This window comes from Bos javanicus, chromosome 22, assembly GCF_032452875.1.
Source record: "Bos javanicus breed banteng chromosome 22, ARS-OSU_banteng_1.0, whole genome shotgun sequence".
In the NCBI taxonomy this organism is placed as follows: Eukaryota; Metazoa; Chordata; class Mammalia; order Artiodactyla; family Bovidae; genus Bos; species Bos javanicus.
This window is the reverse complement of record NC_083889.1, coordinates 52,755,140-52,812,082: the sequence shown is the minus strand read 5'-3', so window position 1 is coordinate 52,812,082 and position 56,943 is coordinate 52,755,140. Positions and strand designations below refer to the sequence as shown.

At 46.7% G+C, this 56,943-nt stretch overlaps 4 protein-coding genes across 5 annotated transcripts; all 4 read right to left on the bottom strand.

The window, feature by feature from the left end:
- Window positions 1-9,297: 9,297 nt before the first annotated feature.
- LOC133235464 (serine protease 45) lies at window positions 9,298-17,014 on the bottom strand. Of its 2 annotated transcripts, XM_061397005.1 has the most exons (6): window positions 16,813-17,014; window positions 14,893-14,919; window positions 11,653-11,800; window positions 11,144-11,418; window positions 10,126-10,289; window positions 9,298-9,790 (listed from the first exon to the last, which is right to left on the bottom strand). In XM_061397005.1, exons 1-6 carry the CDS (start codon window positions 16,913-16,915, stop codon window positions 9,557-9,559), a joined length of 951 nt encoding a protein of 316 aa, XP_061252989.1. In that variant the 5' UTR covers window positions 16,916-17,014; the 3' UTR covers window positions 9,298-9,556. The 2 variants fall into 2 exon arrangements, with proteins under 2 accessions (XP_061252989.1, XP_061252988.1); XM_061397004.1 differs by lacking the exons at window positions 14,893-14,919; window positions 16,813-17,014 and having other exon boundaries at window positions 11,653-14,868.
- A 6,557-nt stretch (window positions 17,015-23,571) lies between these two features.
- LOC133235642 (transmembrane protease serine 9-like) lies at window positions 23,572-34,747 on the bottom strand. The gene is made up of 12 exons (XM_061397353.1): window positions 34,639-34,747; window positions 34,463-34,554; window positions 34,128-34,227; window positions 33,699-33,858; window positions 33,056-33,318; window positions 32,183-32,343; window positions 31,469-31,698; window positions 28,210-28,559; window positions 27,817-27,985; window positions 26,963-27,219; window positions 25,950-26,107; window positions 23,572-24,456 (listed from the first exon to the last, which is right to left on the bottom strand). Exons 1-12 carry the CDS (start codon window positions 34,745-34,747, stop codon window positions 24,220-24,222), a joined length of 2,286 nt encoding a protein of 761 aa, XP_061253337.1. The 3' UTR covers window positions 23,572-24,219.
- A 6,591-nt stretch (window positions 34,748-41,338) lies between these two features.
- Window positions 41,339-46,581, bottom strand: LOC133235460 (serine protease 44-like). Its single transcript, XM_061396996.1, has 6 exons — window positions 45,577-46,581; window positions 45,182-45,370; window positions 44,780-44,939; window positions 44,139-44,401; window positions 43,555-43,712; window positions 41,339-42,208 (listed from the first exon to the last, which is right to left on the bottom strand). The coding sequence occupies exons 1-6, from the start codon at window positions 45,656-45,658 to the stop codon at window positions 41,972-41,974; spliced, it is 1,089 nt and encodes a 362-aa protein (XP_061252980.1). The 5' UTR covers window positions 45,659-46,581; the 3' UTR covers window positions 41,339-41,971.
- Window positions 46,582-51,094: 4,513 nt separating this feature from the next.
- Window positions 51,095-55,332, bottom strand: LOC133235458 (serine protease 44-like). The gene is made up of 6 exons (XM_061396993.1): window positions 54,863-55,332; window positions 54,389-54,545; window positions 53,451-53,716; window positions 52,532-52,695; window positions 51,814-51,960; window positions 51,095-51,699 (listed from the first exon to the last, which is right to left on the bottom strand). Exons 1-6 carry the CDS (start codon window positions 55,215-55,217, stop codon window positions 51,352-51,354), a joined length of 1,437 nt encoding a protein of 478 aa, XP_061252977.1. The 5' UTR covers window positions 55,218-55,332; the 3' UTR covers window positions 51,095-51,351.
- Between the last annotated feature and the right edge of the window lie 1,611 nt (window positions 55,333-56,943).

The window sequence follows — 56,943 nt, the reverse complement described above, 5'->3', positions numbered from 1 at the left end:
AACTGGACCACTTTCTAACACCATACACAAAAATAAACTCAAAATGGATTAAAGATCTAAACGTAAGACCAGAAACTATAAAACTCCTAGAGGAGAACATAGGCAAAACACTCTCCGACATACATCACAGCAGGATCCTCTACGACCCACCTCCCAGAATATTGGAAATAAAAGCAAAAATAAACAAATGGCACCTAATTAACCTTAAAAGCTTCTGCACATCAAAGGAAACTATTAGCAAGGTGAAAAGACAGCCTTCAGAATGGGAGAAAATAATAGCAAATGAAGCAACCGACAAACAACTAATCTCAAAAATATACAAGCAACTCCTACAGCTCAACTCCAGAAAAATAAATGACCCAATCAAAAAATGGGCCAAAGAACTAAATAGACATTTCTCCAAAAAAGACATACAGATGGCTAACAAACACATGAAAAGATGCTCAACATCACTCATTATCAGAGAAATGCAAATCAAAACCACTATGAGGTACCATTTCACACCAGTCAGAATGGCTGCGATCCAAAAGTCTACAAATAATAAATGCTGGAGAGGGTGTGGAGAAAAGGGAACCCTCTTACACTGTTGGTGGGAATGCAAACTAGTACAGCCACTATGGAGAACAGTGTGGAGATTCCTTAAAAAACTGGAAATAGAACTGCCTTATGATCCAGCAACCCCACTGCTGGGCATACACACTGAGGAAACCAGAAGGGAAAGAGACACGTGTACCCCAATGTTCATCGCAGCACTGTTTATAATAGCCAAGACGTGGAAGCAACCTAGATGTCCATCAGCAGATGAATGGATAAGAAAGCTGTGGTACATATACACAATGGAGTATTACTCAGCCATTAAAAAGAATACATTTGAATCAGTTCAAATGAGGTGGATGAAACTGGAGCCTATTATACAGAGTGAAGTAAGCCAGAAGGAAAAACATAAATACAGTATACTAACGCATATATATGGAATTTAGAAAGATGGTAACAATAACCCGGTGTACGAGACAGCAAAAGAGACACTGATGTATAGAACAGTCTTATGGACTCTGTGGGAGAGGGAGAGGGTGGGAAGATGTGGGAGAATGGCAATGAAACATGGAAAATATCATGTAGGAAACGAGTTGCCAGTCCAGGTTCGATGCATGATGCTGGATGCTTGGGGCTGGTGCACTGGGACGGCCCAGAGGGATGGTATGGGGAGGGAGGAGGGAGGAGGGAGGAGGGTTCGGGATGGGGAACACATGTATACCTGTGGCGGATTCATTTTGATATTTGGCAAAACTAATACAATTATGTAAAGTTTAAAAATAAAATAAAATTGGAAGAATAAAAAAAAAAAAAAAAAGTCAACCATAAACTAGACTACTAAGAAAATCACAGTTAACCTCCCTAAAAGCAGAACTATTCTGGGCCACAGCTTTAACCATAATGCAATGAACAAGGATTTAATAACAATTAAGTGAGATTAAACAAATGATTTAAAAATCTTAAAAATAAAGTTGGTTAACTTATTTCAAGGAAATAAAAACATTATATCAACTATTTAGAAAATACTAGTAATTAGAGCAATGCATTGAAAAAACTTACTTGAACTTGGGTATGTTCAAGGCAAATCCATAACTTTAAATGTATTTACTACTGAGTAACAAACAATGAAGGAAGTGGAGAACACCACTAGACCATTCAGGTATGACATAAATCAAATCCCTTGTGACTATATAGTGGAAGTGAGAAATAGCTTTAAGGGACTAGATCTGATAGATAGAGTGCCTGATGAACTATGGACGGAGGTACGTGACATTGTACAGGAGACAGGAATCAAGACCATCCCCAAGAAAAAGAAATGCAAAAAAGCAAAACGGCTGTCTGAGGAGGCCTTACAAATAGCTGTGAAATGTAGGGAAGCGAAAAGCAGAGGAGAAAAAGAAAGATATACCCATTTGAATGCAGAGTTCCAAAGAACAGCAAGGAGAGATAAGAAAGCCTTGCTCAGCGATCAATGCAAAGAAATACAGGAAAATAATAGAATGGGAAAGACTAGAGATCTCTTCAAGAAAATTAGAGATACCAAGGGAACATTTCGTGCAAATATGGGCTCTATAAAGGACGGAAATGGTATGGACCTACGGGAAGCAGAAGATATTAAGAAGAGGTGGCAAGAATACACAGAAGAACTGTACAAAAAAGATCTTCATGATCCAGATAATCACGATGGTGTGATCACTCACCTAGAGCCAGACATCCTGGAATGCGAAGTCAAGTGGGCCTTACGAAGAATCACTACGAACAAAGCTAGTGGAGGTGATGGAATTCCAGTTGAGCTATTTCAAATCCTGAAAGATGATGCTGTGAAAGTGCTGCACTCAATATGCCAGCAAATTTGGAAAACTCAGCAGTGGCCACAGGACTGGAAAAGGGCAGTTTTCATTCCAGTCCCTAAGAAAGGCAATGCCAAAAAATGCTCAAACTACCACACAATTGCACTCATCTCACACACTAGTAAAGTAATGCTCAAAATTCTCCAAGCCAGGCTTCAGCAATACGTGAACCGTGAACTTCCAGATGTTCAAGCTGGTTTTAGAAAAGGCACAGGAACCAGAGATCAAATTGCCAACATCCACTGGATCATTGAAAAAGCAAGAGAGTTCCAGAAAAACATCTATTTCTGCTTTATTGACTATGCCAAAGCCTTTGACTGTGTGGGTCATAATAAACTGTGGAAAATTCTGAAAGAGATGGGAATACCAGACCACCTGACCTGCCTCTTGAGAAACCTGTATGCAGGTCAGGAAGCAACAGTTAGAACTGGACATGGAACAACAGACTGGTTCCAAATAGGAAAAGTAGTACATCAAGGCTGTATATTGTCACCCTGCTTATTTAACTTATATGCTGAGGACATCATGAGAAACGCTGGGCTGGAGGAAGCACAAGCTGGAATAAAGATTGCCAGAAGAAATATCGATAACCTCAGATGTGCAGATGACACCACCCTTATGGCAGAAAGTGAAGAAGAACTAAAGAGCCTCTTGATGAAAGTGAAAGAGGAGAGTGAAAAAGTTGACTTCAAACTCAACATTCAGGAAACTAAGATCATGGTATCTGGTCCCATCACATCATGGCAAATAGATGGGGAAACAGTGGAAACAGTGAGAGAATTTATTTTCTTGGGCTCCAGAATCACTGGAGATGGTGACTGCAGCCATGAAATTAAAAGATGCTTGCTCCTGGGAAGAAAATTTATGACCAACCTAGACAGCATATTAAAAAGCAGAGACATTAGTTTGTCAGCAAAGGTCCATCTAGTCAAAGCTACGGTTCTTCCAGTAGTCGTGTATGGATGTGAGAGTTGGACCGTAAAAAAAGCTGAGCACTGAACAATTGATGCTTTTGAACTGTGGTGTTGGAGAAGACTTTTGAGAGTCCCTTGGACTGCAAGGAGATCCAACCAGTCCATCCTAAAGGAAATCATTTCTGAATATTCATTGGAAGGACTGATGCTAAAGCTGAAACTCCAATACTTTGGCCACCTGATGCAAAGAGCTGACTCATTTGAAAAGACCCTGATGCTGGGAAAGACTGAAGGCACGGGAGAAGGGGACGACAGAGGATGAGATGGTTGGATGGCATCACTGACTCAAAGGACATGAGTTTGAGTAAACTCCAGGAGTTGGTGATGGACAAGGAAGCCTAGTGTGCTGCAGTCCATGGGGTCGCAAAGAGTTGGACATGACTGAGCAGCTGAACTGAACAAAGAATGAAAATAAATGAATTAAATGTTTGAAGCAAGAAATTGTAGAATGTACAAAATAACCCCCAGGAAAATTTATAAGAAACACATACAAAATATAAAATTATATTCTAATCAATTATTACAGCAGAGTTAGGACTGAACTCTATGATCTGGATCTCTGTAAAAACAAATATTAAATGCAATAACAGGTGTATTTTACACTGATAGTATATATTCCACCAAGATGGTATAGTAGGCATGAATCTTGTACTCCTAACAATACAGCTTTAAAAAATAAAGCTAGAATTGCAGAAGGAAATAGTCTTTGTTCCCAAATGTGGGTGTCCCTGTCTATACATATGTTTTTATAGATGTCATCTTTTTCACATATAAGTTCTTTATCAGGTAAAACTTTTTTAATGCATAATATGAAAAATAATAAAACAATCTCTAAGTTTCCCCTAAGTTGTAGAATTTTTTAGTATTATCAATACTCCCATTGATTATTTAAAAATAATAAATGTTCTTTACCTTCCAAAAAAGAAATAGTCTTAATTCTCAGAAATCAACAGATTTATAGATATAAACTATCTGAAGTGTTGAGAGGATTTGAATAACACAATCAACAAACCTGATGCAATCACTTATAGCTAGAACTCTGTTTCAAAACACACACTTTTATTTCACACACACATGAAATATTCAATAAAAATTACCAAATACTAGGCACAAAGAAAACCTCAATAAATTCTCCTATCCCTCTCCCAAACTATCTGTCAGGAGATTAAACAACACACAGATAGAACTCTTGGGTTAAGTAAGAAATACAGTGTGAAATTAAAAAGTAATATAGAAATGACAAAGAAACGAATGACAATGAGGTCAAATGTCAAATGAGGCCAAAGTGAGACTCACAGGAAATTTTATGGAATTAACTGAAAATATCAGAAACCAAAAATAATGAATGAATTAAGCATACTACTCAAGAAGTCAGAAAAAGAACAATAAAATAAAGCCCCCCAAGGGGGAACATTGGACTACTAAAGCTAAAAGAATTTTCATGAAATAAACAAAAAGAAGGGTATTTGATCACTAAAATCAAAAGGCAGTTTGTACCATTTAGGAGTTCCCAAGTAAAACATTCACTTAAACAGGCTTGAAATTTCTGTCTCCTCGCTTCAGTGATGGCAACTTCATTGTGAGTCAGTCCCCTTATTGAAAAATGGTGGCCAGCATCCTTCTGCTTCATCATCCACATTAAGAGAGAGGGTGTATTTCTCTCCTCTCAGGTCTCAGTTCAGTCACTCAGTCGTGTCTTTTTGTGACCCTATAGACTGCAGGATGCTGGGCCTCCCTGTCCATCACCAACTCCTGGAGTTTACTCAAGCTCATGTCCACTGAGTCTGTGATGCCATCCAACCATCTCATCCTCTGTCATCCCCTTTTCCTCCCGCCTTCAATCTTTCCCAGCATCAGGGTCTTTTCAAATCAGTCAGTTCTTCACATCAGGTGGCCAAAGTATTGGGGTTTCAGCTTCAGCATCAGTCCTTTCAATGAATATTCAGAAATGATTTCCTTTAGGATGGACTGGTTGGATCTCCTTGCAGTCCAAGGGACTCTCAAGAGTCTTCTCCAACACCATAGTTCGAAACCATCAATTCTTCTGCACTCAGCTTTCTTTACGGTCCAACTCTCACATCCATACATGACCACTGGAAAAACCATAGTTTTGACTAGACTGACCTTTGTTGGCAAAGTAATGTCTCTGCTTTTTAATATGCTGTCTAAGTTGGTCATAACTTTTCTTCCCAGGAGCAAGCGTCTTTTAATTTCATGGCTGCAGTCACCATCTGCAGTGATTTTGGAGTCCAAAAAAATAAAGTCTGTCACTGTTTCCACTGTTTCCCCATCTATTTGCCATGAAGTAATGGGACCATACCTTATGCTAACTGGGATAACCCACCTGGGGTCAGGTGGCCGAGCACTGGCTATGCTAATTAGATCAAGCCAATGGGCCACCCAGCTTTGGAGCTGGGAGTGTGAGAGCTTCTCCCTGAAGATGATGAGCAACATGGCAGAGAGTGTGAGCTGCTGTCTGGATCTGTAGTAACATGAAGGAAGGATGGCTATCATAAAGCTAACCAGTAATACTACATCAGGTTTTGTGGGAAATACCTATGAAATAGACAAAAATTTGGTAAATCTAATCTTTAATAATTAAGAAAAGTGACAGAGTACACATGTAAGTTAACAATTAAAAATAGGAAAGGAGTCATAGGTTCAAATTTTACTTATCAGTTTGAAATATTAAAATCTAAGCTAAATTGCTTTTTTCTTTTTTACTAAAATTAATGCAAAAAGAGGTGGGAAACCCAACTAAGCCAATAACTATGAAAGGTTTTTTTAAACACTCAAAGATCTACCCCATAAAAAAGGCATCAGGCCCAGTAAATTTTATGTTTACTATCTATCAAATGTAAGGAACAGATAATGCTGGTGTTATACAAACTGCTGTAGGGCACAGGAAAATACTAGAAAGCTCCTCAACATGTTTAAGAGGCCAGTATAGTAATGATACCAAGAGTGGAACAAAAAAGAAAACTGTAGGCCAGTCCAACACTGGAACAAAAATTCTAAACAAAATGGTAGAAAAATGAATCCAGAGAATATTATAAATTTACCTAAGCAATCTGGTGGAAATCTAGTAACGTATTTCATTATGTGAACAAATTTAATAAAAATTATATCTTAAAAGCTCACAACTGTGTCACCAGGGCCCAAAACAGTGCCTCGCACAGAGGAAAGTCCCAATAAGTATCTATGAAATGAATAGAAGAAGAATTCAGCACATATACTCCCACCATTATTGCTACTAATTCATTGCACTAGAGTCTCCTGCAATGAGATGGCAAAAGAAATAAATGGCGTGAATTTCAAAACAGACAAGAGGTAGCTGTGACCATTTTAATTTGATTACCCCAAAATAAGCCAAGAGAATCACTGAAAAACCACTGAATTAAATACACAGTTTTGCAAGATGACCAGGAATCAAGATCATTATGCTTTTACTTCATCAATAGCTTTAAAATACCTAATAAATGGAGTTTTATAAATGTAGTGGAAAAGATACCATTCCTAAAAAACATAATCAAAACTTGTAAACTACTCAGAAATAAACTCAGTTTTTTTCCAGACATCCATGAATAGAAGAGCTGAATGAATGGAGGCATATACTATATTTCTGGCTAGGAACTCAATTCTGTAAAAATGACAATCTTCCTCAAGTTATTCTGTGTATTTAATTTTAATTCAAATACCAATAATATTTTTAATGAAAAATATTAAAGAAAAAAATTTAATGAAAACTGACAGATTATAAAGTTTATAAGAAAGGCAAACTTTGTAGATTAAGCTGTTTTTTTTAAAGAAGAGAGCTTTTGCTACCATTTAACTAAACATAACATGAAGCTGGTTGAAACAGTACAGCATTAGCCCAGGGACAGACAGATTAGTGGGAAATAACAGAGATTTCAAAAAAATCTACCCACAAATATATTGGAATTTTGTTATTATAAATGTGGACATTCAATTCAGCAGGAAAAGGATGGACTCTACAGTAAATAGTGTGAGAGGTTGACCTCACACTATACATAAATTTCAAATGGATTACAGTTACACATGAAAAACAAATTTATCAAAATATTAAATATGTGAATACAGCTTTATAATCTGGAGGTGGAATAGGCCAAGTTAAGCAAGTGCCAAAATTCATAAAGAAAATAAAGACTGACTTCATTCAATAATAATTTTTGAAGTCTTTACAGGAGGATTACCCTTCTATTCTACATATTTCTAAAAGATGAGTGGCAACAACTGGGGAAACTATTTGTAAAGTAATCAACAAAAACTTAATATTCAGGACTTTCCTGGTGGTACAGTGGATAAGAATCAGCCTGCCAAAGCAGGAGACACAGGTTCAGTCCCTGGTTTGGGAAGATTCCATATGCCACAGAGCAAGTATGCCCTAGCACACAACTACTGAAGCCCATGCGCCTAGCGCCTGCGCTCTTCACCAGGGAAACCACTGCGAGAGAAGCCTGTGACCACAACCAAGAGTAGCCCCTGCTCATCTAAGCTAGAGAAAGCCTGTGCACAGCAATGAAGACCCAGCACAATCATAAATGATTTTTTAAAAAGCTAAATATTCAGAGTCGACTCACTGGAAAAGACCCTGATGCTGGGAAAGATTGAGGGCAAGAGGAGAAGGGGGTGACAGAGGATGAGACGGCTGGACCGCATCACCAACTCAATGGACATGAGTTGGAGCAAGCTCCATGAGATAGTGAAGAACGGGGAAGCCTGGCAGACTGCAGTCCATGAGGTAGCAAAGAGTCAGATATGACTTAGCAACTGAACAACAACAACAAAAAATATTTAGAAAACAGAAAGACCTTCCATGAGAAAAAGATAAACAATTACTAAAATAGACATATGAGCAAAGGTTTTATTAGGGGAAAGATACGCCTTTTTTTCAATAAACACATGAAAAGACATTCTTCCAATCAAGGAAATGCAAATTAAAACAGCAATGATATAACTTTCTACCACTGGATAGGCAAAATTTTTGAAGATTAATAATATCCATTTTTTAGTAAAAAAGAAGAAACATTCGTTCTTGTGTACCATAGGTATAAATGTACACTGGCTCAGCTTTGGGAGGAGTAAATTATACCAACAGTGCTCATCCAAAGTTCCTACGTTTGCGTTTCCTTTGATGGGCCTCCCCTGAGTACACTCCTAGGAAGACGTTGCAGACATGCTGCAGTGTGTCCCCCAACTCCACCCCAAGTGTGCAGGAACGCATTCATGGCAACACTGCTGCAAGGCAGGCAAGTTCAGAAACTGCCTAAACCCTGGTGCTGGTTAAAGGACACACACACATTCACATGGTACACGTGACATGATGTAAAATTATGAACAGCTCTAGGTATTGACATAGAAAGGTTTTCAAGGCATATAGTTTTTTTAATGTAGGTTATTAATAATATATATATGAGTCTAATTGCTTAAAAAATCATTGATATATTTAAGGATGCTAACAATGACTACTTTTGAGGAGGGGAGCAGCATTACTGGTGGGGGGTTAATGAGCAAGGGGGAATCTTTATGTGTATTTCTGAATTTTTTTGGTAAATCACAACAAAAATCCAAATATTGCCTTTAATTATTTTTAATTTTTAAAAAATATAGGATCAGGACTTTTGTAATCATTTTTTTATATGCCAGTTATAAAAAAAAGAAAGCTGATTTTGGAGCACGATAGGTCCTTCCTACTGCCACCTATAGCGCGTGTCTCAGTTGCTCCCCTCACGCCCACTTTCCAGTTGAGAAAACTGATGCCTCAGGCCCAAGCCCTTTCCCAAAGCCGCAGCACAAGTGGCTTAGCAAAAACAACAGTCTCCACTCTGGGAAGCCTCCTGAGAATTAATTCCGGGAGGCCCTGCCCACCCACCGATCCCCAATCCCCAGGGCCACCCAGAAAAGAGAACAAAGTCAGCTTATGTTTTCACAAATTTAATCCCCGCTATCCTGATCCCCAATTCCAGAGCGCTTCTAGGCCACACTTCCTTTCTCCTGGTCACTCAAGGCTTAGTCATCCACCACTTCCCTCCCCACTAGGAGGCCAAAACTGGTCTCAGTCCCAGGGGCCACTTTTTCCCCATCTTGACTCTTGTTGAATACAGACGCATGACCTTGATCTAATCTTGATCTGGCCTCATTCAGCAAAGGCAAAGCATGGAGAAGGGAGAGCGAAGATCAGGGGCCCATCTGGGGCTGCAGCAGCCAGAACAGGAGTAGGAGCCAGGCAGAAGTGCAGGGAACTGAGAGAATCCCATTGCTTATTTGCTTCTTGATCCATCTGCTGTATTTGGTGATACGGGTATACACGCCCGGATTACGTACTTTGGCGCAGGCCTTTTCCCAGGACAACACCCCAGCAAGAATCCATCTGCCCTCGACTTCACAAGCCAGTGGACCCCCAGAATCCCCCTAGGCAAAGAGAAAGGAGTGATGGAGGTTCCCGGCCCAGCTGGGGCCCAAGGGACTGGGGGACCCAGAATGCCCACCCTCTGAGTTCTGCTTGGAAGCTTGTTTCAATCCTTGAGGATCTCACTACCTGGAATCTTCCTTCACTCCTCAGTTGAGGACCCCATCCCAGAATATCAGGCAAAAATCAAAGTCACGGGGAAGGAAGATGGGAGAAGGGCTCTGCCTGATGATGATGACAAAGAGGGAGGCCAAGCAAACCCCTCCCTGGGGAACTGCCCCCCTATCTGGAGTCATCCCAACCGAAGGACAGCTGCCAGAACCTCCCAGAAACTCACAGAGCACAAGTCTTCTCTGTAATTGGTGGCACAAATCATATCCCCCAGCACAAGGGGGACAACGCGGGGGATGTGGGACTTCTTGCGGTAAATCTGGTCACACTTCTTGTTGTCCATGATAAACACCTCGGCCTCCTGCAGCTCTGGGGCCAGCGTGGAGTTGGCTGTGGAGGAGTCCAGTGTGGTGAGAACTGACTCCTCACTCCACTCAACCCTGCCTCTCCCCAGGGTTTGTCCCTCCAGCATCAAGACTTGGCCACAGCCCTTCACGTCAACAGGCCCTCCTTCACTTGTCCCTTCCCCTGCGGTGTGGGCCATGTCTGACAAGCACCTAACTCTCTAAGGCTCTACTCCAAAACCCTTTTCTCTGGGAATCTTTTGCTTTTGAACCAAGCAGGATACAATACAAGTTTCAGTGCAACTACTCTGAAATTGAGACCCCTACACCATGCTGCTTCTCTCCAGCCTCTGAGCTTTGTACTGGCTGTGCCCTCTGCCACCTGACTGACACTCACTCCTCCTTCTGGCACCTCAGGCAGACCCTCTGCCCAGAGCTCATCCCAGACTCCTCCTCACTTACTCTCATGATCACCTGAAAAAGTCTCTGCCTCTTTCCTTGAGTCTGTGCCCCTACCCACACTCCAGTTATGAGTTCCCAAGAGGCAGGACATACATCCTCAGTGCCAAGGGTCTGGCATGTGGCAGATGCCTGAACGTTGACATTTGTCAGGTAAACGAATAAGTGAATGAATTTATGAATCCCTAACTCTAAGCTTCTGAAAGAAGCAAGTGATCAGGCTTTCCTAGGTCTAAATGAAGGGCCCACAGCAAGTGCAATGGTGTCAACCATGGCAACAGTTCTCATGTGAGGAGCAATCCTAACACATCCAAAGAACCAGGGGTCATAGGTAACAGCTTCGTGAGAAGCACCATGAAGGGGCTCAGCAGGCAAAACCCGAACAGAATGGAGTGTACCCTCTGGGGTGCCATACCTCACTCCCAACCCCTTCCTCCTTACCTGAGAAGCGCTGTTTAACCTGGCCCCAGCCAGTTACCCAGCACTGTGTCCCAACCTTCAGGCTGTAATTGGGCTCTGGAAGGCAGATGGGCTGCACATACTTGCTGATGATGACAGGATTGTAAAGTTGGAGAAGGGCCACATCACCCATGATGAAGGTCCGGCCCCAGTACTTGGGGTGCATAATGATGTCCCTCACAGGGATCAAGAGGGTTCTTGTGGAGTTCGGGGGCTTCAGCTTGGAGGTGCCAAGAATCACTGAATACTCTTTTGTGCTACAGGAGACACAGAGCCCCATCTGGTGGATCTCAGGTTCTCAAGCAACACTATGCTCCTACCTCCACCAAGGATGCCCCCATTAATAGAAGTCCTGCCTGAGTGACTCTCTCCTATTGTGGAAATCCCTTCCTGCTCCCTCAACCTCCTATATCCCCACACTATTTCACAGAGGAAACAAGGAGTCTAGGCTGGGTCCTTTACAGTCTTGGGTCTCCAGAGGCCATACTCACCCTTGGATGCAGTGGGCAGCAGTCACCACCCATTTGAGGTCAATGAGGGCCCCTCCACACACGTGCTCATTTCCCACTCGGAGGCTCACTTCCCAGGGCCAATGGCGAGACAGGTCCAAATTCTTCGGCCACCAAGGTTGGCCACAAGCTTCAGGAACAGTGTGCCAGGGAGATACAGTGGCCACACAGAGGAGGCTAAGGATGACTAAGACCAAGAATGCCCCCAGGGGAACTTGCACAAGGCTGTAAACTCGGGGACTTGCTTCCATTTCAAAGAAGGGGAAACTAAGCGTGAGAGAAGAGCAGCGGCCTGCCCGAAGGCACTGAGCTGGACAGAAGATGACAATAACAGAGATAAAAAGCATCAAGACAGAGACGTGACAGGAGGAGAGGGATACTGAGACACACAGGGAGCGAAAAGCACAGAACTTCAAAACTAGGGAGAAGCATAGAAGGAGCCCCAAGACAGGAAATGTATTTTCTTATGTTCTCAGGCCATGTTCCTAAAAGGTTTTCTGCATCTCTTAAATGCAAAAGGCCTCTGTCCCCATACTACTCAGAGTCAAGAAAATCTCCAGACTTCTATGTCAGAAATCTTTACACAGACGATTCAAGAAAAAGCCCCAGCATGGAGCCAACAGAGGCCTCCCACTCACAGCTTACACACTGTTAGTCTGCAAGTAGTTTCAACAATCAAGTTGTATGACTGTATGAATGTGAAGATACATGCAGAATTGTAAATAAAATATTAGCCGATATTATATTTTTTAAAATAATGAACCATGATCATGTGGAGATTGTCCCAGGGCACAAGGGTAGTCCACAGGGGAAGCACTCTTGGGGTATTCTTCACATACACAGTTCTTTTTCTCTAAGGAAAAATCATGCGCTTTTCTTAACAGATATAGAAAAGGGCATTTCAAAAATTCAACCCAGCTTTATGACTAAAAACAAAACAAACTCTTACTTTAGCAGTAAGAAAATCTACAGGAAACATTATACAACATTAAAGAACAAACCAAATAAATTATACTTTCAGAAGCCAGGAGTAATGATACTTTGTGGGAGGAGGGCAAAGGAAGTAACTGGGACGACAGAAGGGAGCTTCTGGGTGCTGGTACCACTCTACTTTCTGACTGGGTGGAGACTTCACAGATGCATTCACTGTGTGCTAATTTCATGAGCTGGGCACAAGATGTGTGCACTTTTTGCAGGCGTGTATATAATACTTCAATAGCTGATTTGTAAAATCAGTAACATTTCTCTACCCCAACCGACCTGAATATAGCACAACTATATTCAAAAGAAGATACATTTTATAGCTAAAAATTATAAAATACCCTGGAATTCAAGTATTCAACACTAAGCAAGATGTCTGTGGTAATATATTTCAAACTCTAATAAAGGACACTGAAAATGACTGGAATAAATGGAGAAAGACCCATTGTTTTAAAATAGAATAAATATTTCAGATGCAATTCTTCCCAAAATTAATCTGTAAAGTCACTTTCCCATGTCAAATTTTTAAGAAATTTGATAAACTTCCTTTAAAATTGAAATAGAAAAACAAAGGTCCATAAGGTAGAGCAAAGAAGGGATACTTGTCCTAGCAGATACTAAGGCGCACAACAAAGCCATAGTGACGAAAACTGGTACTGCCAAGCACAGACCAGAGGACCCCAAAAAGGAACAGAGAACTTGAAATTGTTCCTCAGAATACAGGAACTTAATGTAAATAAAGGAGCTACCACAATCTGAGTAAATGATGGACTGTTGAGCAGATGGTTAAGGAAAACTGGCTCATTATAAAATAAGTAAGAAAAACAAAACTCAGTTCTTCTCTAGTAGTACTTGAAGACCTTGAAGGTAAAACTGTAAAGTTAACAGCCAAACATGTGACATGGGATGGAAAAGGACTCTTTAAACAAACCACAACCCATAAAGGCATTAAACTGATTAACATGAGTACATAAAAATCAAGGATTTTTGACCCCAGGAACAAGGTTAACAGACAGATGACAGATTAGCAGGTAATATCTGCAATGTCTAAAATCAATGCTTTTGTTAGGAATATACAAGGAACTCCAGGAAATCAAGAAAAAAGAACAACAGACTATGTACAAAGTGATAAGGACAATCAATTTATCAGAAGAGGAAATTCAAGAGGCCAAAAGCACAATGAGACATGCTCATTAGTAATGAGAAAAATCTCAATTAAACTAAAGAGTCAGTTTTTTAATCTGTTAGATAGGCAAAAGCTGGATAAAGCCAAGGGGTGGGAGGTCTGTAACAATATATACACCTTCACAAATTGCTGGTAGGAATGCAGAGGGCTGACTCAATTAGAATATGGACAGTAGATAAAAATATGGTATCAATGTACATTTTTGAAATTCATAGGTTGTACTGTGATTACCTAAGAGAATATCCTTAGAAAATACACATCAGAGTATTCAGGGATAAAGAGTTGCATGCTACTCTCAACTGATTCTGAAAAAAATTATGTATATGTGTGTGTTCCTTGTACTATTTTCAGTCTTTTGTATGTTTAAAATTATTTCCAAGGAAAATATTTTTTAAATGGAGCTAAATGAAAAGAGGAGGAAACAGAAAGAGATCTAGAGCACATACTGTTTATGTAAGTTAAAAATACATGCACACAAAACCACAATATGTAATTATACCAAAACACAGATATGCATTGAACATACAAGAAAGGTTGGGAGGAGAGTGAAGAGAAGGAATAGGGGTAGGGCAAAGATATAAGAAGAAATAACTAACCAAACAATCCACAATAAATCGGGGTGCACCTGTTAGAATGGAAACCTATGAACAAACAGGAGCAACACAACCCTCCACCCTTCAAAGTCTAAGGAAAAAGACAGGAAGAACCCAGAAGAGCCAGGCTCTGCAGACACTTCCATAAGGCCCAAGAGGCTCCATTTGCAAATGAACAGTTCAGAGCTCAAAAGGTTTCTTCCTGGGCATGTTCCCTGATGGGATACAGCCTGGGTTGAACTTGAAGAGGCTCTGCATTCTCACAGGAGGCCAAGATACGCTTTCACTGTGCACTGTTGAGTCTGTACTTCCTGGCAGGCACAGGCTGTTCTTTAGAAAGCAGGCCATTTACACTGAATTTCTGCTTGCTATAGACCCAGAAACACTATCTCTGTGACCCTCTTCAGAATATACCCTCCCAGGATCCAAGGTTTTCTTGAGGCAGGGTCTTACCCTACCTACCTGGTTTGGTGCTGTCTCCTTTGTAACCTGGAGGAGAAACGGGGAACAGAGATGAAATAAGAGGTTGTAACAGGATGACAATGAAGAAGTACATTTTTCATTAGTTCATTCAATCCTTCACCAATTATTTCCTTATCTCCCACTCTGTTCCCAGCCCTGGAGCCCAAGGCCAAGGAGCTGGGGGTTCTATCAAGGGACAGAGGTGTATCGACAGACACATCCTGTATGTGCTCTTGAGGAGCAGGTTGTCCAGCAGAGAAGTCACAAGTAAACACACAGTCACTCATGTGAGATCAATGTGGGAACAAGGCTCCAGGTGTCAGGTAAGCCCAGAAGAAGACAGAGAGGATTCTGGAAAGAGGGGTTATTGTGCCAGATCTTAAAGATGAGAGAGTAAAACAGAAATGAAAAGTGACAATGACATTCTTTATGAAAGAAACATCATGGTGTAAGCTAGAGACTCTAGAGGATAAAGGACAAAGCCTGTGATGGCAAGAAATGACACCAGGGAAGACAGTCAGGAGTCAATCAGAAGTGCCTTCCTAAGTCAGGCCAAGAAGCCTGGGTGAGACTCTGGGAGGAGGGAGGCCAGTGGAGGTGTGACATGGTCAGGCTTGTATTGTGAAGGCAGTATGCAGATTAGATAGGAAGGTGAAAAGGATGAACGCAGTAAGATTTCACCAAAGACTTGGCAGAAGCCAGGCTATAAATGAGGAGGGCTGAACGAAGTGGCAGTGGCAAAAGACTTGATGAGCTGGATGTGGGACTAAGGAAGATAGCTGAGTCTAGGGAAAACTCCCCAATTTCTGATTTTAGAGAAAAATGACTACTATCCACTGAGTAAGAGGACAGAATAAGAGAACCTAGTTTATCGGAAGAAAAGGATCTCAACTTTGGAACCCAAGGAGCTGCGATGGCTCTAGGTCATTCAAGAACAGATGCCCAGTATGTTGCTGTGCATCCAGGCATATTGTTTCGTGAGGGAGCATCACATAAATGGCAGCTGCAGCTCAATACCCAGGGCAAATGAGTTCACTCAGGGAGCAGTGAAGAGGGAACCCAGACAAGACTTCTGGGAACACCAGTAAGTCGGGGATGACCGAACATGGGGGGCCTGGGAGGAACACAGAAGAGCATGGGAGTCACTCTGAGGTAGAGGAGAATCAGGAGGCACGGCCTGAGAGAAGCGGAGGGATTAGAGAATATCAAAGAGGGAGGAGTGGAAAGGTCAGGGATGACAGGGCAAAGACATGCCAGGAACGCGCTAAGGATTAAGTGACAAATGAGGAAGCACCGAAGGAAAGATGAAGTGAAAACTTACTGCGAGAAATCTGGCAGTGAGGGGATGACACGGTAAATAGAAAGGGAGAGGATACAGATCTACGAGAGCAGACGGAGGGCCCAGAGTCCAGAGCAGGGGTGAGCAGGCTGACCTTGAACAGGAGGCCAGGCTCTGATTCCTAAAGAAAGGTTAACAGTCAGGTTTGGAGGGGCCGCCGGGGCTGAGGGAGTCAAGGGAGACAGCACCTGAGGGCCTGAGTTTCCTGAGGGAAGGAAGCCACTGCTAGTAAGGCACTCTCCGAAGAACAGAGGCTCTGAGAAGAAAGTGAAGTTGACCACACTGGTTTAAGTGTGGGAGACCATGGGCTTATCCCCCACAGCAGGGGGGACTACCCTCGCACCACAAGGCCTCAGGAGGCTGTAGGGCTGGCGGGCCTAAGGGTAGCCGCAGAGAGGGCGGGAGTTTGCGAGCCCTGGAACAAGGGAACCGCCCTGCGACAGGCCGGAAGGCTCCGTAGACAAGGGGCTCCGGGCTGGCGGGCGGCGCAGGGCCCATCCCGGCCTCTCCCGAGGGTTGGAGGGCAGCGTCGGGGTGGACGACCAGGAGCGGGAGCGGCGCGGAACAGACGCCGCCCTCACCCGAGTTCAGCAGCAGCAGTACCAGCAGCAGGAAGCTGCGGCTCAGGCCTAACGGCCTCGAGGCTGCAAGCCCTGCGCTAAGGCGGGACAGCGAGGCGGCCATAGGCCCCTGAGGCGGCCTCTAGCGGCAGCAGCGGCGGCGCGCGTGAACCCCGGACGCCGCGACTTCACCCGCACCTGACGCACATGACGGAGCTTCAGACACGTGACGGCCCGTCCAGCACGTGATGACGTCGATGACGCGCGATGGTGCACCTGGAATCATGAACGCTTAGCAACACGTAGGCCCACCTCCTGCAGGCTCCGTGAAGATGCCTCTCGTTGCCTCCTCAGTGGCCGGTGCCATGGAAGTACACCCAAGTGCCTTAAGTTGGTGACTGTACCCCCAGACCTGGCCAGTGAAGGCACATCCAAATCCTTAGACTGGTGTTGGCGACATGTCGTCCAGCCTCTGATCACAACCTTGTGTCCCTTGCATTGAAGAGTTTCTCAGTTTATGTTGTTTTGAGACTCTGGAAAGATGTAGAAGGTACCAGAAAAGAACACTAAGGCTAGGGAATCAGGCAAGATGTCCTTATAAAAGTGACATTTAAGCTGGACCTAAGACTTGAACAAGAGATCTTGGGGGAGACCTCAGAAAGGCGTTTATACACTTTCACAAACCACCAGTGGGATGGTAGAAACAAAGAAATGGTGGCAGATATGAAACCTTGGGCTTTCACAGGATGATTTGTAGAAGAATGCTGTTTGGGGATCTGTTTGGTGTATCCCGGATTGGGAGATGACAACCAAGATTCCTGCTGCTTCTGTCAAGTGTGGGGGACCCAACTCTGGGAACCACATTCTGCACCCTAGCATCTGCAGTAGTCCAGAATATGAGTTCCACTAATAGGAGGTGAGGGGAGGTGACGTGTGCCACTTCGATGCAAAGGCAGTAAAGAGAAGATTGACTTCTCTACTGTGTTGATGCAGAGCAATGGCTCTCAAAGTGTGGTCCACAGAGCAGCAGGAGCAGCACCTGGGAACTTGAGATGTACATTCTTAAGACCCACCCAAACCTACAGGATGTAAAACTCTGGGAGCGGAATCAGTTATCTGTAGTTTAACAAGCCCTCCAGGGAATTCTGAAGTAGGTAAGCATGAACCACAAGGCTGAGAGGAATCATAATATAGAGAAAAGCCACCTGCTGACCAAGAACACCTGATTGGGATGATATAGGAACAAGAAGTTGAATTTATTTTGTTAACCCGTGAATATTCAGTGACTTCTTTTTTTAAATTTTATTGAGGTATAGTTGATTTACGTTACATTAATTTCTGCTGTACAGCAAAATTATTTATTTATATAGATACATAGATTATATGGGGTGTCCCAGGTGGCTCAGTGGGTTAAGAATCCACCTGTAATGCAGGAGATACAGAAACATGGGTTCAATCCCTGGGTCAGGAAGATCCCCTGGAGGACATGGCAACCCACTCCAATACTCTTCCCTGGAGAATCCCATGGACAAAGGAGCCTGGTGGGCTACAGTCCATGGGGTTGCAGTCAGACATGACTCAAATGACAGAGTACAGAGATTATATAGATGCATTCTTTTTCATTTTTTTCACTATGGCTTATCATAGGACATTAAATATATTTCCTGTGCTATACAGTGGGATTCCCTGACAGCTCAGTTGGTAAAGAATCTGCCTGCAATGCAGGAGATCCTGCTTTGATTCCTCATTGGGAAGATCTGCTGGAGAAGGAATAGGCTACCCACTCAAGTATTCTTGGGCTTCCTTGGTGGCTCAGCTGGTAAAAAAAAAATCTGCATGTTTATCCATTCTATATATAATTGTTTGCATCTGCTAATCCCAAACTCCTGATCTATCCCTCCCTCACCCTCTCCTTGGCAACCACAAGTCTGTTCTCTGTGTCTGTTAGCCTGTTTCTGATACATATATTCATTTGTGTCATATTTTAGATTCCACATATAAGTGATATCATATGGTATTTGTCTTCTTCTGACTTAACTTCACTTAATATGAGGTCCATCTAGGATGCTGCAAATGGCATTATTTTGTTCTTTTTCATGGCTGAGTATAATCCGTCGTATATATGTGCCGTATCATCTTTATCCATTCAACTGTTGATGTACATTTAGATTGTTTCCATGTCTTGGCTATTGTGAATAGTGCTGCTGTGAACACAGGGGTGTGCATATCTTTTTATAGTTTCATCCATGTATATGCCCAGAAGTGGGACTACTGAATCATTATGGCAACCCTATTTTTAGGTTTTTGGGGACCCTCCGTATTGTTTTCCATAGAGGCTGCATCAAGTTATATTCCCACCAACAGTGTAGGAGGGTTCCCTTTTCTCCACATCCTCTCCAGCATTTGTGTATTTTTTTATATAATGGCCATTCTCACTGGTGTGAGGTGATACCTCACTGTAGTTTTGATTTGTGTTTTTCTACTAATTAAAAATGCTGACGTTCAGCATCTTTTCTTGTGCCTATTGGCCATCAGTATGTCTTCTTTGGAGAAATGTCCATGTAGGTCTTCTGCACATTTTTTGATTGGGTTGTTTTCTCTGTTGAGTTATATGAGCTGTTTATGTATTTTGGAAATTAAGCCCTTGTCAGTCATATCATTTGCAAATATATTCTCCCAGTCAGTAGGCTGTCTTTCATTTTGTTTATGGTTTCCTTTGCTGTGCAAAAGCTTGTAAGTTTCCTTAGGTCCCATTTGTTTATTTTTGCTTTTATTTTTATCGCCTTGGGAGAATGATCAAAGAAAACATTGGTATGATGTAGCTCAGTGAGTTCTGCCTGTGTTCTCTTGTAGGAGTTTTATGGTGTTATGTCTTATATTCAGGTCTCTAAGCCATTTTACGTTTGTGTACAGTGTGAGGCTGTGTTTTAACTTCACTTGATTTACATCAGTTCAGTTGCTCAGTCGTGTCTGACTCTTCGTGACCCCATGGACTGCAGCACACCAGGCCTCCCTGTCCATCACCAACTCCCGGAGTTTACTCAAATTCATGTCTATTGAGTAAGTAATGCCATCCAATCATCTCATCCTCTGTCGTCCCCTTCTTGTCCCACACTTAATCTTTCCCAGCATCAGCATATTTTCAAATAAGTCAGTTCTTCACATCAGGTTGCCAAAGTATTGGAGTTTCAGCTTCAGCATCAGTCCTTCCAATGAATATTCAGGACTGATTTCCTTTAGGATGGACTGGTTGGATCTCCTTACTGTCCAAGGGACTCCCAAGAGTCTTCTCCAACACCACAGTTCAAAAGCATCAGTTCTTTGGCTCTCAGTTTTCTTTATAGTCCAACTCTCACATCCATACATGACCACTGGACAAACCATAGCTTTGACTAGATGGACCTTTATTGGCAAAGTACTGTCTCTGCTTTTTAATATCCTGTCTAGGTTGGTCATAACTTTCTTCCAAGGAGCAAGCATCTTTTAATTTCATGGCCGCAGTAACCGTCTGCAGTGGTTATTTATATTTATATTTATATTTATATTTATATTTGGAGCCCCCAAAATAAAGTCCATCACTGTTTCCACTGTTTCTCCATCTATTTGCCATGAAGTGATGCTGCGAAAGTGCTGCACTCAGTATGCCAGCAAATTTGGAAAACTCAGCAGTGGCCACAGGACTGGAAAAGGTCAGTTTTTATTCCAGTCACTAAGAAAGGCAATGCCAAAGAATGCTTAAACTACTGCACAATTGCACTCATCTCACATGCTAGCAAAGTAACGCTCAAAAGTCTCCAAGCCAGGCTTCAGCAATATGTGAACCGTGAACTTCCAGATGTTCAAGCTGGTTTTAGAAAAGGTAGAGGAGCCAGAGATCAAATTGCCAACATCTGCTGGATCATGGAAAAAGCAAGAGAGTTCCAGAAAAACATCTATTTCTGCTTTAATTTCTGCTCTATTGACTATGCCAAAGCCTTTGACTGTGTGGATCACAATAAACTGTGGAAAATTCTGAAAGAGATGGGAATACAGACCACTTGACCTTCCTCTTGAGAAATCTGTATTCAGGTCAGGAAGCAACACTTAGAATTGGACATGGAACAACAGGCTGGTTCCAAATAGGAAAAGGAGTGTGTCAAGGCTGTTTATTGTCACCCTGCTTATTTAACTTCTATGCAGAGTACATCATGAGAAACACTGGGCTGGAAGAAGCACAAGCTGGAATCAAGATTGGTGGGAGAAATATCAAAAACCTCAGATACGCCGATGACACCACCCTTATGGCAGAAAGTGAAGAAGAACTAAAGAGCCTCTTGATGAAAGTGAAAGAGAAGAGTGAAAAGGCTGGCTTAAAGCTCAACATTCAGAAAACAAAGATCATGGCATCCAGTCCCACTTCATGGCAAATAGATGGAGAAACAGTGGAAACAGTGAAAGACTTTATTCTTTGGGGCTCCAAAATCACTGCAGATGGTGACTGTGGCCATGAAATAAAAAGACGCTTACTCCTTGGAAGAAAAGTTAAGACCAACCTAGACAGCATATTAAAAAGCAGAGACAGGACCACTTTCTAACACCATACACAAAAATAAACTCAAAATGGATTAAAGATCTAAACGTAAGACCAGAAACTATAAAACTCCTAGAGGAGAACATAGGCAAAACACTCTCCGACATACATCACAGCAGGATCCTCTATGACCCACCTCCCAGAATATTGGAAATAAAAGCAAAAATAAACAAATGGGACCTAATTAACCTTAAAAGCTTCTGCACATCAAAGGAAACTATTAGCAAGGTGAAAAGACAGCCTTCAGAATGGGAGAAAATAATAGCAAATGAAGCAACCGACAAACAACTAATCTCAAAAATATACAAGCAACTCCTACAGCTCAACTCCAGAAAAATAAACGACCCAATCAAAAAATGGGCCAAAGAACTAAATAGACATTTCTCCAAAAAAGACATACAGATGGCTAACAAACACATGAAAAGATGCTCAACATCACTCATTATCAGAGAAATGCAAATCAAAACCACTATGAGGTACCATTTCACACCAGTCAGAATGGCTGCGATCCAAAAGTCTACAAATAATAAATGCTGGAGAGGGTGTGGAGAAAAGGGAACCCTCTTACACTGTTGGTGGGAATGCAAACTAGTACAGCCACTATGGAGAACAGTGTGGAGATTCCTTAAAAAACTGGAAATAGAACTGCCTTATGATCCAGCAACCCCACTGCTGGGCATACACACTGAGGAAACCAGAAGGGAAAGAGACACGTGTACCCCAATGTTCATCGCAGCACTGTTTATAATAGCCAAGACGTGGAAGCAACCTAGATGTCCATCAGCAGATGAATGGATAAGAAAGCTGTGGTACATATACACAATGGAGTATTACTCAGCCATTAAAAAGAATACATTTGAATCAGTTCTAATGAGGTGGATGAAACTGGAGCCTATTATACAGAGTGAAGTAAGCCAGAAGGAAAAACATAAATACAGTATACTAACGCATATATATGGAATTTAGAAAGATGGTAACAATAACCCGGTGTACGAGACCGCAAAAGAGACACTGATGTATAGAACAGTCTTATGGACTCTGTGGGAGAGGGAGAGGGTGGGAAGATGTGGGAGAATGGCAATGAAACATGTAAAATATCATGTAGGAAACGAGTTGCCAGTCCAGGTTCGATGCATGATGCTGGATGCTTGGGGCTGGTGCACTGGGACAGCCCAGAGGGATGGTATGGGGAGGGAGGAGGGAGGAGGGTTCGGGATGGGGAACACATGTATACCTGTGGCGGATTCATTTTGATATTTGGCAAAACTAATACAATTATGTAAAGTTTAAAAATAAAATAAAATTGGAAGAATAAAAAAAATAAAAAATAAAAAAAGCAGAGACATTACTTTGCCAACAAAGGTCCGTCTAGTCAAGGCTATGGTTTTTCCAGTAGTCATGTATGGATGTGAGAGTTGGACTATAAAGAAAGCTGAGCGCCGAAGAGTTGATTCTTTTAAACTGTGGTGTTGGAGAAGACTCTTGAGAGTCCCTTGGACTCCAAGGAGATCCAACCAATCCATCCTAAAGGAAATCAGTCCTGAATATTCACTGGAAGGACTGATGTTGAAGCTGAAACTCCAATAGTTTAGCCACCTGATGCAAAGAGCTGACTCATTTGAAAAGACCCTGATGCTGGGAAAGATTGAAGGAGAGAGGAGAAGGGGATAACAGAGGATGAGATGGCTGGATTGCATCACCAACTCAAAGGACATGAGTTTGAGTAAACTCCAGGAGTTGGCGATGGACAGGGAGGCCTGGCGTGCTGTGGTCCATGGGGTCTCAAAGAGTTGGACATGACTGAGCGACTGAACTGAACTGAACTGATGGGAATGCAGACCTTTGGTAATAAAGTGGAGGTGACCAGTAAGCAGAAGCAGGGGAGGAGGAATAATATTACTCATGCCCCTGCCTGAGTTAAGTTTTACTCCCAGTTCCAGTCTCTCTTGATTCTCTACTCTAAGCTATAAAGGCTATGAAATTAGGGTACAAAGCCCCCCACAGACATGCTGATAACTATAATAGGAGTACAGGGAGCAGGGACCTGCTAGCTAAAACCATTCCTAGACTCATCAGTGAGTAGGTGTGGACTCACCTCCCCCTCTAGAGCTTAATGAGAACCATGAATAGTTTCTTAGCCAAATGAGAAACTAGTTTTCTACAGAGTATGTCATATGCAACCCCACAACTGCAAGGAGAGAACAGCATCAGAACACAAAAGAATAAACATTTATTCACCTGACATCAGAAATCTCCATACTCCATAACTGCCTCAACACAACTTGGGGTAAGCCTGGATGTGGCCGCTGGAGCACGGAGAAGAGGGTTCCAAGACTGAGTTGCCCCAGGAAGATTTGTGTGGCAGAGGATGGGGACTCGGATCCACACTGGGCAGCAGGGGACCTTCTGCCAACCCAGACAACTGAGTCAGGAGTGAACACGGTGAGGCCGCCTCAGTCTCCTAACAGTCACCACGCAGACTGGTTTGATAAAGTGTCAGGTCTAATGCTGATGCACCGCTGATGATGTCTCGTCTTTGTTAGATGATGCCCAGATGTAGATAAAGAATCACGAAGCATCACCTGGCAGGTTGCTGTCCATCCAGCTGGGATGGTTCACCCACTCCTTCCTGGCAGGCAGAGCACAGCCAAGGGGTAGGCGTGGATGATGCAGGTGCCTGGAACAGCAGGCTGGAAAGCTTCCAGGGTTCCTTCCTTGCTACCACTTTCTGTCCTGTGGATCTCCACAGGGTCAGTGGGTCCCAAATGGAATCGAGGAAACAGCACTGAGTAGGAGTGGGAGGTCAGAGGCAGAGCTAATTGAGACTCAGAAACAGTGGGGAGTGTGGACCAGGGTGATCACAGGGCCACCAGGAGGCCCAGGGGCAACACCAGAGACAGTGATAGGATCAAGAATCCAGCTGAGGCACAAGAGGACACCTTAATGATGTGATCAATGATCCAGTCCTTGTACAGGCTAACTTCTGTATAAACTATAGGCAATTCACTGCGACCACAGGCAATGCCCCAACTCACAATCCCCACCTGGACCCAGGTGTCATTAAATTCACAGACCAGGGGACCCCCAGAATCTCCCTGGAGAAAAAAAAACAAGAATGGAAGGGGATCATTATAAAAAAGGCTGATTTCTAGCAAGGCACTAGGGACCTTGCTAGTGTCACCAAAGTCCTTCCCCAGGTACCCACCAGGCCCAGGTTTCCTTGAATGACATTTGAGAGCTAAATACTTTAACATCATCTGAGAAATACTACTACTTCTCAGGTGCTCAGGAACCCACAGGAGCTATAAGGCCAGTGAGCCCTGAACATCAGTCCTGCCAGGATATACTCAAATTCTCCTTTAGTGCCCGTAACCCTCCCCTGCCCCTCTCCAAGCCTCCCACCACCCAGCAACTAAAGGGGCATCCCCTGGCACTGTGAGGAGCTTCCAGAGCCCTTCTCGGGCTCTAAGGCCAGAGTTTATTCCACTGGTCAGTCCTGGGCCTTCCCAGCTGCGACATTCTCTCACTATCATTCCAGCATGGGGGCGCCAGAGTCCTCACCTCTACACTGAAATCTCTCCCAGTCCCAACTCCACAATTCAACTACATCCTCTTCCAGCGGCCCCTCTCTCCAAACACATCCAGACTTGCAAAACCCCAGCTCACACACACTCTGCACATCCTTCCTCAACCCTGTTCCGGTAGGCCCCTCACCAACCAGCTCATCATAAACTCAGAGTCCTCCTCAAGCTCTCCCTCACCCCATCCTCACATGTAGTTGGTGACTAGAAGTGATGACACGAACACAACCCCTTTCCCAGCCCCCACCAGCCCAGGTCCCGCCTGCGGCTCAGCACCATTGCCCACACAACGAAGAACAAACTCCCGGCCTACAGGCCTGCCTGGACAGGACCAAGAAGCGCAGCACAGCCTGCAGGCCACACGTTCTGACTCCAGCCCCTACTCTGGCCATACTGGCCTCCTCATTGCTCCAGACCTGAAACCCATTCCCTAAACATGACCGGTGCATCAGACCTTGAGCCTCGGACTCACTGCTCCCTCTCCCACAGTGATGTTCTCCTCTTGCCAGGATCCAAACACTCATCCTCTGAGACCTGTCCCCTGTCCCCAGCTCAGGAAGGCTGCTCGGGGCAGAGGGGAGGCTGTGGGCCCAGGGCTCCTACAGGCACTCCCAGGGGGACCTGGGACTTCTGTCTCTGGAGGGCCCACATCTGTATAGTAAGATGTCTAGGTGGCAGGTTTGTGAGCTGAGAGACTGAGCTAATGTGGGTGAATGCTCACACTGGCACAGGAAGTGACTACAGAAAGAAATCAGTTATAGGAACTACGTGATTATCATCATCACCCCCAACTTCACCACACCCTGGCAGCACCCCCAGGATGGGAGGGCTGCTCCCTATTGGAGGAACAGGCCAGGCCAGCTCATGGGTATCTTGAGGAGTTCTCCCCTGAATCTCCTTAAGTAAAGGCTGAAAGAGGAGGTGGGAAATAACCCAGGCCCTGCTGCTGAGGAATGAGGAAACTGCACAGCTACAATACAGAGGTGGCGAGGGACCCATCAACTCACCTTGCAGGGGCTTTTAAGATCTTCGTGATAGCCACATATCATCCCTTTTCGAACTAATGTACGACGATATCCTAAGTGTGCCTGCAATTTCTTGTTACATAATGTGTGGCGAAGAAGGATTTGGTCAGTCTCCTGAAGAATTTCTGGCAGCACTTTGACTACAGAAAGACAACTCAGAAATAAAACATTTGCTTGAGTGGAATAGAACGGGGCCCCCAGATCCCATTCTGGGTCTCTTTTGTTTGTTTGAGTTTTTTGGCTGCACTGTGCAGCATGCAGGATCTTAACTCCCTAACCACAGATCAAACCTGCACCCCCTGGAGTGGAAGCGTGGGGTCTTAACCACTGGACTGCAAGGAAGTCCCACACTCTGGGTCTTGATCAGTGCATTCACACTCCTATCTTCTAAGAGAAGGAAGGACAGTGGGTTTTGTCCCATTTGACACAGAAGGACCTGAGGCCAACTGCTGACACGGGGAACAGACGAGGTAAGAAGCTAAGCCAAGTCAGAAGGAGGAACTGATCAGGACACAAAGAGACAAGGCTTCTTACAAGGCCTGATACAAAAGCAACTGTCGTCACTCTGAGTATCAGCAATAGCAGTGACAGTGTCTGTACAGGGCAGGGTCACAGACTCCGGGACAGGCAGTGCCCACGGGTACCAACCCAGCCTCCTCCCAGGGCTGCTCTGGCTAGACCCACATCCCAGGACAAGAAGCTCCCTCCCCACCTGGCAGGTAATTCCAGAGCAGGACAGCTCTGACTGGCGGACAGCTCATCATCCTGGAGCTGAAGTCCACCCTGGAGAGGACCCACCATACCCAGACCCCCGCCCCCAGGTCTAACGCAACAGGAGGAATCCCTACTGCACTGCAGTCACTCCCAGGCAGCCTCAGCTCCACCTGCTCCCTTGCCCACCTGTAGAGAACCAGCCTCCCTGTCCCTCCCTTCAGCCTACTGGCCAACCCCAGGGCTCCAGACCTCCCCCCTCGGATCCTGCCTGCCAGTCTCACCGTCTTCCATCTGTCGGCCCCATCCAGTCACCCAGCACCGTGTCCCAGTTTCTGCTTCAAAATTCTTTTCAGGGAGACACACTGGCTGGATGAATGCAGAATAATTCACAGAGTGGGCCAGCAGAACAAGGGCAATGTCATTAATCAAAGTTCTAACATCATAAAAGCTATGGCAAACGATGTCTCGAACTGGAATGACCATCCCCGACTGGGGAAGTAAGAGTGTGCTTCCCATCCGCACTGTATATTCCTCAAAGCTGTGGAAAGAGAACATGCCCCTCACAGAGATGCTGGAGGGGCTACACTCCACCCCCCCCACCCCTTCCAGGTTCTTCTCATCCTGATCCCATCTCCTACAACAGCCATCAGGGCTTTCCGGGTTGCTCAGCAGTAAAGAATCTGCCTGCCAAAGCAAGAGACATAAGAGACTCGGATTTGATCCCCAGGTCTGGAAGATCCCCTAGAGGAGAGCGTGGATACCCACTCCGGTATGCTTACCTGGAGAATCTATGGACAGATGAATCTGTTAGGCTATGGTCCATAGGGCCACACAGAGTCAGACACGACTGAAGTGACTTAGCACACATGACAGCCATTGGCCTTTTTCTCCCTCTAAACCACATCCCCTAGCAGACCCCTAACCACTGGAGTCAGTGGTCTACAACTGAGGTCCCACAACCACTGGAGCAGAACCTGGGATCTTGGTAGAAATGCAGAGCTCATGTAGCACTCACAGTGAGCACCAACTAAGGACTGTGGCCTCTTTTTCAGATGAAGAAGAGGAAAGGGGCAGGAATGGCTCCACTTCATAACAGCCTGAGCAGCAGGCCAAGTCCAGAACAGAAAACACTCACCCAAATATGCAGTGAGCTGCAGTCAGTACCCACTGTGGGGCAATGAGGGAGCCTCCGCACACGTGTTCATTGTTGATCTGCAGGCTCACCTGCCAGGGCCACTTTCTGTCTGGGGCTGGCATTCCACCAATTATCCTCATTTTCCGATGGCCACATGTTCCTTGGCTCACTAAAAAGAGAGGCTGGAGGTGAAGCTGCTGCCTCCCTTCTAACACCTCCACCACCTTCCACCGCCACCACCACCACTAGCTCTGCATCTGCACCCCACCCCCCTCACCACTGAGGTAGAGACAGGTTTCCTCTCAAACCCACCAGGACAGTCACCCAGCCAGGCACGTACTGCCTCTAGTTCCCAGGCGGGCCTGTAGAGCCCCGCATAGAAAGAAGCAGTACCTTGTGCAAACCACCCTCCAAAGGGAGGAGGGATCTGCAGAACATCTTCCGCTGGGGGTGTAGGCAGCCCTGGAGCTGCTGGAACCTCCTCAGATTTCAGGTGTCCTGGAGCTGAGGGGGCCTCTGCGTTTGCCCGGCTCATTGCAGAATCCTCCTTGGGTCTGGCACCCTCACCTGAGGGAGGCGAGGGACCAGTGAGAAGGAGCGGCCTGGAGTGCAGCCTGTCAGCACCGGCCTCTGCCCAGGGGACCATCCCCAGCTCCCACTTCCGTCCCCCAGCCCTAGTCCAGCCGTCAGCCCCAGCTGCCACCCATGCAGTGCAGCCTAGCCACCTCCAGTCCTTGCCGGCCCTGTCTCACAGAGCTGTGGCCAAAGGAACAAGAGCCAGACCAGAAGGCCTAGGGAGCTGCCTCCGCCGCCGCGGGGAACTCCCAGAGACGCCATGGCCGCCTCTAGCCGCCTCCGCGCTCTGCGGCGCCACCTCGTGGGGGCTACGCGCCTGCCCTCCCGTTGGAGGGAACGCAGAGCCAGGGCCTGCGGCTCCAACATCTTCACTTTATGCTTCTTCAGCCGTGTTTCTTCAATCCAGCCTGGTTGTGGTTTCAAGGCCCTTGAACTCGTAATTAAGTTCTCCACATTAAAGTAGAGATATCAGGAATTAGATGCCTCAGCGTGATCTAAACACTTAAAAAAAAAGAAAGAAAAAATGCAATCTGCCCAATAAAACATAAAAACAAAAAGAAGTATGATAAATAGAAAACCACAGGACAAAATGGCAGTTTCCAGCCCGAATATAATAGCATCTGCAATAAGCGTGAATGAGTTGAACATGCCAAACAACAACTTTCAAACTGGAGGAAAAGGCAAGGTTCAGAAGTAGACCACTGAAGGTACAAATTTACACAAACATACAGACACCTGGAAAATAAAGAGAAAGCTGAATGCCACGACACGCTGGTGCAAAAGAAACCAAAAAAAGCTGGGATGATATTTTAACATTTGATTATCAAATGAGAGCATAAAGAGAAGACTGTGTAAAGGACAGAGGGAGGTAGATACATAAGATACATAAGAAAAAGCCTTTAAAAGGCGAAGCACAGGGACCAATTATGGGAAACTGGAAAGTTATAATTTCCTCGTGATTTCCCTTTTAAAGGATGGCCATTCACTAGGGTTTTGACTTTGTTTCAGAAATATGGGATTTTTAAAAATTGATTTTACTATTATTGATATGTGGCTCATGAACAGAATGTGTATCACACGGATTCCCTGAGATTATTGATTTTCCATAGGCTCTTTAAAAAATTTACTTAACTGCGCTGTGTTTAGTTGTGCACCCCACTCCAGTGTTCTTCCTGGAGAATCCCAGGGACGGGGGAGCCTGGTGGGCTGCCGTCCGTGGGGTCGCACAGAGCTGGACACGACTGAAGCGACTTGGCGGCGGCAGCAGTGTTCAGTTGTGGCACACGTGATCTTTTTAGCTGCAAAAGGTAGGATCTAGTTCCTGACCAGGGATCACACACGGGGGCCCCCCTCCCGCCCCGCCCTCCCTCCCGTCACATTGGGAATGCAGAATCTTAAAATTTGACCACCAGGGAAGTCCCTCTGTAGGCTTTTACTCTGCAAGTTCCCTGAGCATTCAAAAAGAATAAGTGTTCTGTCGGCAGTTGTAAAATTCCTCATAGCACTGTTAGGTCTAGATGATGAATTGTGAGAGGCAACTCCTCTGTGTTTTTGCTTAATTTTACCTACATAACTTATCGCCTGGAAAATCCCGTGGACGGAGGAGCCTGGTGGGCTGCAGTCCATGGGGTCGCTAAGAATCGGACAAGACTGAGCGACTTCACTTTCACTTTTCACTTTCATGCGTTGGAGAAGGAAATGGCAACCCACTCCAGTGTTCTTGCCTGGAGAATCCCAGGGACGGGGAAGCCTGGTGGGCTGCCGTCTATGGGGTCCCACAGAGTCAGACACGACTGAAGTGACTTAGCAGCAGCAGCAACTTATCACCTTCCTGAGAGGAGCATATAAGAAGCTCCAGTTTGCAATGCCTAACACATCACTATGAAGAAAGCTGAGCACCAAAGAATTGATGCTTTTGAACTGTGGTGTTGGAGAAGACTCTTGAGAGTCCCTTGGACTGCAAGGAGATCCAACCAGTCCATTCTAAAGGAGATCAGTTCTGGGTGTTCATTGGAAGGACTGATGCTGAAGCTGAAACTCCAATACTTTGGGCACCTCATGCAAAGAGTTGACTCATTGGAAAAGACCCTGATGCTGGGAGGGATTGGGGGCAGGAGGAGAAGGGGACGACAGAGGATGAGACGGCTGGATGGCATCACCAACTCGATGGACATGAGTTTGAGTAAACTCTGGGAGTTGGTGATGGACAGGGAGGCCTGGTGTGCTGCGATTCATGGGGTCGCAAAGAGTCGGACATGACTGAGCGACTGAACTGAACTGAACTGAACACATCATACTTCTAACCAAGTACACAGGCTCCTCATCTCCCACTTTCTAGAGAGTAATGGATGCCATGAAAACTCCCCCGGTTAAATGGGAAACTAGTTTCCTAATATGCTATGTGTAACACCACAAACTTCAGGAGAGCACAGCTTCAGAACATACAAGAGACTCTCCAAACATTTATTAGTTTCATACCTGAAATTTCCATTCTCCTAAATGCTGAGTGGTGAGTGCAGAGCCACCACTGCAGCACTGGGAAGGTGGTTCCAAGACTGAGTTGACCCATGAGGGTTTATGCGGCAAAGCCTGCACACTCACAGAGTGATCTGCACTGGGAAGCAGAGGACCTTCTCCCAACCCAGACAACTGAGTCAGATATGGAAATGAAGAGGCCTCCTCCCTCCCTCCCAACAATCATCAGGTGGGCTGGTTTGATAAAGTGTCAGGTCTAACACTGCTTCACTGGTGACAATGGAAAAATGTTCTCCAAGACTCGTGCAGCATCCTGAAGCATCACCTGGCAGGTCACTGTCCATCCAGGTGGGATGGTTTCACCCACTCCTTCCTGGTAAGCAGAGCACGGCCTACAGATAGGCCTCGATGAGGCAGGTTCCTGGAGCATCAGGCAGGTACAATTTCAGTCTCCACTTGCTGCCACTCTGTCCTGTGGATCTCCACAGGATCAGTGGACCCCAAATGGATTTGAGGACAGGGCATTGAGTAGGAGAGGCATCTCAGAGGCAGGGCTAATGTGAGACTCAGAAGCAGGAATGGCAGAGGCCAGGGTGATCACAGGGTTGCCAGGATACCCAGAGGCAGCAACAGACACAGTAGCAGAATAAGGAATCCAGAGTCCAGACCCGATGCTTGACTCATTCTTGCAGTGATCCAATCCTTGTAGAAACTAACATCTGTGTACACTGCAGGCACTTCTTTCAAACCACAGCGATCACCCCAGCTCACAATCCCCACCTGGATCCATGATGTCTGAAACTGACAGACCAGGGGACTCCCAGAATCTCCCTGGAGGAAAAAAAAAAAAAAGAAACAAACAAAAGAATGGAGGAGATAATCATAACAGGTTGGCAACTATGAAAGGACTGGGGAGACAGGCATCAAGGTCCTTCCCCAGGCCCAGGTTTCTGTGAATGACATTTGAGAGCTGAACACTTTACCATCATCTGAGAAATACTATTCTTTCCCAAGTTCTAGGAACGCACAGGAGCTATAAGGCCAGTAAGCCCTGGACATTGGTCCTGCAGGGATATACTCAAATTATCATCATGACCCCCACTTAACTGCACGCTGGCAGCACCCCCAGGATGGGAGGGCTGCTCCCTTATTGGAGGAACAGGCCAGGCCAGCTCACAGATGTCTTGAGGGGTTCTCTACTGAATCTCCTAAAGCAAAGGCTTTAGGAGAAAAAGAAGGTGGGAGATAACCCAGGCCCTGCTACTAGGGAATGAAGAACCTCAATACAGAGGTGGCAAGGGACCCATCAACTCACCCTACAGGGACCTTCGCTCTTTATGTTCTGGGCACAGACCATTCCTTTTTGAACCCAATTCCCTGATTTATTTGATGTTTTCTTGACCATCACAGCACATTGCTTTAGGGGGATGATGAGTTGCTCAGCTTCCTGAAGTTTGGGTGACATTGAAGCTGGGTCTACAGAGACAATTCAGGAGTAAGAGAATCTGCATGAGTGGAACATGGCAGGGTCATTCAGATCGCATGGTGGGTCTTGATCAGGGCATTCACACTCATTCCCTCTTAGAGAAGGAAGGACAGTGGGTTTTGTCCCACTTGACACAGAAGGACCTGAGGCCAACTGCTGACACAGGGAGCAGACGAGGTAAGAAGCTAAGCCAAGTCAGAAGGAGGAACTGATCAGGACACAAAGAGACAAGGCTTCTTACAAGGCCTGATACAAAAGCAACTGTTGTCACTCTGAGTATCAGCAATAGCAGTGACAGTGTCTGTACAGGGCAGGGTCACAGACTCCGGGACAGGCAGTGCCCACGGGTACCAACCCAGCCTCCTCCCAGGGCTGCTCTGGCTAGACCCACATCCCAGGACAAGAAGCTCCCTCCCCACCTGGCAGGTAATTCCAGAGCAGGACAGCTCTGACTGGCGGACAGCTCATCATCCTGGAGCTGAAGTCCACCCTGGAGAGGACCCACCATACCCAGACCCCCGCCCCCAGGTCTAACGCAACAGGAGGAATCCCTACTGTACTGCAGTCACTCCCAGGCAGCCTCAGCTCCACCTGCTCCCTTGCCCACCTGTAGAGAACCAGCCTCCCTGTCCCTCCCTTCAGCCTACTGGCCAACCCCAGGGCTCCAGACTTCCCCCCTCGGATCCTGCCTGCCAGTCTCACCAAATTCTAAAGTGCGGCCCCATCCAGTTATCCAGCACTGTGTCCCAGGTCTCACTTCAAAATTCTTTCTAGGGAGACACACTGGCTGGATGTATGCAGAATAATTCACAGAGTGGGCCAGCTGAAGAAGAGCAATGTCATTAGGGGTAAGGTTCCAATCAAAATCCTTATGTGATTTGATGTGTTTAACTGGAACGACCACTGTAGTTTTGCAATGTGAATATAAATATGTGGTTCCCATCATCACCGTAAACTCTCGAAAGCTGTGGAAAGACAATATGCCCTCACAGAGATGCTGGAGGGGCTACACTCCCCTCCACCCCTTCCAGGTTCTTCCCAGCCTGTTCCCATCTCCTACCAGTCATCAGCCTTTCCTCCCTCTAAACCACATCCCCTCCTCACCCGTAACCACTGGAGTCAGTGATTCTCCAAGTGAGGTCCCAGGACCACAGAGTAGCACCCGGGATCTTGGAAGAAATGTAAGACTCATGTTTCACTCACAGTGAACACAAATTAGGAGCTATGGCTTCATTATAAGGTAAAGAAAGGAAAGCTCAGGTACGCGCTCAGGTAGGGGGGATGTGAACGGCTCTGTTTCATGTAACCCAAGCGACAGATCAAGCCCGCCGCACCAGATACTTACTGTTCTACACAGTGAGCTGCCGTTAGCACCCACTGTGGGGCAATGAGGGAACCTCCGCATCTGTGGCGACCTCTTAACTGCAGGCTGACCTGCCAGGGCCACTTTCTTTCTGGGGCTGGCTTTCCACCAATTATCCCCAAAGTCCGATGGCCACAGGCTCCTTGGCTCAGTAAAGGGGACTAGAGTGAAGCTGCTGTCTCCATTCCACCTTTCTCATCACCTCCACTTCCCCCACCACCTCCAACACCAACACCACCTCCAACTCCACCTCCACCACCGGTGCCTCCCAAAGCAGAGCCAGGTTTCCTCTCAAATTATCCAGAAGGGTCCAACCCTGCAACCCACTCCACCCCTACTCCCCCACCCCTGGCCAGGACATGATCCCAGTTGGCCTCCAAGCAGAAGTACAGCCCTGTCCAGAGGCAGTACCTAGAGGAGGCAACCCTTCCAATACAGGGGTCTGGCTGGATCCCACAGTCTCTTTCGCTGTGGGTGTGGGTGGCACAGGAGCAACAGTGGGTACTGGGACCTACAGGGATTTCAGTTGCCCTGAAGCTGATGATGCCTCTGGGGTTGCCAGGCTCATTGCATAATCTTCCTTGGGTCTGGCACCCTCACCTGGGAACATGAGGGTCCAATGAGAAAAGCAGCTGGCTGCAGCAAGGACCCTCATCACCGGCTTCTTCCCAAGAAACCGTCCCATCTCCAAACCCAAATTCCTAACCCCCACCCCCGAACCCCACATCCCAGTTCCCAGTACCTACCCGCACCCCCTGCGAGTAACCCCCACCCTCAGCACCAGGCAAACAGCCTAGCCCATCCAAGCCCAACTCCTGCCTGCCATGGTCTCCCTGAGCTGCGGCCAAATGACCAGGAGCCGGACCAAGAGGCCCAGGGAGCCTCCGCCCCTGCGGGTGTCACTCAGAGAAGCCATGCCCACCTCTAACCGCCTCCGCGCTCTGCGGCGCCCCCTCGCGGCATCCCCGCACCTGGCCTCTGGTTGCCAGGAACACGGCTAGGGCCAAATCCCAAGGCTGCTCCTCCAACATCTTCACTTCCTTCTTCCTCAGCCATGAGCTTCAATCTATTCTGGTTGCGTTCTTAAGGCCCTTGACTTATGATTGATTTTCCATCTTAAAGGAGAGATATTCTGGGTTAGATACCTTAGCGTGATCTAAACACGGGAGCCCTTAAAAAAAAAAAAAAAGAAAAGAAACAGACACACAGATGCAATCTGTCCAGTGAAACGTAGAAGAAAATCAAAAGAAACAAGGTAAATAGAAAGTGCGGAACAGATGGCAGTTTTGAGCCTGAATATAGTAGCATCTGCAATAAGGGTGAATGAGTTGAACATACCAGACAACATAGCTTCCAAATTGGAGGAAAAGCCAAGCTCCAGAAATAGACTCTCTGAAGAGACAAACTTACACAAAGAGATACACACACGTGGGAAATAAAGGAATAGAAAGGGAAATGCCAGGTCACACTGATGCAGAACCAACAAAAGCTGGTATAGCAATATGGTCATTAGATCATAGCGTTTAAAGCAAAAATGATACAAGGGACAAAGGGAGTTATGTACAGTAAGACCAAGACATAAAGGATAGGATACAATGACAGCCTTTAAAACGGAAAGCGAATGGGACCAATTTACGGGAAACAGGGACTTCTTAAACACTCCTCTTAGGAAGCTGACAATTTACATAGGCAAAATTAGCAAAAATATAGACTACTTGACTCTCATAACTTATTGTCTAGACCGAACAGCACTATGATGAATTTTACAGCTACTGAGAGAGAACACTCTTACTGAACACATAGGCAACTTTCAGAATCAAAGCCCTAAGGAAAATCAATAATCTCAAGGAACCAATGTGATACACATTCTCTTCATGAGCCACACATCAGTAACAGTAAAACCAACTTTAAAAAATACTCTATTCCTGAAAAAAAGCCAAAACTCTAGACAAAGGTGCACCTTTAAAAATTAGGAAATCATGAGGGAAATTTGACATTTTAGAGATCAATGCCAATGAAAGCACGACCTATGAAGTTGTATATGATAAAGCCACAGTGGACTTCCAGATGTTCAAGCTGGATTTAGAAAAGGCAGAGGAACCAGAGATCAAATTGCCAACATCTGTTGGATCATAGAAAAAGCAAGAGAATTCCAGAAAAACATATACTTCTGCTTCACTGACTACACTAAAGCCTTTGGCTGTGTAGATCACAACAAACTGTGGAACATTCTTAAAGAGATGGGAATACCAGACCATCTTACCTACTTCTTGAGAAATCTGTATGCAGGTCAAGAAGCAACCATTAGAACCAGACATGGAACAACAGACTGGTTCCATACTGGGAAAGGAGTACGTCAAGCCTGTATATTGTCACCCTGCTTACTTAACTTATATGCAGAGTACATCATGCAAAATGCCGGGCTGGATGAAGCACAAGCTAGAATCAAGATTGCCGGGAGAAATATCAATAACCTCAGATACGCAGATGATACCACCCTTATGGCAGAAAGTGAAGAGGAATTAAAGAATCTCTTGATGAAAGTGAAAGAGGAGAGTGAAAAAACTGGCTTAAAACTCAACATTCAAAAAACAAATATCATGGCATCCGGTCCCATCACTTCATGGCAAATAGATGGGGAAACAGTGGAAACAGTGATAGACTTTATTTTCTTGGGCTCCGAAATCACTGCAGATGGTGACTGTGGCCATGAAATTAAAAGACACTTACTCCTTGAAAGAAAAGCTATGACCAACCTAGACAGCATATTAAAGAGCAGAGACATGTCTTTGCCAACAAAGGTCCATCTAGTCAAAGCTATGGTTTTTCCAGTAGTCGTGTATGGATGTGAGAGTTGGACTATGAAGAAAGCTGAAGAATTGATCCTTTTGAACTGTGGTGTTGGAGAAGACTCTTGAGAGTCCCTTGGAGTGCAAAGAGATCAAACCAGTCCAACCTAAAGGATCAGTCCTGAATAATCATTGCAAGAACTGATGCTGAAGCTGAAACTCCAGAAATCAGTGAGGGCACCCCCTTGAATGTGGGCTGGGAAGCTACCGGAAGCCAGACAAACCTCTTGAGAAGATTCGAATCAGAACGCCTGCAGGCCACACGGGACCGAGAATAGTGCCTGGTCCATCTGCCAGACTGGAAAACCTCGAGTCACAGAACATTCCCTAGGGTATTTAGGAAGGTCTTGCCTCAGCAACAGGGAATAGTCTCTACACTGAGAATCACTCCAGGCCTGCCAAAAAAGGTAAAAACAAGATGTGAGAACATCAGTTTCCAAGGAATTTAACAGCACCCCAAAAGAAAGTCCAAGAATATTTCTAGGAAAATATCAAACACCATTGTAAAGGTCACAATGTCTGGTATCTAATCACCTAACACCCACATTCAATTAGCCACCTATCATGGGATTAATCAAACAATCATAGTTAACCCAGAACTGAGACAAACGTTAAATGCACAGGCAAGAACAGTAGCACAGCCACTAGAACTGAGTCCTCCATACACAATTAAACTTTAGGTAGACATGCTGAAGATGTAAAAGGACTCCAATCAGACTCTGCTGCTGCTGCGGCTAAGTCGCTTCAGTTGTGTCCGACTCTGCGCGACCCCACAGACGGCAGCCCGCCAGGCTCCCCCTAGGTATAAAAATGTGCATGAAGATGAAAAAGGTACACTGATGATGGGTTTAACACTATAATAAACAATTAGAAGAACTGATTGGGCAAGTCAAAGATGGACAGTTTTATTAAAAACAATTTCATAATGAAACACCGATACCAGAGCATAAAGTGCATTGTGAACTGGGGACAAATACACGTGTGACTGAACTTCCAAAGTATAGCAGGGAGAAGGATCAAAAGTAGTCAAAGAAATAATGCTGTGTATTTTCCAATCTGGTAAGAACTGTAACTCCAAAGATCTTACAATATGCTCCCCGAACACGAAAAAAAAGAAAGATGAAGACAAGAAGATCAACATACGACATAAGCAAATTGCTCAAAACAAATGAGAAAGTAAGAGGAAAAAGGTAAAAATGACAGGACATAGAAACAGGGGAAGCATGTCCTTCAGTTGAAGTCACTGAAGATGTTGCTGGGCATTCTTGTTTCAGCTCCCATAAGGATAAGAGATGTCCTCATCCTAGACTACTCAGTACCATGCTTTTGCATTTCTGTGCTATTGGCTGGTGATTTCCCTCTTTGAAAAGGCCCTGTCCAGACTGTTGCAGTGCTGTCTACTGCCCCTGAGGGCTCCAGCCTGGGATGCACACTGCAGAGAAAACAGATGGGTTAGGTCACCTCCACACAGGTAGGAACTACACTGCTGTTGGCCACGAGTTCAATGGCACTGAATCAACAGAGTGTATTAAATAAAGTGCTTTTAAGCAAAAAGAAACATAAGGTCACATATTTATCACTCAGTGAAAATGCTGTGATCAGAGGTTCCCAGGAGTCTAATCCTGCATTTGCCTGAGAAGCAACTCTTCAGAGTTGGCTAATTCAGTGCTCAAGCTGCTTCATAGAACATACCGCCACAAGAAATCTGATGATTTTGGCCACGAGGTCTTAGGGTGGTTTGTCACCCACCAATAGGTAACTAAAACACTTATTGAAAATCAGATTGTCCTACCTTGGCCTGGCCAAGGGTCCTAGATCAGTCCCCTGGAAACACACTTTGAGACAGATCTGTATGCCAGGGTTTGTTGAGGAGTGCTCTGGGGAGGATTCACACCTGGAAGGGAGCAGGTGAGGCAGAGCTGGGCAATAGGAGAAGCGTAGCAGTCATGGGGTTGCAACTGAGGTCTCAGCTGATCCTCAAGAAGCCCTTCCCAAGTTGTCCTAAAAGGAGGCAAGGAGGCTGGGCCTTCACATTCCTGCTTGACAGACACACATTTAACATGGGCTACCTGCTGTGAAAGGGTGGCATCTTGAGTGAATTGAGTGTAGCGCTTGCCCGTGAGGGAGCTATGACTGTATTCACAGATGCTGGAGAACACGTGTGACTTAGCAGAAATGCCACACTTCACTACTGAGCTCCTGAGTCCTTTGGACATGATCCTAGGATCCTTGTCATCTGGAGACCTTGCTCACCATCTGGTGTGACAGGATATTTCAGGGTGAATTCACACATTTCCTGGCCCACTCCTGGATACTACTCAAGCCATTTCTCCAAGAAGCCCTGGTTTCTGTGGGTAGAAAATCATTATTTCAAACCACAATTTGGGCATTAGAAACTCACATCGGTATGCCTCACTACTCCTTATGACTGGAAATTCACAGCATTTTGTGTTCTGTTTTGTGTCCTTGTCCTTTGAAGTCCAATATTTTTACTAGAACTCACTTCCTACCTGTCAATCTCATCTTCTCCCTGTGCTATCTAGCTCTTTAAGTTCAGTTCAGTTCAGTCACTCAGTCGTGTCCAGCTCTTTGCAGCCCCATGGACTGCAGCACGCCAGGCTTCCCTGTCCTTCACCAACTCCCAGAGTTTACTCAAACTCATGTCCATCGAGTCAGTGATGCCATCCAACCATCTCATCTTCTCTCCTCCCCTTGTCCCCCTGCCTTCAGTCTTTCCCAGCATCAAGGTCTTTTCCAGGGAGTCAATTCTTCACATCAGGGGGTCAAAGTACTGGAGTTTCAGCTTCAGCATCAGTCCTTCCAATGAATATTCAATACTGATTTCCTTTAGGATGGACTCGTTGGATCTCCTTGCAGTGCAAGGGACTCTCAAGAGTATTCTCCAACATCACAGTTTAAAAGCATCAGTTCCTTGGTGCTCATCTCTCTTTATAGTCCAGCTCTCACATCCATACATGACCACTGAAAAAACCATAGCTTTGACTCGAAAGACCGCTGTTGGCAATGTACTGTCTCTGCTCTTTATATGCTGTCTAGGTTGGCCATAGCTTTTCTTCCAAGGAGCAAGCTCTTTCAGAGGGTGGTTCCATCCAGACACCAAGCCCTGACCTAAGGGTCATCCTAATGACCACCTCTTCCCTCCCACCTGAGCCCCACATCTTATTCCTGCTCAGAGCCTAGTTCCTAATCACAACAGAAAGTCTGTATATTTGCCAGCAAGGGCAAAAATGGCTGCCATTACACTGGAGGCTGCCACTCTCGTTTCTGAGAGGCCATGCCTGGCGTTTCTAGGCCTTGAGGCTGATGCTCAACATCTGAGTTACTTGAACTGAAATCCCTCGCCCACCACAGGAAGAACATTCTGCTGCCAGCAAACAAAGTGCACCCACACTGAGGCTGTAGCCTCCCCAGGGCTTGGGATTCTCCTCCAGCAGGGGCTGGAACATCGGCTTCCCATGTGGGATTTTCCCTCTTTGACAAGACAACCTGGGCAGGAAAAGGAGGGCAGAGCAATGAGCTGAGAGGCCCTGAGAGAAAGGAGTAAGGTGACAGAGGAGACATCAGTATTCACTTTCCATTCACTCACTCGCTCACCAAACAGTTCCTGAAATTGCTCTATCTGAAACCTGGAGCTGGAAGCAGGAAGACACAGTCTCTTAAGCTTGGGCACAAAATGCCACCAAGAGGAAAGCAGAGTAGGGAACCTGCCCAGGGCCACCAGAGTCAGGGGAGCCCAGGAGAAAGCACATTTCACGGCCCAGGGTCATCCACAGGAGACACTCTGGGGAGGACTCAGTGCTCATAGTGGAGGCAGAGAACGAGAAATGAGGAGCCGTACTAACATTTCCAGCCACAGAACATCACTGGACAGAGCAGGGGAGCTTGTTCTGAAAGAAGGCTGCAGGTGAGAATGGTGTGGAACACACAGACTCAAGCCTTCAAGTCTGCACGACTGTTCATTTCCATAAATAACTGTACTAGAATGTATCTGTGTGTGCTCACTCATGTCGGACTCTTTGCGACCCCGTGGACTGTAGCTGCCAGGCTCCTCTGTCCATGGGATTTCCCAGGCAAGAATACTGGACTGGGTTGCCATTTCCTACTCCAGGGGAATCTTCCCAACCCATGATCTAACCTGCGGCTCCTGCACTGGCAGGCGGATTCTTTAGCAATGAGCCACCTGGGAAGCCCATAGTCCCTCTGAGGTCCATTTATATCTGGAAGCTTGAACGCAGACCAAGGAAGGATGGGTGGACAGGACACAGAGCCTGGGAAAAGATCAGCAGCCAGTCCAGGTGACTATGGGACCCTAGGCCTGCTGATTGAGAAGCCACACACACACCCACAGAGCCAGACCCTCCATCCTAACCCCGTGAAAACTCAGCTCTTTGGGTCTCCTCCAGGCATGTCCCTTGCGGGGCGGCACAAGAGGTACAAGGCTGTGTGAGTGCGTCACGCCCTCATCTCCGCCCTCCTGCCTCCAGGCTCCCATGCAAACTCAGTTCCAACAGCCCCGCTTGGAGTGATGCTGACACCTACAAGAGGAGCATTAATGCCTAAAAGAGGCCCTGGACCCACTGCCTAAGACACCAGCAGGCTTCCATCCAGGTAGACAGGCTCCTCATCTCCCACCTTCTAGAGAGTAATGGACACCATGAAAGGTCCCTCAGCTCAGTGGGAAACTAGTTCTCTACAGCATGTTATATGCAACCCCACAACCTTCAGAAGAACAGAGATTCACAACACATAAGAGACTTTCTAAGCATTTATTGAGTTGACATCAGAAATCTCCACACTCCTTAATGTCTCAACACAACTTGGGGTGAGCCTGGATGTGGCCACTGGAGCACTGGGAAGGGGGGTTCCAAGACTGAGCTGCCCCAGGAAGGCTTGTGTGGCAGAGGCTGGACCCTCACAGATGGATCCACGTCGGGAAGCAGGGGACCTTTGGCCAACCCAGACAACTGAGTCACATGCGGACGTGCTGAGGCCTCGCTCTCTCCCAACAATCACCATGTGCACTGATACGATAAAGTGTCAGATAATGCTGCTGCCAGGGATGATGTGAAGATGTTCTGCAAGATGTGGGTGAAGCACCCTGAGGCATCACCGCAGGTCACTCTCCATCCAGCTGGGATTGTTTCAGCCACTCCATCCCGGCAGACAAAGTGCAGCCATGGTGTAGCGTGAATGAGGAAGGTTCCTAGAGTAGTGGGCTGGGAAACCTCCACAGTTCATTGCTGCTGCCAACTCTCTGATATGTGGATCTCCACGGGGTCAGTGGATCCCAAATGGATTTGAGGAAATAGCATTGAGTAGGAGTGGGAGGGAAGAGGCAGTGCTGGCATGAGTCTCAGAAACAGGAGGCAGTATGGACCAGGGTGATCACAGGGTCACCAGGATGCTCAGGGCCAACATCAGACACACCCATGGGATAAAGAATCCTCCTGAATCCAGAATAGAAGCCTGATTCATTGTACCATAAACCCAATCCTTGTAGAATCTAACGTTTGTGTACACTGCAGGCACTTCTTTCAAAGCACAGTGAATACCCCAGCTCACAATCCCCATCTGGATCCATCTGTCATTAAACTGACAGACCAGGGGACCCCCAGCATCTCCCTGGAGAAAAAGGAGAGACAAACAAACACAGCAATGAATAGGGATCATCATCAGAAGGGCTGATAGTTCGCAAGGTCCCAGGGAGATAGGCACCATGGTCTTTCCTCAGTCACCCACCAGGCCCAGGTTTCCTTGAATGACATTTGAGAGCTGAAAACTTCAATATCATCTGAGAAATACTATTCCTTCCCAGGTGCTCAGGAACCTACAGGAGCTAGAAGGCCAGTAAGCCCTGAACATCAGTCCTGCCAGATATGTGCAAATTCTCCTTCAGTGCCCCTAACCTTCCCCTGCGCCTCTCCAAGCCTCCCACCACCCAGCAACTAAAGGGGCATCCCCTGGCACTGTGAGGAGCTTCCAGAGCCCTTCTTGGGCTCTAAGGCCAGAGTTTATTCCACTGGTCAGTCCTGGGCCTTCCCAGCTGCGACATTCTCTCACTATCATTCCAGCATGGGGGCACCAGAGTCCTCACCTCTACCCTGAAATCTCTCCCAGTCCCAGCTCCGCACATTCAACTACATCCTCTTCCAGCGGCCCCTCTCTCCAAACACATCCAGACTTGCTAAACCCCCAGCTCGCACACACACTGCACACCAAGGAGTGATGTACACTGCTTGCTGCTCCCCAGTACTGTTCTGGTGGCCTACAGGCCTGCCTAGACAGGACCAAGAAACGCAGCACAGCCTGAAGGCCACACATTCTGACTCCAGCCCCTACTCTGGCCATACTGGCCTCCTCATTGCTCCAGACCGGAAACCCATTCCCTAAACATGACCAGTGCTTCAGACCTTGAGTCTCAGACTCACTGCTCCCTCTCCCACAGGTGATGTTCTCCTCTTGCCAGGATCCAAACACTCATCCTCTGAGACCTGTCCCCTGTCCCCTGCTCAGGAAGGCTGCTTGGGGCAGAGGGGAGGCTGTGGGCCCAGGATTCCTACAGGCACTCCCAAGGGGACCTGGAACTTCTGTCTCTGGAGGGCCCACATCTGTATAATAAGATGTATAATGTCCAGGTGGCAGGGTTGTGAGCTGGGAGACTGAGCTAATGTGGGTGAGTGCTCACACTGGCACAGGAAGTGACTACAGAAAGAAATCAGTTATAGGAACTACATGATTATCATCATCACCCCCAACTTCACCACACCCTGGCAGCACCCCCAGGATGGGAGGGCTGCTCCCTATTGGAGGAACAGGCCAGGCATGCTAGAGGTGTCTTGAGGGGTTCCCCAGGTAATCTCCTTAAGTAAAGGCTGAAAGAAGTGGTGAGAAATAACTCAGGCCCTGCTGCTGGGGATGAGGAAACTGCACAGCCTCAATACAGAGATGGCGAGGGACCATCAACTCACCTTGCAGGGGCCTCCACTCTTCTCATGATAACCACAGACCATTCCTTTACGAACTACCTTGGGAAATGGTTTTTCCTGTTTCTTGACCATCCTATTACATGTCGTGTAGTGAAGAATGACTTGCTTAGTCTCCTGAAGAGTGGGTACATGTGATGGCCCTACAGAGAGACATTCAGTAATAAGTGGCTCTGCATGAGTAGAACATGACAGGGTCCCCCAGATCCCACGGTGGGTCTTGATCAGGGCATTCACAGTCTTTCCCTCTTAGAGAAGGAAGGACAGTGGGTTTTGTCCCATTTGACACAGAAGGACCTGAGGCCAACGGCTGACATGGGGAGCAGACGAGGTAAGAAGCAAAGCCAAGTCAGAAGGAGGGACAGATCAACACAAAGACAAGGCTTCTTACAAGGCCTGATACAAAAGCAAGTGTCGTCACTCTGGGTATCCGCAGTAGCAGTGACAGGTGTCTGTACAGGGCAGGGTCACAGACTCTGGGTCAGGTAGTGCCCACGGGTTCCCTTCAGCCTGCAGGCCAACCCCAGGGCATCAGACATCCCCCCTCAGATCCTGCCAGCCAGTCTCACCAAATTGTAAAGTTCGGCCCCATCCAGTCGACCAGCACACTGTCCCAGCTTTCACTTCAAAATCCTTTCCAGGAAGGCACACTGGCTGGATGTACGCAGAATAATTCACAGAGAGGGCCAGCAGAACAAGGGCAATGTCATGCCTCATAGTCTGATAATTATAGTAGTTATAGCAAATGATGTCTTGAACTGGAATGACCACTGCATTTTGGGAATTTGATTGTAACAATGTGTCTCCTAGGCGCACTGTATATTCCTCATGGCTGTGGGAAGACAACATGCCCCTCACAGAGATGCTGGCGGGGCTACACTCCCCTCCACCCCTTCCAGGTTCTTCCCAGCCTGTTCCCATCTCCTACCAGCCATCAGCCTTTCCTCCCTCTAAACAACATCCCCTCCTCATCCCAAACCACTGGAGTCAGTGATTCTCCAAGTGAGGTCCCAGGAGCACAGAACAGCACCCAGGATCTTGGTAGAAATGCAAGACTCGTGTTTCACTCAGAGTGAATACAAACTCGGGGCTGTGACCTCATTTTAAGGTAAAGAATGGAGAGATCGGGTAGGGGCTCAGGTAGGAGGCAGGCCTGGCTCCTTGTCAGGCAGCCTGACCCGCAGCCCAAGCCCACCGCCCCAAAACTTACCCTCTTACACAGTGAGCTGACGTCAGTACCCAACGTGGCGCAATGAGGGAGCCTCCACATTTGTGGACATTGTTGATCTGCAGGCTCACCTGCCAGGGCCACTTTCTCTCAGGGGATGGCACTCCACCAACTATCCGCATAACCCGACGGCCACATGTTCCTGTGCTCGGTACAAAGGACCGGAGGTGACGCTGCTGCCTCCCTCCTAATACCCCCACCGCGCCCACCACACCCGCCTCCTCCACCCCCACAACTACCAGCGCCTCCTCTAACATCAGCGACACCACGCCCACCCCGCTCAATTCCGCCAGGACAGCCTGACCCTTCAGCACCCCCATCAGCCAGGCAGTATGCCTCAGGGGATTCCAGGCAGGCCTATGCCGTCCCGCACAGACGCAGTACCTTGAGGAGGCAGCGGTTCAAAAGCGGGAGTCTGTGCAGGTTTCAAAGTCTCTCCCACTGGAGTTATGGGAGGCACAGGAGACACAGGGTGTGCTGAAACATTCACGGATGTCGGGTATCCTGAAGTTGAGGGGGTCCCCTGCAATGTGGGGCTCATTGTAGAGGCCCCCTTGGGTCCGTCACCCTCACCTGGGGAAGATGAAAGAACAATGGGAAGAGGAGCTGACCAGAATGCACCCCACACACCACTGGGCCATTGGCATGGCAGCCTGCTCACCCTCAAACCCCACCTCCCATCCCCCACGACCCACCCGCCAAATCCCATGGCCCACCCCCACCCCCCGACGAGGAGCCCAAGACCAGTCTCCTCTCATTCCTGCCCGCCCGGGCCTCACTGAGAAGTGGCTGAAAGACAAGGAGCCAGACCAGGAGGCCCAAGGAGCGGCCGCCACAGCGGGGGACACCTGGGACCGCCATGGGCACTTCTGCTCGCCTCTGCACTCTGCAGCGCCCCCTCGCGGAGGCTCCGCGCCTGCCCTCCTGTTGGCGGGATCACACGACCAGACCGCGGACGAATCCCAAAGAGGCTCCGCCAAGATCTTCCCCTCCAGGTTATTCAACAAACACATATTCTACCCAGTGTTCTTAAGACCCTTGAACATATAATTAAGTCCTTCGCCTTAGAGATAGTCTGGATTCTATCCCTCAGCGTGATATAACCACAGGAACCCTTTAAAAAAGGAAAGAAAAGCAACCTGCCCAATGAATGATTTAAAGAATTTAAAAAAAGAAGAAGAAAGTATGGTAAATAGGAAATACAGGGGAAAACAGCAGTTTTGAGTCTGCATATAGTACCGTCTGCAGTACATATGAATGAGTAAAACATACCAAACAACAAAAGGACTTTCATATTGGAGGAAAATGCAAGGTCCAGAAATGAGACTCTTTGAAGAGACAAATTTATACAAAGAGATACAGACACATGGAAAATAAAGGAATAGAAAGGGAAATGCCAGGTCACACTGGTGCAAAAAAACCCAAAAAAGCTAGGAGTAACAATTCGGTAATTAGATGAAGCATTTCAGGCAAAGGTTGTATAAGGGACAATGGGAATTACAGTAAGAACAAGACATGAAGAAGGGGGTGCAACGACAAGCCTTTAAAAGGTAAAGCAAATGAGACCAACTTATGGGAACTGGGGCTTCTTACATACTACTCTTGGGAAGCTGATAATTTACATAGGCAAAATTAAGCAAATATATAGACTATTTCACTCTCACAACTCATCACCTAGACCTAACTGCACTATGATGAATTTTACAACTACCAACAGAGAACACTCACTCTTATTGAACACATAGAGAACTTTCAGAATCAAGGCCCTCAAGAAAATCAGTAATCTCAAGGAATCAATGTGTTGATTCTGTTCATGAGCCACACATCAATAACATGAAAATCAACTTGAAAAAAAAAAAAAAAAACTCTTCCTGAAACAAAGCCAAAACTCTAGATAATGATCCTCCTTTTAAAATTAGGAAATTATTTTTAAAAAATTAGGAAATCATGAGGGAAATTTGACATTTTGAGGATCAATACCACAGAAAGCATTACCTATGAAATTGCATGTGATACAGCCATAGTAGTAGTCCCAGAAAGGAATTTATAGCCGTGACTATATCAGAAAACAAAGACAACTGATAACAAATGAGCTAACTCAACTAAAAATGGGGAAAAAACCATAGAGTAAACTCAGTGAGAAAGTTTGGGAGAAAGGAGGAAATAATGAAAAACAGTAACAGGAAAAAATAAAATAGAGAAAAATTAAAGAGAGGATTGACACAATCTGAACTCTGTTCTTTCAAAAGCTTAATAAGAGAGAACGTTTTAGAAAACAAGAGAAAAAACATATTACAAAATGAAAAAAGGGAAGCAACTTAGGCACATGTTTAATCCTTAAAGAATACTACTAAATGCCTCTGTGAACGCTCCTATGGCCAAGAGAGAACAATGGGCACTGCCCTTCCTGCCTCAAAAAGACAAAAAAAGACAAAAATATGAAACAACCCTTTTCAAGACACTGGACACCAGGCCACAAAGGATGGACTGCTGAGTGAGGGAGTGAGCCTACTACTGCCCTGCTGACTGCCCGAGGCAGGGCTGCAGACAGACAGTGGGGAGAGTGTCAAAGGAATTTAACTGCACCCCAAAATAAAGCCCAAGAATATTTCTGGGAAAGTATCAGACACCAGGGAAAGGTCACAATGTCTGGTATCTGATCACCTAATACTCACCACTCGAGGAACAAGAAAATACAACCCATCAAGGCAACAGTCAATCAATCACAACAAACCCAGAACAGACACAAACATTAAATGCACAGGCAAGACTAGTGAAACAGCCACTCGGACTGTGTCCTACATACACACGCAGACTTTAGGTAGACATGCTAAAGATGGAAAAGGATGCCAAGCAAACTCTAGATATAAAACCCGGCATGTGTGAGATGAAAAACATACAGTAGGGTGGGATTAACACCACAATAAACATCTAGAAAAAGCCATTAACGAACTCAGAGGCATGACAATTTAAAAAAAAAAAAACCACAAATGAAACACCAGTAAGAAAGCATAAAGAAACAGCACTGTGAGCTGGGAACTAATATATGGGTCACGGAACTTCCAAAGTGTTTCACACAGAGAGACAAAAATATTGTAAGAAAAAATAGCAAATACTCTTCAAATATGATAAAAGCTGTAACTCCAGAGATCTAAAAAGCTCAATGAACATCAAACAAAGAAACATGAAGACAAGAAGATCAAAGTACAATATCAGAAAATTTCTCAAAACAAAAAAATAAGAGGAAAAAAATGAAAATGACGGGACATTTTGTAGCGGATGCAGTGGAAGTAATGTGCTTAGTTGAAGTCACCAAAGGCGTTGCTGGGCTTTCTTGTTTCAGCTCTCATATTATAAACAGACGTCCTACTCCGAGTCTACTCAGTGCCATATTTTTGCATTTCTGTGCTGTTGGCTGGTGATTTCCCTGTTTGAAAAGGCTCCACCCATTATGCTGGAGTGCTGTCTAGCACCCCTGAGGGCTCCAGCCTGGGATGCACACTGCAGAGAAAACAGATGGGTTAGGTCACCTCCACACAGGTAGGAACTACACTGCTGTTGGCCACGAGTTCAATGGCACTGAATCAACAGAGTGTATTAAATAAAGTGCTTTTAAGCAAAAAGAAACATAAAAAAAGATTGCCTTTTTGTCACTTAGTGAAATGCTGTGATCAGAGGTTCCCAGGAGTCTAATCCTGCATTTGCCTGAGAAGCAACTCTTCAGAGCTGGCTAATTCAGTGCTCAGAGCTGCTTCATAGAACATATCACCACAAAACCTGATGATTTTACCATGAGTGCTTAGGGTGCTTTGTCACCCACCAATAGGTAACTGACGCACTTACTGAAAGTCAGATTGTCCTACCTTGGCCTGGCCAAGGGTCCTAGATCAGTCCCCTGGAAACACACTTTGAGACAGATCTGTATGCCAGGGTTTGTTGAGGAGTGCTCTGGGGAAGATTCACACCTGGAAGGGAGCAGGTGAGGCAGAGCTGGGCAATAAGAGAAGCTTAGCAGTCATGGGGTTGCAACTGAGGTCTCAGCTGATCCTCAAGAAGCCCTTCCCAAGTTGTCCTAAAAGGAGGCAAGGAGGCTGGGCCTTCACATTCCTGCTTGACAGACAGACATTTAACATGGGCTACCTGCTGTGAAAGGGTGGCATCTTGAGTGAATTGAGTGTAGCGCTTGCCCGTGAGGGAGCTATGACTGTATTCACAGATGCTGGAGAACACGTGTGACTTAGCAGAAATGCCACACTTCACTACTGAGCTCCTGAGTCCTTTGGACATGATCCTAGGATCCTTGTCATCTGGAGACCTTGCTCACCATCTGGTGTGACAGGATATTTCAGGGTGAATTCACACATTTCCTGGCCCACTCCTGGATACCACTCAAGCCATTTCTCCAAGAAGCCCTGGCTTCTGTGGGTAGAAAATCATTATTTCAAACCACAATTTGGGCATTAGAAACTCACATAGGTATGCCTCACTACTCCTGACTGGAAGCCTGCAGCATTTTCTATTGGGTTTTGTGTACTTGTCTTTTGAAGTCCAATATTTTCACTAGAACTCACTTCCTACCTGTCAATCTCCTCCTCTCCCTGTTAGCTAGCTCTTTCAGAGGGTGGTTCCATCCAGCCACCAAGCCCTGACCTAAGGGTCATCCTAATGACCACCTCTTCCCTCCCACCTGAGCCCCACATCTTATTCCTGCTCAGAGCCTAGTTCCTAATCACAACAGAAAGTCCGTGTATATTTGCCAGCAAGGGCAAAAATGGCTGCCATTACACTGGAGGCTGCCGCTCTTGTTTCTGAGAGGCCATGCCTGACGTTTCTAGGACCTAGAGGCTGATGCTCAACATCTGAGTTACTTGAACTGAAATCCCTCGCCCACCACAGGAAGAACATTCTGCTGCCAGCAAACAAAGTGCACCCACACTGAGGCTGTAGCCTCCCCAGGGCTTGGGATTCTCCTCCAGCAGGGGCTGGAACTTTGGCTTCCCATGTGGGATTTTCCCTCTTTGACAAGACAACCTGGGCAGGAAAAGGAGGGCAGAGCAGTGAGCTGAGAGGCCCTGAGAGAAAGGAGTAAGGTGACATAGGAGACATCAGTATTCGCTTTCCATTCACTCACTCGCTCACCAAACAGTTCCTGAAATTGCTCTATCTGAAACCTGGAGCTGGAAGCGGGAAGACACAGTCTCTTAAGCTTGGGCACAAAATGCCACCAAGAGGAAAGCAGAGTAGGGAACCTGCCCAGGGCCACCAGAGTCAGGGGAGCCCAGGAGAAAGCACATTTCACAGCCCAGGGTCGTCCACAGGAGACACTCTGGGGAGGACTCAGTGCTCATAGTGGAGGCAGAGAATGAGAAATGAGGAGCCGTACTGACATTCTCAGCCACAGAACATCACTGGACAGAGCAGGGGAGCTTGTTCTGAAAGAAGGCTGCAGGTGAGAATGGCGTGGAATAGCCAGACTCAGGCCTCCGAGTCCGCACGACTGTTCATTTCTGTAAATAACTGTACTAGAATGTATCTGTGTGTGCTCACTCATGTCAGACTCTTTGCAACCCCGTGGACTGTAGCTGCCAGGCTCCTCTGTCCATGGGATTTCCCAGGCAAGAATACTGGACTGGGTTGCCATTTCCTACTCCAGGGGAATCTTCCCAACCCATGATCTAACCTGCGGCTCCTGCACTGGCAGGCGGATTCTTTAACAGTGAGCCACCTGGGAAGCCCATGGTTCCGCTGAGGTCCACTTATATCTGGAAGCTTGAACACAGACCAAGGAAGGATGGGTGGACAGGACACAGAGCCTGGGAAAAGATCAGCAGCCAGTCCAGGTGACTATGGGACCCTAGGCCTGCTGATTGAGAAGCCACACACACACCCACAGAGCCAGACCCTCCATCCTAACCCCGTGAAAACTCAGCTCTTTGGGTCTCCTCCAGGCATGTCCCTTACGGGGCAGCACGAGAGGTACAAGGCTGTGTGAGTGCGTCACGCCCTCATCTCCGCCCTCCTGCCTCCAGGCTCCCCTGCAAACTCAGTTCCAACAGCCCCGCTTGGAGTGATGCTGACACCTACAAGAGGAGCATTAATGCCTAGAAGAGGCCCTGGACCCACTGCCTAAGACACCAGCAGGCTTCCATCCAGGTAGACAGGCTCCTCATCTCCCACCTTCTAGAGAGTAATGGACACCATGAAATGTCCCTCAGCTCAGTGGGAAACTAGTTCTCTATAGCATGTTATATGCAACCCCACAACCTTCAGAAGAACAGAGATTCACAACACATAAGAGACTTTCTAAGCATTTATTGAGTTGACATCAGAAATCTCCACACTCCTTAATGTCTCAACACAACTTGGGGTGAGCCTGGATGTGGCCACTGGAGCACTGGGAAGGGGGGTTCCAAGACTGAGCTGCCCCAGGAAGGCTTGTGTGGCAGAGGCTGGACCCTCACAGATGGATCCACGTCGGGAAGCAGGGGACCTTTGGCCAACCCAGACAACTGAGTCACATGCGGACGTGCTGAGGCCTCGCTCTCTCCCAACAATCACCATGTGCACTGATACGATAAAGTGTCAGATAATGCTGCTGCCAGGGATGATGTGAAGATGTTCTGCAAGATGTGGGTGAAGCACCCTGAGGCATCACCGCAGGTCACTCTCCATCCAGCTGGGATTGTTTCAGCCACTCCTTCCCAGCAGCAAAATGCGGCCGTGGTGTAGGTGTAGATGCGGTAGGTTCCTGGAGCAGCAGGCTGGAAAACTCTCAAGGTTTCTTGCTTCCATTTCTCAGTCACGTGGACCTCCACATGGTCAATGGATTCCAAATTAAACTGAGGATAGGGCATTGAGTAGGAGTCAGAGGTCAGAGGCAGTGCTAGTCCAAGACTCAGAAACTGGAAGAAACGTGACCAGGGTGATCACGGGGTCAGCAGGATGCTCCAAGGCAGCACCAGACACAGAGTCAGGCTGAAGTAGCCCGTTGAACCTGTATGAGAGGTCTTACTCACTCTAGCAATGAGCCAATCCTTGTAGAAACTCACTTCTGTATAAACTCCTGGATACCCGCTGCGACCACAGCCAATGCCCCAGCTCACAATCCCCACTTGGACCCATGAATTATTAAATTCACAGACCAGGGGACCCCCAGAATCTCCCTAGATAAAGATAAAGAAACAAACACAGTGATGGAAGAGGGACAACGTCATAACAGCCTAGTAGCCATGCAAGGCAGTGGGAAGATGGACGTGCATTGGGCTCCCCAGGCACCACTAGGGCTCCACCAGCCCTAGGTTTCCATGTGTATGAGATCTGAGAATTGATAACATTTACCCAAATTGTGTATGTCATCAATACAGTCTATACCAAAAACTGAATATTCTCAAAGAAAATGTATGTACTCTGAGATATTAGTAATGAATAAAATCCTTACCTGTTTATATTGCCTGTCACTTAGAAGAGGCTATAACACATGACTTGTATTATTGGTATTTCATGCCTGACTCTCCCCTCCTCCCCTGTCTCCCTCTAGGCAGCATCAGGACCTCTCTCCTGAAGCATCAGGTCAGACCAGCCCAGGAGAGCCTTGGTGGCTTGTCCCCTTAAACCCTCAACTTGAAGACAGGTGACACAGGCACTGCCAGATCATGTAGGTCCTACCGCCTGTGGATGAGGAACATCTGGGAGGACAGCTAAAATGCAAAGGCAGCAAAGGGCCCATGAACTCACCTGGCAGGCATCCTTTCCTTTGGAGCTGATAGCACAGACAGTCCCCTCCTTGACCACATCAAACTGACTTTCCAACTTTTCGCTGAGCACCTCATTACAAGTCTCATAGCGAAGAATGTTTAGCTCAGCCTCCTGAAGCTCTTGTGTAGAAGCTTGTGGTACGTCTGTAGAGAGAATTTAGGAGTAGTTTAGATCTGCCTAGTGGGACAAGACAGGTGCCCCCGGTACCCACTCTGGGTCTCAATACAATGTGTTCACATACAGACACCCTTGTAGGGGCAGTGGATATTGTTCCTGTTTGACACTACAGGACATGAGGCCCAGCACTGATATGGCGAGAGTGGTAAAGAATCCAAACCAAGACAGGTAGAGAAGAACTAATAGAGGCAACCTGAGAAATTAAAACTAAATATCTGTCACTCTGAGCATCATTAGTAATAGCAACAGGTGTCCTGTCCATCAGTAAAGTATTTTTAGTTTAGAGCAGGATCAGACTCTCAAGACACATAGTACCCCAAGAGTACCAAACCCACCCTCTCCCCAGGGATAGAAGTCTCTACAGTTTCTTCCAGAGGCATTCAATGGCCTCTTCTCAGTCACAGGAAGCTCCCTGTCCACCAAGACCAGTTCTTCCAGTTGGGACAGCTCAGAGTAGCAGACAGATCGACATCCCCTGAGTTTAATAATCCACCCTGGAGAGAACCCACTTTGCTTGTCGCTCAAGCCCCCAGGTCCTGACATACTAACAAAAATTTGTAACACCATCAAATGACTCCCATCAGCATCTTCTCCACCCTCCTCCCTTACCTACTTGCTAGAAAATTGCCTGTCTCTCCCTTTAGTTTGGAGGCCCACACCTGGGCACCAGGCAGCCCCTTCCCCAGCCCAAGTTTGCTGCCATCTTGCTTCAAAGTCTCACCTTCTTCCTTTACTTTTCCCCATCCAGTCACCCAGCACTCTGTACCAGCTTGGACCATGAAAGCCTTTTCAGGGAGGCACACGGGTTGGATGCTCGCAGAGAAATTCACAGGGAAGGCGAGCAGAGCAAGGGCAATGTCATTTTCGATTATTCCGATAGGATTGAAATGTTTGTGGATAACGATGTCTTGGACTGGGACCGTGACTGCCATTGTGGAGGTTTGCTGCAACTGTGTGATTCCCATCTTCACTGTGTATTCCACATGGCTGCAGAGAGACCCTGGAAGCTCTACACTCCCCTTCCACATCTTCTAGGCTCCCAGCCTCGTCCTATCTCCAAAGCCGCTCATCAGTCACCTCCCTCCCTCCAGACCACATCCCTTCCCAGATCCCTGATCAAGAGGTTCTCAAAGTCTGGTCCCCAGATGAGCAGCATTGACCTCACATGGGGGCTTGGTAGAAACACAAATTCTCAGGTCCCACTCCTGACCTACTGAATCAGGGGATGGAGACACACAGTTATTGTTTTAACAAGTTCTATGGGTGTGTACCCATGCTCATTAAAGTTTGAAACCTCTGAAAGTAAAGCCAAATTGATCACCTACAGTCCATTCCCCTTAAATATTTCCTCTTGCAAGTCTTTGCACATATATTTTTTCCCAACTGGCATCTCTCCCCACGTCTTGCCACTTGACTTGAAGGCTAATCCACACAAGGTTTTTTTTTTTTTTTAAAAAAAAAAAAGGAGCTCTGAACCTGATTTGGGGTTTTGACTTTCCAGCCTATCAAGGGCCCTGACATTACCTACCTCTGACTATAGCCTGAAGAGCTATAGTCAGGGACTGTGACCCTTGATTTTAGATGAGGAAGAGGAAGCTCAGGAAGGGGTTAGGACTGGCTCTAACCTGAAGCCAAAAGCCCAGAGCCCCCAAAACTCACCCAAATATGCAATGGGCCGCGGTCAACACCCACCGACTGCCAATGAGGGAGCCTCCGCATATGTGTTTTTGATTGACCTGCAGGCTGACCTGCCACGGCCACTTCTTCTCTGCGGCCGGCCTTCCACCAACTATCCTTGAAGTCCGATGGCCACACGCTAGAGCAGGTCAATGAAGGGAGAGGACTGAAAGTGAAGCCATTGACACCACTGCCACCAGAGCCCGATGAGCCTCAGAAGTCTCAGAACCCTCAAAACAATGCCATGTCCCCTCCAAGCCCCAGGCCAGGCCTGTGTTCCCCTAAGACTCCTCAGAGAATGGCCATGTCCTCTCAGATCTCAGGGGCAGAGTTGGGTCTGCTCAGATGGCCCAGGGAAAACTTGTGCCTCCTGAGAGTCTCCTCCCCCAGAGCAGGGGCACCTGCCCCTCACCCCAGGCTAGTTCTCTGCCACAGGGCTTGGCCAGGAAACATCACCTGAAGGAAAGAGGGGTTTTGGGGTCTCTCCTGGTGCCTGTGGGGGTGTCATAGCCTTGTATGAATCAGAGTCATTTAAGGTAAACGCCACCAAATTGGGGGCTACCGAAGTCATACGGGATTCAGGGGCCCCGGAAGTTCCCGGGGCTCCTGAAGGAGGCAGCTTCCAATGGCGTGCTCCGGGGTCCTCGCGACCACCCCCCAAGGTAGGTGGAGAGGGTGAGGGCAGAGCTGACCTGCCCTGCGCCCCCTCCCCACCCACCAGGGCCTCACTGAGCCAAGGTTGAAGGGCCAGGAGCCAGACTAGGAGGCCCAGGGAGCCGCTGCCGCTCTGGAGGACACCTGGAGACGCCATGGCACCTCTGGTAGTCGCCTCCAGGCTCTGCGGCGCCCCCTCGCGGCGGCTGCACGCCTGCCCTCCTGATGGTGGGGAAATGGCTCTGTCGTGGGGGCAACCCGCCCCGCCCCGCCCCGCCCCATCCCGCCCCCACCTATGGGGTCATCAGAGGGGCGGGGCCTGGGCCAGGCAGCGCCACGGAGTTGTGACTCAGGCGAGTCCTTTCTCTTCCCCCGCTCTGAGCGGACTCATTAATGAGTGACTCCCAGATGCCTGACATCCCCTGGCCAAGGTCCCTGGCCACAGAGAGTGACAGCCACGCCACTGCCGCACAGAGATGCGTCCATCACTCCCTGTAGGGCTGGATTAGGCCTTTCCTGGCATTTCCCTCCCCTTCTTGTTGGCAGTAAAAATTTAAATTCCTCAATATAAACACTGCACTGAACGTTAGCAACACTGAGTTAGGCATGATACTGATATCTTTTTAAAAATCTACATCCACATGAAAAGAACCATTGGTAAAATGCAAATTAAAATCACAGTGAGATATCACTACACATCTAATAGACTGGGTAAACTTTGAAAATTGTGACAACACCAAATACTGACACAGATGCAGATACGCTGGACCACTCATACACCGTGGTAGGAATGTAAAATATTACAGCCACTTTGGGAAACAGATCTGCAGTTTCTTATAAAACAGAATGTGCAATTACCATATGACTCAGTAATTGCACTCCTGGGCATTTATCCCAGTGAAATAAAGATTTACATACACACTCGTACAGGCACAAACACACAAATACTTCGACAAATGTTTATAGTGGCTAAATTCATGGTAGCCAACATCTGGAAACAACCTTGTAATAGAATAATGGCTTCCCAGAGAAATTCCCATTCTAATCACTGGAACTTGTGACTATATTACCTTACATGGCAAAAAGAATGTGATAAAATTTAAAACTCTGGAGAAAAGAAGATTAACCTAGATTGCATACATAAAAGTGGCCACAATGCTTTGCAGCTCCTCCTGTCAAGAGACAAAATCAGGGGCTTCCTTAGTGACTCAGTGGTAAAGAGTCTGCCTGCCCATGCAGGAGACATGGGATTGATTCCTGATCTGGGAAGATCTCGCATGACATGAGTAATCAAGATGTGTGTCTCAACTACTGAGTCTGTGCTCTGGAGCCTGGAAGCTGCAACTGCTGAGCCCACATGCCATAACTACTAAACTGGGAGTCGTAGAGCCCACGCCCTGTGACCAGAGAAGCCGCTGCAATGGAAAACCTATGCACTGGGACTAGAGAGTGGCTCCTGCTCTCCACAGCTAGAGAAAAGCCCGCACGGCAACGGAGACTGCTCAGACAGCCTAAAATAAAGAAATGAAATAATTCTTTTAAATCACTAGGAAGAGAACTCAATAGTTTTTTTAAAAAAGAGAGAGGCAAAGTCAGACTGTGATAGAAGCAGCCACGTCGTGCTGTGCTGTGCTCAGTCGCTTCAGTTGTGTCCGACTCTTTGCGAGCTGACGGACTGCAGCCCGCCAGGCTCCTCTGGCCATGGGATTCTCCAGGCAAGAATAATGGAGTGCGTTGCCATGCCCTCCTTCAGGGGATTTTCCCAACCCAGGGATCAAACCCACATCTCTTATGTCTCCTGCACTGGCAAGAGGGTTCTTTCCTACCAGCACCACCTTGGAAGCCCCACTTGGTCTATCGGTTCAGTCGCTCAGTCATGTCCG

Bases quoted from the DNA above. Each gene is read 5' to 3' on its own strand.
- LOC133235464 (XM_061397004.1), bottom strand. From the start codon at position 12,017: ATGCTTTTTATCTCTGTTATTGTCATCTTCTGTCCAGCTCAGTGCCTT. The intron at 11,419-11,652 runs GTGAGTATGGCC...TGTCTCCTGTAG, and splicing joins GCTGCCCACTGCATCCAAGG to CACAAAAGAGTATTCAGTGA. The intron at 10,290-11,143 runs GTAAGGAGGAAG...ACTCCTCCACAG, and splicing joins GGTTAAACAGCGCTTCTCAG to CCAACTCCACGCTGGCCCCA.
- LOC133235642 (XM_061397353.1), bottom strand. From the start codon at position 34,747: ATGTTGGAGGAGCAGCCTTGGGATTTGGCCCTAGCCGTGTTCCTGGCA. The intron at 33,319-33,698 runs GTAAGTATCTGG...GTCTTTCCACAG, and splicing joins GCAGCTCACTGTGTAGAACA to CTTTCGAGAGTTTACGGTGA. The intron at 24,457-25,949 runs GTGAGTTGATGG...TTTTTTCTCCAG, and splicing joins ATCTTAAAAGCCCCTGCAAG to GGAGATTCTGGGGGTCCCCT.
- LOC133235460 (XM_061396996.1), bottom strand. From the start codon at position 45,658: ATGGCGGTCCCAGGTGTCCCCCGCTGTGGCGGCCGCTCCTTGGGCCTC. The intron at 45,371-45,576 runs GTGAGGCCCGGG...CATCTTCCCCAG, and splicing joins TGTCTTTCAGCCACTTCTCA to GTGAGGGTGACGGACCCAAG. The intron at 44,402-44,779 runs GTAAGTTTTGGG...GTCTTCCCACAG, and splicing joins TCAGCTCACTGTGTAAGAGG to CCATGAGGAATATACAGTGC.
- LOC133235458 (XM_061396993.1), bottom strand. From the start codon at position 55,217: ATGGCGTCTCCAGGTGTCCTCCAGAGCGGCAGCGGCTCCCTGGGCCTC. The intron at 53,717-54,388 runs GTGAGTTTTGGG...GTCTCTCTGCAG, and splicing joins GCGGCCCATTGCATATTTGG to CCATGTGGAATACACAGTGA. The intron at 51,961-52,531 runs GTGAGTTCATGG...ATCTTTATCTAG, and splicing joins AAGGAAAGGATGCCTGCCAG to GGAGATTCTGGGGGTCCCCT.